Genomic DNA, 72,089 nt, shown 5'->3' on the forward strand with positions numbered 1-72,089 from the left:
CTGCAGGGCGCACAACAAAGAATAGAATGACTTCCTGTCACATGAAATCTGATCACCTAGGATGAGGGAACACTGGGAAAGGAAGCATAGAGGTGACAAAAAAGGAGGGGAGCAGATAGGTGTGAGTATGACAGAGACCTGGGGTGCAGGCAAAGAAGCAGACACAGCATTAACATGTGGCTGGAGCAAGGCTTTACGTGTCTTACACCCAGCAATTAATTAGAACAGAGATTGAAACGGGCCCCATATCTTTTCCTATATTCATGTACTAACTTGACCTGCAAAAAAACTGGTTTAGTGTCTGCACAATGAGGTATGACACGTTTACAGGGTCGGACTGACCTATAGGGCAATCAAATCAGGCTGTGCCCAACGGTCTAATGTGTCAGGTCAGTATATAGGCTGTTTTTTTATGTTTACAGGCCTGCTTTATGGTCATATGAGACTTTTATTAATGTTGATTTTCATGATATTTTAAAACAAACTTTGCTTCCAGCAAACTCAAATATATGCAGTCTTCCATACCTTACACAATCGTATACAGCATGTCTTTACAAATTAAAAACTGATAATTTGCAAATACAGACATTTTTTTAGCTGTCTAATTCATTAATGGGGGCCACTTTTATTTCGGTGCTGGGGCCTATTTCCTGTCTCAGTCTGACAATGTATGTTAGGGTAATACATGGCAACAAATTAGTTCCTGTTTGTGGTTCACGTGCTGCACTTAATTTTGCATTCCTTAAAAATCTTAGGTATTTCCAAGATGTGTGTTTCTGTAATTCGTTTCACAACATATTACTCTTGTATGGTGCACACTTTGTATTGAGTTGCATCCAGGTCTTTATAACTGGCTACAATTGAGAGCTTTGTATTTGAGGCCGAAGGCAGTATAACTTTCTCACTGTGCCTACCTGGGGATCAAAAAGGTGTTCAGAATGCATGATCATTCAATACATGGTCTCTCTGCAGAGAACACAGAGCAACAGTACAGTATTCAAATTGCAGGTGTGATTCTGTACAAACATTGTGTGAAGGAGGCACTCATTGGTCAAAACAGTGACAAGGTTAACGTAAAATAATGTGTTGTTACTCATTTATCCGAAACAGCTAACAACCATTGACAAAATCAATACTCCTGGTTGTTTTTAGGTGTATGTCAGTTGTGTTATACTTCTGTTTTCAATCACGGAAAGCCCAGAGAGAAAACAAAGTACTGGTCAGATTGTACTCTTTGTGGAATCACAGAAATTTAGATTACCCTGTTTAGGCTACACCCTTAATTATGTAGACCACACCCCTTTTAGAGACCCACTCATTTGTTTTTCAGCCAGCCTAAAGGCGTGGGCTGGCAGAAAGGGAGACAGGGAAGAGGAGAGATGGATGTAATGGGCAGAATCCATGCAGACAGGCTGGTAGAGAGATTAAGAGCTGAGGTGAAGAGCATTACATTCAAGGATGTAAGAGGAGAAGAATCCATGCAAAGTGGTAGGAGGCCGGGAAACTTGGGATCTTTGAAATGCAGAGGTTCCCAACGTAACATTTAATAATTTGTTGTGGGCAAGGCATGCCTCACACTTCCTAGTGGTTTGGAGGTTTCACCCTCATCAAGAATACTTTTAAAAATGGCAGAAGATTGTATTATTGGACCATTTTCTATAAATTCATAATCCCATTCAATAGAACAATAACAATTTTAAAATCATTTAATGTATTTCTATTTAATACAGATGTAAAATATAGGTACGCATTTTTTAAGTATTAATTTTTAACCATTATACTCACATCCAAACTCAGTAAGTAGCTTCTTGCAAAAAGGCTTCAACAATGCCATATAATCTGTGATCTCTGAATAAACTGCACCTTTTATAAAATACAGCAGCTCATCTCTTAATGAGAATTTCTACGTTCAAATATTTCTCTCATGTATTGTTGGAGCTACACTAGTTTCCCATTAGAAAGGAAGTAGCCTTCAAGGCACTGTATACTGCTCACAACATAGGTCCCGAGTACCTTGGAGAAATGCATATGGTACACACCTAGGGGAGCTCTTCGATAAACCTCCTCGGGAAAAGTGGAAGCACCTCAAATAAACAAAGAGACATGGAGTGGCAGAAGCTTTATTTCATTCCTTGCAAACTCTGAAACAATTTAGAAAAAAATTAAACCCTGGCTTTTTTCAACTATGTTGCCAATTAGCTTACAGGTGCAGATGGCAGTGCTACACTGGCATGCGCTATAAACAATATCAATATAATTAATGGCCAATTGAAAGGAGTTCCTATGATGTCACTTCCTGTTAAGTTAACTCGTATGTAAATTACAGGGGCCTCGCATTTTCCGATTCTGCCCAGGGCCCCATGAACCCAAGGACCGGCCCTGCTCAGGACTACAGGGGCCAGAAAGCATCAGGCTGGACACTCCAGCGCCCAGAGGCGCTGCATCTGGCCAGGAGGCGCTTTGCTTGGAAAAGGCTCGGAGCCAGGTCTGACGCTCTGTGACGTCACAGCGAGCCATTAGGGGCCAACCTCACGTCGTCGCGCATGCGCAGAACGAGCGCAGAGGCACAAGATGGCGACGGTGGCTGCAGAAGGCAGTGCGGTCTGCGCGCGCGCAACCTAGGCCCCTCCCCTCCGATGCGCGCGCAGTCTAGGCCCCGCCCCTTCAATGGCGGCCGCCGTGGCGCGCATCGTCTTCTACCCCTCGCTGCTCTATAACGTGCTGCTGGAGAAGGCGTCGCTGCGGAGGTGGTTCGACCGCATCGACGAGACCGTGGTGCTGGGGGCGCTGCCCTTCCGGGGCGTGAGCCGGCGGGTGAGCAAACGGGCAGGGGCTGACGACACCGGAAGTGGAGTGTAAGGGGCGGGGCTAAGGTGTGGAGACCCGGAAGGGGTCCGCGCCTGGGCCTGAGCACGTGCAGGTGTAGAAGTAAACACGGCTGCGCTTGTTTGAGACCGAGGCTCTGGGCGGGCCCTACCGCGTCATGCGTGACACTGATGGGCCAGATACAGGCTGGCATGTGTGCCGCGTCATGCGTGACACCGATGGGCCAGACACAGGCTGGCATGTGTGCCGCGTCATGCGTGACACTGATGGGCCGACGTAGACTGGCCTGTGCTGAGTCATGCGTGACACTGATGGGACAAACAGACTGGCAGGTGCCGCATCATGCGTGACACTGATGGGCCAGATGCAGGCTAGCATGTGTGCCGTGCCATGCGTGACACTGATGGGACAGACACAGGCAGGCATGTGTGCAGCGCCATGCGTGACACTGATGGGACAGACACAGGCTGGCATGTGTGCTCTGGCATGTGTGCTGCGCCATGCGTGACACTGATGGGACAGACACAAGCTGGCATGTGCCGCGTCATGCGTGACACTGATGGGACAGACACAAGCTGGCATGTGTGCCGCACCATGCGTAACACTGATGGGACAGACACAGGCTGGCATGTGTGCCGCGTCCTGCGTGACACTGATGGGACAGACACAGGCTGGCATGTGTGCAGCGCCCTGCGTGACACTGATGGGACAGACACAGGCTGGCATGTGTGCCGCGTCATGCGTGACACTGATGGGCCGACGTAGACTGGCCTGTGCTGAGTCATGCGTGACACTGATGGGACAAACAGACTGGCAGGTGCCGCATCATGCGTGACACTGATGGGCCAGATGCAGGCTAGCATGTGTGCCGCGCCATGCGTGACACTGATGGGACAGACACAGGCAGGCATGTGTGCAGCGCCATGCGTGACACTGATGGGACAGACACAGGCTGGCATGTGTGCTCTGGCATGTGTGCTGCGCCATGCGTGACACTGATGGGACAGACACAAGCTGGCATATGCCGCGTCATGCGTGACACTGATGGGACAGACACAAGCTGGCATGTGTGCCGCACCATGCGTAACACTGATGGGACAGACACAGGCTGGCATGTGTGCCACGTCCTGCGTGACACTGATGGGACAGACACAGGCTGGCATGTGTGCAGCGCCCTGCGTGACACTGATGGGGCAGACACAGGCTGGCATGTGTTCCACGCCCTGCGTGACACTGATGGGACAGACACAGGCTGCCATGTGTGCCGCGCCATGCGTTACACTGATGAGACAGACACAGGCTGGCATGTGTGCTGCGCCATGCATGACACTGATGAGACAGACACAGGCTTGCATGTGTGCCGCGTCATGCGTGACACTGATGGGACAGACACAGGCTGGCATGTGTGCCGCGTCATGCGTGACACTGATGGGACAAACACAGGCTGGTGACACTGATAAGACAGACAGGCTGGCATGTGTGCCGCGTCATGCGAGACACTGATGAGACAGAAACAGGCTGGCATGTATGCCGCGCCATGCCTGACACTGATGAGACAGACACAGGCTGGCATGTGTGCCGCGCCATGCATGACACTGATGAGACAGACACAGGCTGGCATGTGTGCCGCGTCATGCGTGACACTGATGGGACAGACACAGGCTGGTGACACTGAGACAGACACAGGCTGGCATGTGTGACGCGTCATGCGTGACACTGATGGGCCAGACACAGGCTGTCATGTGTGCCGCGCCATGCATGACACTGATGAGACAGACACAGGCTGGCATGTGCCGCGCCATGCATGACACTGATGAGACAGACCCAGGCTGGCATGTATGCCGCGTCATGCGTGACACTGATGGGACAGACACATGCTGGCATGTGTGCCGCGCCATGCGTGACACTGATGGGACATACACAGGCTGGTGACACTGATAAAGACACATACACAGGCTGGTGACACTGATAAAGACACAGGCTGGCATGTGTGCTGCGTCATGCGTGACACTGATGGGACAGACACAGGCTGGTGACACTGATAAGACAGACACAGGCTGGCATGTGTGCCGCGTCATGCGAGACACTGGTGAGACAGACACAGGCTGGCATGTTTGCCGCGCCATGCCTGACACTGGTGAGACACACACAGGCTGGCATGTGTGCCGCGTCATGAGTGACACTGATGGGACAGACACAGGCTGGTGACACTGAGACAGACACAGGCTGGCATGTGTGCCGCGTCATGCGTGACACTGATGGGCCAGACACAGGCTGTCATGTGTGCCGCGCCATGCATGACACTGATGAGACAGACACAGGCTGGCATGTATGCCGCGTCATGCGTGACACTGATGGGACAGACACATGCTGGCATGTGTGCCACGCCATGCGTGACACTGATGGGACATACACAGGCTCCTATGTCTTTAACTGTAAAGCGCTCTGATACCCTCGTTAGTCACGTTCGAGCTATATAAAACTTTATAAATGAATACTTATACATTTAGCATATTGCAAAAAAAATTACTTTTGAGAGCACATTAAACATATAATCAATATATATTATGACTGTGTTAGACTTTATACTGTGTAATACATTTTTAAACTAATGACTTCCAAGTTTACAGTGCTTTCTGGCACAGGCGTGGACCTCTTGGCACTATAAATAAGGGCCTGAAAATCATAAAAGTTTTACTAGACATGCAGGTCTAGTAACTTTAATAATCTACTCGACCTAACTGTAATGCTCTTGACCCGTGAACTGGTCTCAAATTGTGTGATTCTAAGCAAAAGCGACCTTTTTTATTATTATCACATAAGAGAGTACCTTCAAATATGCAAGTTCACTATTTCTGCTGTACAAAAAGCGTTTTATTTACTAGACTAAATGTTTGCTCCATATATAACAGGAATCGAGTCCATATATAGGGTACACATAATTCCTGGTTAGCCTCTTAGTTCACCAATAGCATTGTCATCTGGGCAGGAGTAGTAATAATTCCCAGTTCATGTTTAAAAACTCACTTTTCATAAATATATTACCAAAGCATGAAGTGGTAGTGCATTGACATTTACAGATAGCATATTTTCCATTGAAATGGCCACCCAACTTTCCCACTAACATGTAGATAATAGTGCATAAACATTTTTTGGAAATTGGGTTTCAGCAAAAATATTTAAAATTTGCACATCGCCAACTAAAGGATTCTAATTTGTTTTGAATCTATAAAAATATTTTTTTCACCACAGAATTACAAAAATGGATCTTCATAACTAGTGAAATATCTTTGAAATGTTTCAACAGTTCACTTAGCTTTTTCAGTGTTGTGTTAGAAAAACAGCCTGACATCTTACATCCTTTCATTTAACATGCATTGCACAGTTCATTTGTCACACAGTTCACTTTACAAAATCAAATCCTCCAACTTAAGTCACAGAAAGAAAAATAAATGTAATAAGATAAGCTGACTTTTGACCTCTGCCTCTGAAAGCCATAACATGTGATAAGATAACAAGATTTAATGGCATTTGTGTTGCTTTTTCACTTTGTGAGCAATAAAGATGTCTTTAAATCTTGTAACATTTGCGCTGCTTTCAGAGACAGAGGTCAAAAGTCAGTTTGTCTTCTCTAAAGTTAGATGTTTTTCAAATCGCCAGAAAGGGAAAGAAATCAGTGACCGCCTGGAACACCCACAGACATCTGAGTTGATTACATTAACCAACCGAGCTTACTTACCAGAAAAATACATTTCCTATAGATACATTTAAGTTGCATTTATTTTTCAGTTAAGGTGTTTATTATTATTATTATTATTATTATTATTTTTTTATTTATCATTAATCATAGATGAAATGAAAAATAGTTGCAGAATATATGGTGTTTCTACCGACATCTCTGATCCCTTGTACCTCTATTGAATGGTCCGATTCTTGTGATGGTACGTGAGGGATTCCATTGAGTGGTACGATTCTCTTGATGGTGTGTGGATGGAACTCTACTGAATGGTACGATTTTAGTGATGGTGCGTGGAGGGACTCCATTGAAAGGTACAATTGTCATGATGTTGCGTTGTTGGGGGACTCCATTGACTGGTACGATTCTTGTGATGGTGCGTGGGGGACTCCATTGAAAGGTACGATTCTTGTGATGGTGCGTGGGGGACTCCATTGAAAGGTACGATTCTTGTGATGGTGCGTGGGGAACTCCATTGAAAGGTACGATTCTTGTGATGGTGCGTGGGGGACTCCATTGAAAGGTACGATTCTTGTGATGGTGCGTGGGGGGACACCATTGAAAGGTACGATTCTTGTGATGTTGTGTGTTTGGAGACTCCATTGAAAGGTATGATTCTTGTGATGGTGCGTGGGGGGACTCCATTGAAAGGTACGATTCTTGTGATGGTGCGTGGGGGGACTCCATTGAAAGGTATGATTCTTGTGATGGTGCGTGGGGGGACTCCATTGAAAGGTACGATTCTTGTGATGGTGCGTGGTGGGACTCCATTGAAAATGTTTGATTCTAGTGATGGTGCATTGGGGGACTATTTTGACTGGTATGATTCTCGTGATGATTCATGGGGGACACCATTGAATGGTACTATTCTCTTGATAGTGGGTGGGGAGACTCCATTGAAAGGTAGGATTCTTGTGATGGTTCGTGGGGGACTGGATTGAAAGGTATGATTCTAGTGATGGTGCATGGGGGGGTTTCTTTGAAAGGTATGATTCGCGTGATGGTGGGTTGGGGACTCCAATGAAAGGTACGATTCTCGTGATGGTGTGTTGGGAGACTCCATTGAAAGGTACGATTCTTGTGATGGTGCGTGGGGGACACCATTGAAAGGTAGGATTCTTGTGATGGTGCGTGGGGAGACTCCATTGAAAGGTAGGATTCTTGTGATGGTGCGTGGGGGGACTCCATTGAAAGGTATGATCCTAGTGATAGTGCATGGGGGACTCAATTGACAGGTACGATTCTTGTGATGTTACGTGGGGGGACTCCATTTAAAGGTACACTACTTGTGATTGTAGCCGGGGGGGGGAACTCCATTGGAAGGTAGGATTCTTGTGATGGTGCGTGGGGGACTCCATTGAAATGTACGAGTCTCTTGATAGTGTGTGGGGAGACTCCATTGAAAGGTATGATTCGCGTGATGGTGCATGGGGGGACTCCATTGAAAGGTACGATTCTTTTGATGGTTCGTGGGGGACTGGATTGAAAGGTATGATTCTAGTGATGGTGCATGGGGGGGTTTCTCTGAAAGGCATGATTCGTGTGATGGTGGGTTGGGGACTCCATTGAAAGGTACGATTCTTGTGATGGTGCGTGGGGGGGGGCTTCATTGAAAGGTATGATTCGCGTGATGGTGTGTGGGGGACTTCATTGAAAGGTACGATTTTTCTGATGGTGCTTTGGGGGGACTGCTTTGAAAGGTATGATTCTAGTGATGGTGCATGGATGGGACTTCTTTGAAAGGTACAATTGTTGCGATGGTGGGTGGGGGAACTCCATTGAAAGGTACGATTCTTGTGATGGTGTGTGGGGGAGCTCCATTAAAAGGTACGATTCTTGTGATGGTGTGTGGGGATACTTCAGTGAATGGTACTGTTCTCGTGATGGTGCGTGGGGAGAATCCATTGATTGGTACTGTGCTTGTGATGGTGCATGAGGGGACTTCATTGAAAGGTACGATTCTTGTGATGGTGCGTGGGGGACTCCATTGAAAGGTGCCATTATTATGATGGTGTGTGGGGAGACTATTGAAATGTACGAGTTTCTTGATGGTGTGTGGGGAGACTCCATTGAAAGGTACGATTCTTGTGAAGTGTTTGTGTTCTACTCAAGTGTTTGTGGTCCATTCAGTGTGCGACTCGGTCTCCATTGGAAAATTGTTGTCTATTCGTGCAGCTTGATAAAGCTCTATTGGAGTTTTGGAAGCTTTTCCTGGTGCACGAGTGAGACTGTATTGGAAGGTATGGTAGGACCGGGAAACAAGATATATTTAATGCAAAGGGCTCTAGTCTAGAGTGGGAAGTCCTTGAGAAAAACACGTGGTATTCCATTGGAGGGTATGAAGCCAATTGAAGCGCGGAAGGGCAGTACCAAGGAACAAATGATATTCCCATAGAAGTGAAATGAAACAGAAACGGATCCGAGTTGGAGTCCTTCAAGCATTTGTTGGTAGTGGTGGAGAAATAAGTGGGCTGCAATGAACTGTATGACAACTTTGATGAAAAACATGCTGTTTTCCATGGCCTTGTCCAATTAGGATATACATCTATGCTCTAGACCAAGCTCAGCATGCTGCATGTGTCGGGCACAGTGAGGATGTCATATATATTTTTTTTAAAGAGTTTTATATAGCGCGAACTTGACCCAAATCGGGTATCAGAGCACTTTACATAGCACCAGTTACGTTACATGAGGACACACATTCATTTTTGTTAGGAATGGGAAGATTAAGAGATTTGCCCAGAATCACAGGATATTTTTTTGGGCGTCATTGCCAAGACTCAAACCCTGTTCCCCCAGGTCCGAGGTCGAGCGCCCTAGCTGTTAGGCCAACTCCTCTCCCCAGAGAGCGTTGTTTAGATTGGATGGGGGGCTGGACTGGGCTTCCCCTCACTCTGTATCGGGACGATGATGGCCCATGATAGCTATCTTCTGCTTTCTGTCAAGACAAGAGTGGTTGCCACGCTCCTTGTCATGACGGAGCACATCTGATAAATTATCGTAAAGGAGCTGGATACTATTTGTGTTTTTTTTTCATTTTCTTTCCTGCTACAGCTGGTGGAAAAGGAGAATGTCCGAGGCGTTATCACCATGAATGAAGAATATGAGACTCGCCTGTTCTGCTACACAGCTGAGGTGAGTGGCGCCCATTCAAGTACCAGCACCTCCAATCAGCATTAACTTGTGCATCTCGCACACAGCCCTACTTTGCGAACATGGGCTCTTGTTTCTGTGACATGCCCTCCCTCTCTCTCTCTCTCTGGCCTGCCCACCTGTGTTGAATTGAGTGTTGATCTTGAAAGTACATTGTTGTGCATCCACCACGTTCCCACTCCTCTATGCATTGCATGCTTTTGTGGTCATGCAAGCATCCTTCTTTACCATCACATGCTTTTTCTTATTATTTTAGTAATGCAGGCATCTCTCCATGCCATCACATGTATCTCTTAGCAAACTGTACTTAGTGAATCGTTGCAAATGAGGGGGTTTCGATTTGACCATTGTGGCTGCAGAGTGCCTGAATTCTCTCCCAGGCAAATGTGAGTTTGGGAATGTTTGGATTGGAATGTCCTGACTTTAGTCCCCGACTGCATGCAAAACCGTTGTTCAGACTCTTTGTTTGGCCCTGGCAACATGCCGTGGCCTAAACCTCGCTGTGGTACTGCACTGTGTATGTATGTGCGATTTGTATAGTATGTGTCTAGCCTAACAGCAGTGAAGTGCCGACTACACCCTGCTGGGAGACCTCAACTTCCACCTCAACAACCTCCAAGACCAGAACTTCGCCTCCTTCCTCGACAACCTTCACAACATCGGACTCAATCAGATTGTACCAGAATCAACACACTGAGCAGGTCATACCGTCAACCCCATCTTCACAGCAGGAAACTCCACCGCCTTCAGCCACACCTCCTAACTTCCATGGATGGACCATCGTTGCGTCCACTTCACCTTCAAAACTAACATCATCCGCTCCAGCGCAGAAATTGGAACAAGATCCCCGACGACCAGCTCACCGCCTCCCTCAGCAGCTCTGCACCCACCGCTACAGACGACTCAACCACTGCCGTCTGTACCCTACACAAATGGATCACTGACTGTGCCAACACCATCACCCTTATCAAGAAAACCTCCAACTCCCACGCCAAGAAAGCCTGCTGCTTCTCCACAGAACTCCGAGAATCTAGGCGAACCTGCAGACGCCTCTCAAAGCTATGGAGGTACTGTAAGAAAGTGGCTCTGTATATACTGGACCAAAGTAAGGTACAGTGTGTACAGAGTCCACTGTCCCTAGAGGTATGGCAGAGGCTAAAGTTAGATATAACCTTACTCTCTAAAGTGGTAGCTTGGTCGAGCAGTAAGACCGTACCAGAGGATAGTGTAAAGCATTTGTTGTACACTGTCTGTCAAATAACTTTATTCGATTCAAAGAGAATCATAAAAGTATACTATTAAAAATATCAAATATTATACATACAGATCACAAATAGTATTTCAATTTCCAAAATTCACGGACGATAAACAATATGCAAAAAATCATATCACTAGGAATTGTTGGGCTAAATTATTGGATAAGCCAGGGTTTAGCCTCTCACACCAACCCCCATGCCCCCATGAGAAAAACTACAAAGTGCAGTGCATTGAGGTAAATTTCACATATACAAATCACTAATATTATTTCATATTCACAAGAAGAAATCGTGGACAAATACACAATACACAATATATCATATCAAAAACGTACATAAAATCAATAAATTTATAACGATTCCTAATTAAAAGAGCAGATCTAATAAAACTAAGCATAGAGCTACATATAGCAGCAGTTGATAATGATCTCAAGTACTCAAAACTTTCCATGTTTGTGCAAGGTCTAATATCCCTCAAGAGAGGTCTAATCAAGCGATCTCTTAGGGCTTTATAAAGCGAACAGAAGAGTACAAAGTGCACTGTGCATTGTTGGGCTACATTATTAAATGGGCAGAGGGGGCAGCCTCTTGCACCAACCCCCTTGCTTAGGGAAAGCAGCCAAAAAGTGCAGTGCTTTTAACCGGAATCTGGTCAAATAAAAACGCCATTGTATATGTGTGGAGAAAGACAAGTAAAACTGCCGCTGTAATGTAACCACTTGGTCAGATGTATGTTTATTTTGTCTAAACAATCCTAAAGCAGTATGATAGGCATTCTTAATGACCATCTTCATGTCCGGATTAATAGTCAGGATTTTCATAAACATTTTCTAGGCCTATTTTATAAAAGGTTTCCTTCACATAACGTAACCAAGGTATCATCATGGCCTTATCAAGATTCATACAATCCTTTAAATTTCTATTGAGAACAACAAATCCTCGGAGATCCATATTTTTCCCCAGAGGAGCAAAGGGGACACATGAATTCTGTCATTCTCGAAATATAGACCCACCTCCGAATGACAGAAAATGTTTGGAGAACTATTAGGAATAGATAAAAGTCGTTTTAAAAATGTGTTCTCCATAATTTGTATTTGTTCACTTTTGTGGTATCCCCATACCCCTGCCCAGTAAGTCGCCATTGGCAAACATTTAGATTTATACAAGGTCAATGTTTTATTAAAAAGATTTTCTAGATAGTTAAATTTTTTAACTTTCTCAATAACCATATTGTCCACAATATATTTACAAGTTTTAGTTCTACTTGAACCACAGACCATTGCAAATGATTTAGTGAAGTTCACCCTAAGATCTAGTCCCAACATAAATTCATTAAAAGCATTCAGACATTTTTGCGTACTATTTGCTGTTAATGTCATCAGCACGGAATCGTCCCTATATGACAATAGAGGTATGTAATTGCCATTTATTTTAGGAAAATCTAAACCTTTTTGCAATAAAAACTGTCCTAACCATTTGTGTATACTAAAAACAAAAAGGGTGCCAAGATACAGCCCTGGCGGAGACCTTCAGATGAGGCAATTTTCCCGGTTTTTTCACCACCTGGGCCATATCGTACAGCTACGGAAGTCGCAGCATGCAGTTTACACAGCAGGGTGACAAGTGGCTCCTCGAATCCCATAGACTCCATTAACCACCAGAGCTTTCCCCTGCATACAGTGTCAAATGCACTGGATAAGTCCATAAAGGCCAGGTGTATTGAAACACCCTTGGCCTTTATGTACTTACCCATAATCATGACCAAATTAAGACACTGTTCCGCAGTCCCCTGCCTCTCCTAAACCCATATTGAGAGTCCAGGATAATGCCAGAGGCATTCGCCCATGTCTCCAAGCGTGCTAATATTACTCTCCCCAATAGTTTGCAAGAGGCATCTATTAGGGAGATTGGTCTGTAACAACAGGGATCGCTTTTATTTCCCTTTTTGAAAATGGACACGATTACCGCCTCTTTCCAAGATGATGGAATACGTCCCACGATAGTCGCTTTGGAAACATTTAATGGGAGGGGTGCCCAAACTTGGGGGTTATTTTTAAACAAATCCAAGGGTACCGCATCGGAGCCTTTTCTCAAAGCCTCTTCCACTTCCTCCAAAGAAAGCGATAAACTAAACTGATGTGCAGTCTTGATAATAAAAGGGACATTATCTTCACATTCATTTGATAATAGGATGCCCTTTGGGTTAAATATCTTTGAATAATGGTCCTCCCAAACCTCCCCGGTTATATGCGAGACCATAGGCCTATCCTCATTAATAAAAAGTGGACGATTTATGACCTCCCAAAATAACCTGCTATCTCTCAAATCGCTGGCTTTCACACTCAGTCAGCAAATGGTCTCACACACTCAAGAACTGAACTCTAGGCCAATTGTTTGTATCAAAATATATAGTTGTTTTATTTTAAAACCAACAAGGTATCCAAATATACTTTCTCAGAATGAGTTACTTTAGTTAAATACTTTTCAAATAGGCAATAGACTTTTTGATTACAGTAGGTACAGTTGTTGGAATAGGCAACACAATTTCAAACACAATGCAACATTGAGCTTAATGGGAATTTCTAGTTAAATGTAATTAGTTACTTTGAAGATGACTTTTCTAACCACAGGACTGGATCCTAGATTCAGTCCTGGGACATTTCCTGTAAACAGTCGAGTAAAAGCGTTTTGGTTACAGGAGTGGTTTTTAAAGAGTATTTTTGTATTTTCAAAGTTGACACGTAGAAACTTTTTCACATGGAATCACCAATGTTATCCTATGGGAGGAAATTCGCTTAGCAGGTAAAAGTAGTGTTATCGTTACTTTTTCTTACTAAGTGTTGGATCCTGGATCCAGCACTGGTGCATCTCCTGTGTAAACAGTTGAAATAATGCGTTTTAGTCATACAGGCGATTTTTAAGAAATATTTGTAGTTTGTGAAAATCGACACTCGGAAACTTTTCTGATGAAAAGCAGACAATGGATTTCTATGGAAGGAAATTCAAGTTTCAAAACTCCACACTTAAAAGAATTTTCAAGCGAAACCAGTCAATATTACTCTATGGAAGAAAAGTGAGTTATCGACTTTCGGGTAAGTACTCAACTGGCAGAGTCAAGGTTCTGGGCATAGACTCAGTGGTCTCCCAGGGTCAGGTTGGTACAGTTGGTCCACCATCAGTGGCACAGGGGCAGCCGGGTGCAGAGGTAGTTAGACCCAATGTTATCCAATGAGAGGCAGGGGGCCGTCGGTTGGTGGCTGCTGGCAAGCAGACCATGTGGCTGTGGGAGCTGGGCTCCTGGTCACTTGCTCAGGGCAAATGGAGAAGTAGGTTAGGACCAAGGTTTCACAGCCAGGGGCACTCGGGCGGCTGGGTGCAGGGTGCTTTTGAGCCGTCTGTTGAGGGGTGAATTAGATCCTCCTGTGGTGGTCACAGGCCCCCGAAACACTGTCTGTCTAAAAGTAATGAACACAGATGTGAAACAAAGGTCTTACGTTGAAGTAGCACTTTTATTCATCAAATCATTAACACAGCAGAGAATATATTCATCAATTCATTGGTTTAGAAGGACTATTTAAAAGTACAGTAGCAAGAATTCGGAAATAGCAACACAAAAATACATATTTGTAACACTCTCGTGCGTAGAAGGTAAAACCTTAAATGAGAAAATTAGCCATCCAAGAGTTACAATTCTTACGGTGCATTTAAATGCAATGAAAGGGTGAAACGTCATTGCCCTGAGGCACTGCACCAAGGCAGCTTAATTTTAGGGGGTGCTTCTGCAAAACCATGTCAAAATAGATGTGTAAAAGCTGGAAAAAATAACTTTCTGATTTATATGAAGGAAGAACCCTTTTTAAGATTCAATAATGAGCCTGGGAAAAGTCTTAGCAAAGTCTTGGCATTTAAAGACACATTCCTGGAGTAAAGGACAAACTCATGCAATGCAAAAATATTTTAAATCAATGGAAATACTTTTAAAATGCAAACTACACTTAACTGCAATGCTAGGAATGCACATGTTAAGTTAGGAGGAACAAACATTATTGCTTTGCAATTGAAATAATGTTTTAGAATAAGTGCAATGCAGAGGGGAGAGAGACAATTTTAAAGTACCAGAAGCAATTAGAGCTTCAGCCAAAGATGCTTAGACAGAGGGCTGAAGGAGACCACACAGGCGTTAGTGACCCAAGGGGTCACTGCAGCGGGGTAGTCCGTCGAATGGACTGAGGAGCAGATCTTTATACTGTTTCAATGATGAACCATTGACCACAAAATGACGCCATTATCAGGTGTCTTCGACCTATAGGACATGACGCATTTTGGTCAACTCTTGAAAATATTTAAGAAAACAGAAGTGCCACCCACGCTACAAAAAGTTTCTCAAAAGGTCACAGGATGTTTGACCATGAATCATAATGAAATTGAACATCTATTGACCAGGATTTGCGTCACCTAAGGGAAACTTTTATAAGACAGAGGAACATTTAGGAAGATATTGGTTGCACGTTAAAGCTAGCAACAGATACAATAATTTGAAAGATGAAAGATGGCAAGTGACCCAACCACCAGGTATTGCGTGATGTCTCTTTAAGCTCGGAAAGTTCCCTATTCTTGAGGTATTGCTATTCTTGCGGTATCTACGTGGGTGTAAGAGAAGAAGTGCAGATCGAGGGAGTGGGGGCCCCCCGGGGGAGCTGAGCCTCGCTGAGAAGATTGTATGAGAGAGACACTCTTTGGGGCCTATTCATAGAAAAAGAACAGCTGGGACAGTTTGGTCAATTTAAAAGATTCCTTTTATGCTAGCTGGTGGAAGCTTATCAGGGTCTCATGCCTCAGGTGTGGGCAGAATTGGCTAGGGGTAAAAAATAGACCCAGCTACACGTCGGGCGCTCCATGTTAGTCAATGGAGAACTTGGAAGGTGAACAAAGGCTGCAGGCTCTGGGACAGAGATCCTTCAGGAGTGACTAACACTTCAAGGGGTAAGGGGGATCCTGGAGGATAGGTAGACACCCAGGAGTAGGGCTCAGGGGGCCATGGGGCGCCGGGTTGTCTTATGACGTCGGGAATCTTACCATCTGCTGGTCGCGGTTGGAGGGGTCCCTTGCTGTGAGTCTGCAGGCATTGTCTGGGTCCTTGGGCACCGGTTTCCAGGGCACAATTGCCGGGGGGGACGTCCTCTGGGTCTATGTCCACTCAAGCCAGGCTCGGCGGGTGCAGTGTGTGCTGGATTCGCGGTTCTTGGCTGGCACCAGTGGTATTGCTGTTTGAGCAGAACCACTGCTCGTGGGAGTGCCAGTCTTTAAGAGGTTCAAGGCAGGCAGGTCCTCCGGGGTTTTCAAGGTTGCTGTCCGCAGGTGACGCCAGGATTTAGCAGGAGCAGGTTCAAGGATCAACAGGCCTGTAGGGCTGGGGCCAAGTCAGTTGGTGCCGTCCTCTTGTTAGTAGCTGCACGGCAGGTCTTCTTCTTGATCTTCTCGATCTGAAGAAGGAAGGTTCAGGGTGCCCCTAAATACTAAGTTTAGGGGCGTTACAGGTAGGGGAAGGGCAGGGACCAATAGGTCCCTGTTGTGGGGTGAGTACACCCCCTATCCTGCTCCTCTCCTGGGGGAGGGGGCAGGAGACTAGCTCTGATTGGGCAGGGCTCCCCATCCTCAAGATGGCCGGAGCCCGGAGTTGTGCTTCACCTCTCCTCTCCCACCTGAGGGGTAGAGTTGGCACAGGCTGGCACACCCCCTTTCCTCACATTGGGTTTCCCGCCAGTCTTCCCGCCAGAGTGGGGGTCAGAACTGGTGGGGGCCAGTTGCTGAGTACAGCAAGTGGCCTGGAGAAGCTCACAAAGGCGGCATGCCTCTGAAGCTTCCCCCTGCCCAGCCTGAGGGAGGAGACCTAGCACCTCACCCAGGACGTGCATTGTTGCAGGCTTAGGAGAGCGGATTGTAGTGTAGTTCCTATATTCCCAATATGCTCTGCGCATTGGAATAGTATATCCTATAGTTATGACTTAGGACTGAGGTCAACTAGGTCTCTATCGAATATACTAAACTTAATTGTGAGTGCCAGCTAGCTCAGGTCACTAGAAACTTTCTCGACTAAACAAGAAGGGATTAGTTTCTGACAACCGCATGAACATTACAACTTTGTTTCCCAAGAATAAGAATATCTCAGTCGCGGAAACAATAGATAAGTATTTCACTCAGTCAATCGTGCATGCTTTGTTTCTACAGAGCTGCAGAGAAATAGAGAGACGGGCGTTTTCAATAAAAAGGTCTATTGAACAGTCTTCTTTTTCATGCAAGAGAAGGGAACTGCTGCAATCGTTAGGCAGACTGCAAAGTATAATGCGTACAGCGTAAACACTAATATGAAATAATACTGTAAGAGCATTGTATGGTTTCTAAGCCATATAAAAATATATACATAAATAACATAGACTAAAATACTCAACTGGTGCTTCTATAATACGCCTACCCCAATGTACCTAACCTAAGTCTAGTACGTGGGAAGAAGTAAGTATTGTGTAGCATAGGCTGTAGTTTTCTTTGCCAAGAATCTACCCAGGCTTTCTCTAGGTGCTAATCGGCTCCATACCTTGGTTTAGAATGAAGGAGGTCTGGTAGCTCAGTCTCAGGACTCGATTTCCCAACACCCTGCAAGGGGAGCCGGAAACACTGGAGCTGCATTCTCGGCAGGAGAAGAGCAGCTTCTTGATCCGTGCGTCGGCTGGAGAGTCAGCTTCCTTCGGCACTTGCTGCAGCGAGCTGCGTCGGGCAAGTAGATAGTCGAACTGCTCCGAACCACCGTAGTTTGCTATAGAAAGTGAAGGTATATTTATACCTTGAAGGTGTTTATGAATGCCATAGTTTGACGTCAAGTCGGGCATATGAACGTCATGATGAACCCCTTGGGAATAGTTGTTCATTGTAAAACGAACTGAGTTCTTGGAGAAATCAATATTCAAGCAAGGGTAAGTCCCTGACTGCTTAAGCTGGTTTTCCAAGAAATCGTTGTGACGTTTGGTACGGGTGGAAGTAGGCATGCCTGTATTTGGGTACCATGGGCGATGCCTAAATAAGGGTTTCATTTATATACCTATATTAGGGCAATGTGAATTGTACCTATATAAGGGCATGAATCGGGAAAATTCACTCTGAGCCTAAAATGCCACACAACAGGATAGTTCTCTCCCTAGGGGTCCAGTAACATGTCTGCTGTGTGGCAGCCTAGGCAGCCTCTCAGACAAGACGAGGATTGAAATTAGGTTCAGGGGGCAACTCTAAGATGCCCTCTGTCGTGCATTTGACATTAAATATCCCACTGGCATCAGTGTGGGTTTAATGTGCTGAGAAGTTTTGATACCAAACTTCTCAGTCTTCAGTGAAGCCGTGCTGTGGAGTTCGTAATGACAACCTCCCAGCACCATATACTCTTAATGGAAGCACTGTACTTGCAGTGCTCAGGAATGGCCCTGGGTTCTGTACCTGTGCCCACGCCACTGGCATTGTGCACCCAGCTAGAGGGGTGACTGATGGGTGCCAGGGCAGTGTGGTTGTGGGCATGGCACACAGGGACGTGTGCCATGTCGACTCTTTGTTTAGTTCTGCACCAAGACACTCTGCCTGCAAGGGCAGTGTGTGTGTGTCAGGGTACAGGCTCCCTAATGTTGACACAATAAGTGCTGCAGCCCTTACGGGTCTTCTCTGGACACAATGCCCTGGGTACCTAGGGTACCATTTACCAGGGGCTGACATGTGGCCAGAGATGCCAATTTAGTTTTAGTCTTAACACAGTTTTAGGGAAGGAACACAGGCCCTGGGTACCTGGTTGGCAGGAGCCCAGAGCACACTCAGTCAAAGCACATCAGCAATTCAGCAAAAAGTGGGGGCATACCATGCAAGAAAGATGGCACTTTCTCATAGGCACTCCAAAACCGAAGCAGACTTCGACAGATTCAAACCAGCCACCACAGCCCACCACAAACTCATTAGATACTCGAGGAAGAAAACACTCCTGGACAGCAAGACTACCGACAACCCACCCTCCCAGGATCTCTGCGACAGACTCGGCGCCTTTTCCTATCTCAAAATAAAGACCATCTATGAAATGAAAGAATTGCCTGGGTAGGGTGAGGGTGGATAATGTGTTACACTGTATAAGGGTTCTTGGGGAGGGGGGGTAAAGGTGGGGAAGATGTAGACTAGGGTCTAGGCCAAGTGTGCATATTTCTGATGTAATCGTAGCCCTGTTGGGCCTAGTTCTGCTAGTAATAATTTCAAGTGGGATTACATATATCCTGTGTGAAGTCTCTTTTGTGACGCTCAGTTTATTTATCCTGAGTGAGTGCTGTGCTAATGCTTTTTACATTACCTCCGTAAAAGCCTGACTGCTCGGTTCCAAGTTACCGAAGGGTGAGTGCAGATTATACAGTGCGTGTAATCACCCACCCCAATGGGAGTGGTAGGTTCTGCCTGGCTAGGGCATTGCCTCTGTCAACCAGAAAGTGCGTAACCAGTTCCGACAGTGGGTGTCTGCATGACAGACAGTCTTTCAACAGTGTGGAGACATCACCTGAAGATGGAAGCTTACTGGAAAAACCTGGGGCCTGTTTAGAGCACAGACGCCTGTCTGTCTGCTCAGATGGGGAAGGAGAGCACCTCACCCGCAGCGGGAGAGCCTTTAAAAGGTGAATCCAAGCTTATTCCAGGACTGGGGAGCACCCCGAAACAACTGACTGCCATCGGGGACCCGAATTGTGAGGAATGCCCAGACGACTCCTGGTGCAATTTGAGTCATGAGCAGTGTGAAGAAGTTAGTCACTAGAATGCCCTTCTGCTGTCTGGTAATTACGCTGTAAGCAACTGAACTACTGAAGACTAGCAGCCAGCTGCATTGACTTGGTGGTCGCCACTGCTGAAGGCAAGTGCCTGTCTGCACGGACTCGGAGGCTGCAACTGGGGAAGCTGAGTGCTTGATGAGAAAGCTCGACACATTATGTAGCTAAAGAAATGGCAGTAAACCTGGAAAGGGGTGCCAGCCAGCTTGTTTGGAGTGCTCCTTCATGTATGCCTATGTTGCTTGAACATGAAATACCTTAAAAATAACGAGACTAGAGGCTTTTGGAAAAACAGGAACAGTTTGTTTAATTAAACATTGCAGCTGGGAGACCAGTTACAGGCACAGTCTAAGGACTGACTCAATTTACAATTGATCTGGGGCTCTCTTAAATATAGTTTATAATTGGCCATAAGATGTTGCAGGCGATCCTTGTATGGTGTTGAATCTAAGTTGCTGCCTTTGCAGTCCTAAATAATTGGCTAATGGATAACACAGGTGGGCCTCGACCTTGCGTGGACACAATGCAGCCAGTGGGTAATGTGTCCAGATGTCTGACATGGGGAGTACATGATAACTGCGTGTGCTGTGTTCTGGATGGCTATATGTTCCTAACTTATGTGGCATCTGACTTTACGATGTTTGAGGAGTGTGCGTACCATGTGTGCTTTATTTGGGCCAATCTCCCTTGACCATTGTAGTGTCGCTGCTCTTATCTCTGGGAATGATCTAAGTTTCTTGTCCGTATGTTTGTCCGCTGGCTACGTGCCATCCAATTTGTGACTGTCAATCAATAACCTTGGGTCTAGGTCTCTGTGCTGGCTTGACTACGTATTTGCGAATCGGGTTTGGTGTGGAGTTCACAACGGGCGAATTAGTTCATAAATATGTGATTTCGTTTTCATAAATGATTGTATTGTTTTTCATAGTAGTACCAACTTTTTCCATATTAACACACACTGCCTCTCTGTCTCTCTCCAACTCTCACTCAGTTTCTCCCCTGTGTCCTCCTTATGCGTCTCTGTTCATCTCTCTTTTTCTCGCGCTCTCTTTATTCTACTTTCTTACTATTTCTCTTTCCCCCTCCCTCCTACCATAACCTCACAGCCTGTATTGCTTTCCCGCCTCCCTCCTCTTTCCTTTTCTCTGACCCTCATCCCTTCTTTCTTTCTGTTTTTCTTCCTCCTGTTCCTTCATCTCCCTCTTCCCCTCGGTTGTTCATCCTTCACCCTTATGCTCCCTTAATAAAGACGCAAGCTTGTTCACATAAATGGATGTATTGTTTTTCATATTAGCATTGACTATTTCCATATTAACACATTTGCACGTCTTGGAGTCCACTTAAAATCTTTATCCTCAGTGTGTGTACTGAAAAAATAAAGCACAGTTTTATATAATGACATAAGCGAGAAAGTGGAAAAAGGACATTGAAGGGAAATAACCTGTAGGATAAAAGTATTTTAACACCATACAGCCAGCCCTAAACAAGTTATTTCACAAACATGAGCCTTTCTGTCCGTATTTTTATTAGGTCTCGTAGCGAAAACACAGCGCGTCAGCGCTGTGTCTCGCTAGAGATCTTTTGTTAGCGACTGTGCTTCCCAGGAGACAGTCCCGGCCGCGCGCATCCTTGGAGCCGATTTGAAACGGGAACGCGCGCTGTGGCCAGGCGCTGTCTCCTGGGAAGCTCAAGCACCACACACGCATGCGCATACATACACACAAGCGCCCATGCACGCACGCACATACATACATACATACAGAGACACCCCCCCGACACATACACACACGCGCGCACACACACAAGTGCACCGAGGCCCCCCCTCCCTCCCCCGCCGTCACCGTCGCACACATACATACACACACGAGCATACACGCACACACACACAGGTGCACCAAGCCCCCCCAGCCTTTGGAACTTACCTGGCCAATGTCGGGGACTCTTCTCTCAGCACGCGGCGCCCAACCTCCTGCTAGCGCGGCCCCGGGGCTCCACACCGCTCACTGGAGCCCCGGGCCGCGAGACGCATTGACTTCGCCTGCCTCCGCCTGCCTCCTTTTCCGGTCTGGACGTGGCCCCGCCCCACAATTAAGTTTAGTATATTCGATAGAGACCTAGTTGACCTCAGTCCTAAGTCATAACTATAAGATATACTATTCCAATAGGACCTACACTACAATCGGCTCTCCTAAGCCTGCAACAATGCACGTCCTGGGTGAGGTGCTAGGTCTCCTCCCTCAGGCTGGGCAGGGCGTCACAATTAAGTTTAGTATATTCGATAGAGACCTAGTTGACCTCAGTCCTAAGACGCGAAATGAAAGATAATGTATTGCAATTCAAGTTATTAATAGCAATTATATGCAGGCAGCCCGTCACTGAGATAATAATTTAAGCAGAGATTGGAAAATAGTCAGACGCCTCTATCCGAGTCTCTGGAGACTTCTCTCAGTAATTTTTATCCGGCGCAGTCAGGCACCTTCTATTTATTGCTAATTATTTACCTTCCCTTCAAACGCCGCGTGATGTCTGCCACTTTACAATGCGCGATGGTCGCCCCGCTATCGCGCGCCGGAAGATGCGGCGATGAATCTTAATTACTGTTTTCCACCAGTGACAGCTCTCGGATGCCACGGGCTCCGCTGCCCGGCCACGGTTGCAAACAGAAGGTTAGTAAGGAAAACAGAATCCCCCTTTGCTGATCGCTATCAGATCCACAGCGCTCAAAGAAATCTATGCATGTATGGAGTGCAAGTTTTTTTTTTTAATCCCCGTAACTTGCTTATGCTAACGCACACAATTTCCCTCAAAGTATTTTTCATAAATAAAGTGGATCAGATCATGGCATGACTGATCCTTTGTGATAATTTTGTGAGTGATGAAAAGTGCTTTCAGTGAACCAAAGTGAGCCGATCACAGATATGGGAGCCAGGTTCACAAAATCAGCAGTGGGCCTGAGTAACACACATCACTTCTGAGCAACATTTTTTGAGAATAGCCAATCGTCAATCCCTGCTCCCGTCCCCTCTTCTCATCCACTCCACACTTCGCTCCCTGCCCCTTCTCCTCGTCTGTGATGGCTTCTGATTTTGGGGAGTCGTCGGGAGTAACACTTGCCCATGGGAAAATTAGGAAACAAATTGATAGAATAGCTCATTTTGAAGCACAGTTTTCACACACATTTCTTCAAACACTTCAGTTCTGAAAGGGCTCTCAGAAAACATCCCAGTACCTTCATGGTGACAAGGAAAACTTATGACCCCCCCTGGAGCTGGCCTCATTTTTTTTTTTCAAAATCTGATATATGTTAGAAATTACCAGCACTATGTCAGGGCCAGAATTTTGTCATAGGCTTCCCCATATGCCAAAAATGAACTGCAGTAGGCCAAAGCCATCATTGTGCCATAGGTGCTTCCCTTATGCCAGGAAATACATACATGCCAGTGCCAGAATGTTGCCATTGATGCTTCCCGATATGCTGTTGGTTACCCCGTATGTCAAAAATGCCCTCTCCTAGGCAACACATGCTTTTTTCTAACTCTTGAGGGAGAAATTCAGCTGGGGTGGGGAGGGGGGTCGGTCGAAAATCTAGGCCATTTAGCAGGCCACTCATAATGAGAGCTTAAGATATGAGGAATTCCCACAGGAATCAGTGAATCTGGGTGTCTTTTCCATGGTAAATTCTCATTTTGGTTGGACTTTCACCAGGCTTGTTGGCTCCTTTTAGCAACTCAAAACTCTGGGTGACATAAAAACGTGATTCAAATGAAGCCGGTACCGGCCCCATAGGAATTAAGAGGCCTCTTATACAGAGGACCTTTGTTTGGAGTCTGCCACCCTTGAATGTAGCAGTCATAGCAGACAATAAAAACCACAACTGAGGTTTTCAGTATTTATAGGGTGTGGTAATTACTCGGGGACATCACCACTTCACTCGGGGACACCACCACACCACTCTGGGTCACCACCACATCACTCAGGGGCACCACTCGTCACTCGGGGACACCACCACATCACTCGGGGGCATCACTCAGGGACACCACCACATCACTCGGGGACACGACCCACTTCACCCTTCCACCAACTCAATTACAATAACTTTTATTTAAGTATTAAAAAAATGAAAAACCATTGTTATTTGTAATATCAATACATCTAAGTCATGTAAATAAAACTCATATTGCATTACAAATGCTATAGGTGTCACATTTGCAAATGTTATAGCTATTGGCATTGTCATACACAATGCCAATAACTCAAACTTTAATGCTGCGAGATCTATTGCGTTGCAAATGCTTGTTGTTACTACTATTGAACCAGGTAGACAAACAGCTTTTTGTCGGAGGACAATTGAGCACTAAAGCATATACTCTGTGTAGCACCTACCTTTTCATCTTCTTGCTATCCTGAATAAACTTTTTGTCCCTGTTCCCCATCCTGTTCTTGTACTTGTGCTTGCGTGCTACAGGAGTGGCAGGCTTTAGGTGTGGAACAGCTGCGTCTAAGCACTGTGGATCTGACTGGAGTCCCCACTCAGGAACATCTGCAGAAGGGAGTGAAGTTTGCATTGAAACACCAGAAGCTGGGCAACAGCGTTTACATTCATTGCAAGGCTGGGCGCTCGCGCAGCGCCACCATGGTAGCAGCATATTTAATACAGGTAAGAAGACATTGTGCACTCAACTGGTCAGCACATGGCATATCTGTTCATGCAAATATGTCCTCTCTATATAAGGTACCCAACCATAGGGCTGTAAGGCCTGCAGTAGGGGTGACCTAAATATTATGTGAAGTGTTAGGGGGCAAGGCACACAGCGTGTCATGTTTTTACTTTTGAGTCTGCACCAAAACACAGAGCCTGCAATGGCAGTCTTGCACACGTTTGGTGAGGCGTCCCTTAGGGTGGCACTATTCGTGCTGCAGCCCTAAGACCCTAGGTACTAGGAGTGGCATTCACTAGGGACTTGCAGAGGGTACTAAGTGGGGTACAATTGCACAGTTTTGGGCAAAGAACACTGGCTCTGCGGACCTGGTTAGCAGGAACCCAGTGCATTTTAGTCAAAGTTGCATCAAATACCAGGCAAAAAGTGATGGGACTATCGCAACAAAACCCCAGTTTCCTATAGGAACAAAGTTCCCAAGCTGTATTAAATTGATCAAAGCAATTCCCATACTTTTTATTTGAAAATCAACCACTCTGAACGGTTGCGCTCCAACAGGTTGAAGTGTAGAGTAAGAGACTCTACATTGAAGTGAGAGATGGAAGAAGCAGTTAGAGAAAAAGTAAGCTCCCTCTCCAGGGTCCTTGCTCCCGAAGCAAATGCAACTATGTGCACTTGGTTAATCAGCACATATAATGGCTTCTTGTGAGCCAGTACATGATTTAATTGGTAGAATCTGGGATTTGTTTTCTTCATGGAAACCAATAAAAACAGATTTGAACTAGTAAGGTTTACAAATGTAATGTGGAACTCCTTACCTCCAGTGGTTCGCTTTAACAAGATACTGTAAAGCGCTCTGATACCCTTGTGGGTCACGTTCACGCTATATAAGACTTTATAAATAAAATAAATGTAACTGCTTATATTTGGGTCTTGTTTTCAGAATACTGTAGCATTTCTATATGTGTAATACTGTGAGGACCAACTAGATTAGCTTAGACCCTCTGCACACTGAGGCGTGTCCCATGGTTCAGTTGCCGGATCATTCTTGGTTTTCGGGGTTGAGTTCGATTTAGGAGAAAGGATCGGAGAGAAGGAGCTATTGTAGGAAGTTGGCTCTGTATATACCATACCAAAGCGAGGTATATAATGTGCACAGAGTCCAGTGGGTACTCAGAGGTAGGCAGAGGTAAAGTAGATAGCACCTTACTCTCTATTTGTGGTAGTGTGGACGAGCAGTAAGGCAGTATCAGAGGACAGTGTTAAGCATTCGTTGTACACACTCCGTCAGCAAATGCATAAAATATTCTTTTAGTTATTATATTTCCTAGAACCAAGCAAGCCTGGCACAGGTAAGTGATAAGTACTATAATTATACAGTTTGGATATGCCGTTATAAATGTGTTTTGGAATTGTTACACTTTGAATTACTGATAATGCAATACTGTGGAATACTGTACATATACTTTGTATACGCTTTTAAAGAAAATTACAGGTAAGTTACTTTTGAGATTACTTTTTTTACACAGTGCAGTATGGGACATTTCCTGTAAACAGGTAAGTAAATAAGTTTTGGTTAGTACGTACAATTTTAAAGAATTTCTTTAGGTTTTCAAACTCCTCACTTCAGTTAATGTTATCCTACGGAGGACAATATTGTTATCGGTTTTAAGGTAAGTATTTGGCAGTGGGAGTTGATTTTCTGGGGTTAGACTCAGGGGTCCCCCAGGGTCAGTGATGCACTCTTGTTGTACCCTCAGAGGTACTAAGGCAGCCGGGTGCAGAGTGCTGAGGCTCAATGTTATCCAATGGGGGATAGGGGGTCTCCGGTTGGTGGCTGCTAACGAGCAGGCCACTTGTTTGTGGGAGCAAAGCTCCTGGTGTTAAGCTCAGGGCAAAGGGGGATCCGGTTTAGCACACAAAGTGCACCCGCAGGGGCGGCTGGGTCCAATGTGCTCCTTTGACTTCAGGTGCCCTGTTGTTTTCAAAGGGGATCTTCGGTTGTGGTTTTTAGCTGCAGGCTCTGACCAGGAGGACTTCCGGGGGGAACCAACAGCTGGGCAGGTAAGTTGGAGGGCTCGGGACGTAGTTGCCCCCGAGATTCTTTTCTCCAGGGCGGCTGGATGCAGAGGTGTTTTTTAGGTCAGACTTAACCTTACCTGGCCAGTCGCGGTTGGGGGTGGTCTCCGTGCTGAGGCTGCAGGCAACATTGGGGAGACTTGGAGGTGTCAACCCATGGTGGACTCGGACTTTGGAGCACTGGGGGACCTCGCTGGTACCGGTGGGCCACTCGAAGTCAGGCCGTAAGCAACAGGTGTAGTTGTAGTTCCAGGCTTTGGGTTTCTTTGTCCTCAGCAAGCTCACAGTCTGTTTTTCGGAGTTTCTTTTGAACAGTACTGCAGTTCACAAGAGATCCGGTCTTTGTTGAAGGCAGTCAGTCCTCCCAGGGGTTCTGGAAGTCGCTGGCTGCAGGACATGCCGATTTTTGGCGCAGGATCTCCTGAAACTGCAGACGGGCCGGTAGGCCTGGGGCCAAGTCTGTTGTTCTCTGCAGTCTCCTCTTCTGGGCGTCTTCTTTCATCCTTTTTCTTCTTAAGTTGCGGGAATCTGCTTTCTTAGTTCAGGGCTGCCCCCTAAATACTGTATTTAGGGGCATTTAGGAGTCTCTGGGTCAGTACCAATGGGCTACTAACCTTAGGGTGACTACACCCTTAGTGTCCTCACCCCATGTGGGGGAGTGAGCACAATGCCTAATCCAGATTGGGGTGTGCCTGCCATCCCCAAGATGGCAGGCACTGAAGAGTGGGCTTCACCTCGCCTCCCTATCTGAGGGATGGAGTTGGCAGAGGGGGGCACACCTTCTGGCCTGGCTAATTTTTCCCACCTGTCTTCCCGCCGCAAAGGAGGGGAGATAGGAAGGGGGCCTGCTCCTGTTCGAAGGAGATGCTGGGGGTCGCATTAAAAAGTCTGCCAGGCCTTTGAGGCTCCTCTGCCACAGATGGCTCTTCATGGCCTGAGGAGGTGTGAAGACCTCCGCCTAGGAAAGGCTGTGTTTCTGGGCTCAGGGAGCGAAGGCTCCCACCCCAGGGGTCCAGAAACATGTCTTGTGGTGGCAGGCTAGTGTGTTCCAGTCGGGGAACCCACCAGAGGCTGGTCGTTTTTACAGGGGGCATCTCTAAGATGCCCTCTGTATATTTTTTTACATTTTATTTATTTTTTATTTAAAAAAAGAAAGGCACACACAATCATTATTCCTTATTATATGTTACAAACGGGTGATATAGTCCAATTATGTTTTATACAATGTTGGCAATTCTATATGTACAATACTCAAGCTTTGACTTGCACAGCATTACCACCATCAATACTGGTCAAATCCAATGATTCAATTTCTGGAGGCATGGAGGGCAGTTTGCAGGTATCTCCTCCATAAGTATTCTATCCCACCCATTTTTTTATCCTTTATCTGGGACACCCCCTATGCACATTCACCGTCCTCTCCGCAACCAGGACAGTGTCCATGCCTCTACACCACTCCGCTAATGCAGGGGTGGTTGCCCCACCCCAATGGCTGGCAATATTCATCTTGGCTATCATAATACCCAGAGTAGCACAGGTCTGTAGCATTACATTTAAATCTGTTGCATCCCGAATATTAAGTAAACCGCATTTGGGCTCAGTGGGGACTAGGTTTCCACTTACCCTCGTGATGAGGGACATAACTGACTCCCAGTACGATACCACAGCAGGGCATGTCCAATAAGTGTGGAAAAACATGCGAACCTCCCCTCATTGTCGTAAACAGAGCGAGTTGTCAAAGTTACCAATCTTACAGAGGGTGGTCCTAGTGTAATACATTCTATCAAGAATTTAGAGTTGTACTAGATGTAGTTTGGATGTGATCGCTACCTCTCTGGGGGACGCCAGCGCTTCTTGCCAATCTGTGTCGTCCAAATCCCCAGGTCTGACTGCCATTTATCTTCAAGCTTCTCCACCGGGCCGGACATGTTATTGACAATTTTTCTGTGTCAGGGAGATTGCTTTTTTGTCCATGTAGTCCGTCAGTAGACTGTCCTCTAGCAGGGATGCCTCAGGCAGGGTGTTATCAAAGGTAAGTGCTGCTTCAAGAGCGTGTTTAAACTTAAAAATACTCCTCTTTCCCTGAACCCTGAGGTCACCCACCTTTGATATTCCAATAAGGTCCCAGTTGTGAAAACATTCACTTTTTTCCAGCCTTCCCGACCTGTCTGTAACCCATAGGGGTGTTACTCGTGTGAATGTGTTGAGACTGACTGACAGAGGGTATTTATAGAGCGCGATTATGCCGAGGCGTCTCGGAGCTGGGTAAAATGAACTGAGCGCTGAACAAAAGGTTAGCGTTGTGTAAAGAGCCTGTTTTTTTTTTTGGGGGGGGGGGGTAATATTGTTATTGAAAACATTAGCAGGGCATATTAGAATTAAAAGGCACACACATTGGGCATTGCAGGTTATAGCAGACATTAGCAACATTCTGCACACCAATAAAGCCTGACGTAACAAATTTACCATTGTTGGCACTGCTCTGTAGCCCTTCCCTCTCCCCCTCCCTTCAGTCAGATTCACTCTCTCCATAGAGCCTGGTTTTAATGGCTTTCCTAAAGATAGTGTGAGAAGACTGAAGACAGAGTGAAACGGGAAGGGAGTTCCATAGTTTGGGCGCCAGAAATGAGAAACGTTTACCTCCCCAACTAACTCTGTTCATCTTGGGAGGGAGAACCAGCCCAGTGTCCATGGAACTTAAGCAGCGCAAAGGGATGTATCGGGGCAATAGTGATTGTACGTCTTCCACCCCTCCTCCATAGTGGGCTTTATACACTAAACATAGGGCTTTAAACTCCACTTGTCGTCTCACCGGAAGCCAGTGTAGTTATTTAATGCTAGCCGAGGTAGAGTGGTACTTAGACCATACAACATTCGAGCTGCAGCTTTTTTAAGTGACTGAAGCTTTTTAAGCGGTTTCACTCCAGCGCCCAAATACAGCGCATTGCAATAATCAATCCTCAATAGGATAAGCGCGCCCACCACCGTTTTCCTGAGGGAAAACGGGATAAATGAAAGAATTTTACGCAATATCTTTAGTGTGAAAAAGCAGACAGAGACTACTTGGTTTATTTGAGGGGTGCAGTTAAGATCTTTGTCAATGAAAAAAAAACAAGATTTCTGGCCTTAGACACCGGCGAAGGACAAGTGCCGGCTTCAGGGGGCCACCAACACTTGTTCCAGATTGACGGTTTATTGCCGAATTCCAGAATCTCGGTCTTTCAGTGTTAAGTTTTAAAAAATTGACGTTCATCCATGACATCACAGAGGAGAGGCAATCACGGAACCGTTCTGCTGACATCCTATCATTTTGAGTGACTGACACCACCAATTGCGTGTCGTCAGCATAAGATACGAGCGCAAGACCATAACTTTTAATTAGTCTTGCCAATGGGGTTACGTAGATATTAAACCAGGTGGGCGAAAGTGCCGAACCTTGGGGGACTCCACCCGGAAGGGTGAACCGTTCCGATCTAAGACCTTGCCAAAATATTATTTGTTCCCTGGAGTCAATAAAAGAGGCGAGAAGGGTCAGGGCCTTACCACTGACTCCCGCGGACTGCAGCCTATTTATTAACACTGTATGGTTTACAGTGTCAGAAGCTGCCGTGAGGTCTAGCAGTATTATGGCCGTCCTACCACCCTCATCAGGCACCCTTCGAATCTCTTCTGTAGCCATGATCAGAGCTGACTCGGTAGAGGGCCGAGCTCTAAAACCATGCTGGATGGAATCAAGGATGTTATTATCCTCAAGATAAGCCGTCCGTTCCAAGTCGATAGCTTTCTCCAGGACCTTAGAGGGCAGAGGTAAACAAGAGATGGGGCGGTAGTTTTTGGCCTCCGACTGTTTCAAGTGAAGTTATTTTTTTTAAATAGGCTTAATACAGGCCATTTTCCATCCTGCAGGAAAACACCCCGTACCAATGACTAGATTTAGTAATGGGGTCAGTGAGGTGCCTCTCTGGTCCCTAGCTAGATGTAGGATGTATGGGGGCAGGGATCAAGTGGAGACCCTGACTTAGTTTGTGAAAGTATGTCTACCACTTGCTTTCCATTCAGACTAGTGAATTGTGTTAGACTACCTTGGTGAGAGTGTTTTTCCCATGTCTCAGTAGAGTTCGTACTGTTCACCTCCGCTGAAATTAAAAGTTCTGCATAGACCATTTTGACCTTTCAAGTTCAAGTTGAAAATTTATATAGGGCACTACTCACCCAGAGGGTCTCAAGGCGCTTGAGGGAGGGGGGGTACTTTACTTATCGAATAGCCAAGTTTTTAGTTGTTTTCTGAAGGAGAGGTGGTTCTGTGTAAGGCGGAGGTAGGTGGGGAGAGAATTCCAGGTTTTGGCCGCTAAGGAGGAGAAGGATCTTCCCCCCCCATGGTGGATCTTAGGATGCGTGGAATTGCGGCGAGGGCTTGATTGGACAATCGTAGTTGGCGGGTGGGGGTGTAAAAGGACAGGCGCGTGTTGAGGTATTCGGGTCCTAGTTCGTAGAGGGCTTTGAGTGCGAGGGTGAGGAGACGGAACGTTATTCTCTTGTTGACGGGGAGCCAGTGGAGGTCTTTCAGGTGACCGGAAATGTGAGCTTGGCGGGGGATGTCTAGGATGAGTCTGGCTGAGGCGTTTTGGATGCGTTGGAATTTTTTCTGTAGTTTGGCTGTGGTTCCGGCGTAAAGGGTGTTTCCGTAGTCCAGTCGGCTTGTGACCAGTGCATGGGTGACCGTCTTTCTTGTTTCGGTGGGGATCCAACTGAAGATTTTTTTGAGCATACGTAGGATGTTGAAGCATGATGATGAGACGGCGTTGATTTGTCTGGTCATCGAGAGGGAGGAGTCGGGATGAAGCCCAGTTTGCGTGCGTGGTCCGTTGGTATGGGTGCGTTTCCCAGGGCCGGTGGCCACCATGAGTCGTCCCAGGCGGAGGGGGATGATCCTAAGATGAGGACTTCCGTTTTGTCCGAGTTCAGTTTTAAACGGCTGTTCTTCATCCACTCGACTACTTCTTTCATCCCTTCGTGTAGGTTGGTTTTGGCGGTGTTTGGGTCTTTGGTGAGGGAAAGTATTAGCTGGGTGTCGTCTGCGTAGGAGATGATGTTGAGGTTGTGTTGGCGTGCGATGGATGCGAGGGGACTCATGTATACGTTGAAGAGGGTGGGACTGAGTGACGATCCTTGTGGTACGCCGCAGATGACTTCGGTGGCCTCTGATCTAAAAGGGGGAGGCGGACTCTCTGGGTTCTTCCGGCGAGGAACAAGATGATTCAGTCCAATGCTTTTCCTTGTATTCCGACGTTGCTGAGGCGTTGTATAAGGGTGCTATGACAGACTGTGTCGAAGGCTGCGGAGAGGTCAAGTAGGATGAGGGCAGCTGTTTCTCCGTTGTCCAGTAGAGTTCGAATGTCGTCTGTTGCTGCGATGAGGGCGGTCTCGGTGCTGTGTTTGGCTTGGAAGCCGGACTGTGAAGGGTCGAGGGATGTGTTGGATTCTAGGAAGGCGGCGAGCTGACTGATGGCTTTCTCAATGACTTTGGCAGGGAATGGGAGGAGCAAAATGGGGTGGTAGTTTTTAAGTTCAGTGGGGTCTGCTGTGGGTTTCTTCAGAAGGGCGCCGAGTTCGGCATGTTTCCAGCTTTCCGGGAAGGTAGCGGAGTTGAGGGAGCAGTTGATGACGTCTCGGAGATGGGGTGCGATAATGGAGTCTGCTTTGTTGAAAATGTGGTGGGGACATGGGTCGGTTGGCGATCCTGAGTGGATGGAGTTCATCAGGCGGATGGTGTCTTCAGTGGTGATTGGGTTCCAGGCGCAAAGGTTGTTGGAGGGGGGTTTTAGTTCGGAGTTGGGTGGGGTGGACTGGTCTCCGGACTGGTTATCAAAGCTGCTGTTATGTATGTCAGCGATTTTGTTGTGGAAGTTCCAAGCACGCGTCTTGCTCAAAGGAGGTCGATTTCTGCGGAACAAGTTATTATTAAGGGTGTTAATAGTAAAATTAACAGCATAATGATCTGAGCACGGTAAGGGCAACACATTGGTCACTTCAGTGTGGGCTCTGTTTGTGAAGATGCCATCCAAGATATGTCCTGCCTGATGTGTGGGTTTCAGTACACTTTGCGTCATTCCAAAGCTGGATAGGGTTTCTATTAGACTTGAGGTATCCGAGTTATTCGTCGCCTCTAGATGAAAATTAAAATCCCCTAGTAACGTGAAGGAGTCCACGTTAAAGCAGGACTCCATGCGGGTTTGCAAAGAAGTAATGAAGGGTAGCCTAGGACCTGGGGGTCTGTATAATAGGACTCCTTGGAAACATTCCATATTATTTAGTTTTATACTCAAAAACATAGCCTTTGCATCCAGCAGTGGCTCTGGTGTCATTCTCACCTTAAAACAGGTGCGATATATTAAGGCAATCCCTCCCCCCTTTTCCCCTATCCTGTCCATATTGGTGACAAAATAATCAGAAGAAACTATAAAATTCCCGTCAGGATTACTGGTGTCAGTTGCCCATGTTTCAGTTAAAAAAGATCAGGTCTGTTTTTTTTTAGTTGTATAAGGCACTCCAGGTCATTTTTATATTTCATTACTGACCTGGCGATACTCGGAACACAACTGATGGACTTAAGGCTGTTAGTGGACACCTTTCTATTTTGAATAAAGGGGTACAAAGCCGACCCGTTCTGCATAATATTGGATGATCTGGCATTATTAGGCTGTAGGACTATGCTAGAAAAGTCGTATTAAAAGAGCTTAGCTGTGCTCCGCATCGAGTACAGCACACCTGTAGACTGTTTTTAGAATCTATCTTTATTCTCTGTGCAGGGCACTCACCGAGATTAAAGCTCAGAAGCTCCTCACGAGTATAGGTAATCCTGGAGTTTTGAGCAGGGGTCCTGGCGCTGGTCACGCTCCGGGCGCAGACGGGCTTGCCTTTGGTGCGCCTTCGGTGCGCGGTCGCAACATCTGGCAATTTGTAGCCAGAAGGGGAGTGAAGCAGAAGGAAGACTAGTGCGTAAACCGCTACATGGGTTCGCTTTTACAGACTGGCACCGTGATCAGCGAAAAGCAACAGCAGCAGGTAGGTGCTAAATACACTTGAATTCTATTTTAGCAACAAGACGTGAAATTATTTTAAAACAGTTAAAATCAATATAAAAACAACAGCAGGCAACAGCGCTAGTCATCAGCGCTACGCGCTGTGTCATGCCATCCTAACCTTTTTGCACTGTTTTCCAAATCTGAAGAGTATGGTTCGTCGGGCCCATCATGGAACGGGTCTTGTCCTAGAGTGCGCGGTGCAGCCCTGTCATACTAAGCTGTAACCTATTGAGGGCATAGGCTGGGTCTGTGTGGGGGGGCGTGAATCCATTGATTCACCACTATTAGCTGAGCGGCCCAATACCAATATTGTATGTTAGGGAGTGTGATGCCCCCATCATACTGGGAGCAATATAATTTCACCTGGTTTATTGTCCCATAGGAGTTTAGTGACTTCTGCCTCGATGGCCCGGAGGTAGGTCTGGGGGACTGGAAAAGGTGTGTTTTGGAGGGCATAGAGAAATCGAGGGAGTGCCATCATTTTGAAGATTGCCGCTTTCCCCAGGAGCAACAAAGGCAGTGTTTGCCAGCGCTTAGTATCTTTTTGCAGTTGTTTCCAAGGGGCTTGGAGATTTAGGGTCATAAACACTTCTGGGTCTTGCGTAATGTGAATCCCCAAGTACTAAAAGTTGTCTTGCACTATCGTTACTTCACAGCCGGCCGGGAGAAGTGCAGAGGGACCCCTCAGGACGTAGAGCACTGATTTTTGTCCAATTAATTGTATATCTTGAATGTCAGCCATAGGAGCTACAGATATGTAACAGACAGGACAGTGAGCGTCTAGGAGAGGCCATGTATAAAAGGATAACGTCCACAAATAAGGAAATGCGGCCCTCATAACCCTCTGTCCATTTAAGTCCTCCTATGACCGGGTCCTGTCGCAACCAGGCCGCCAGAGGCTCCAGCACTAAGGCAAAAAGAAGGGGCGACAACAGGCAGCCCTGTCTTTTGCCACCATGTAGTGAAACATCCCTCGATCTATGCCCAATGGCCACTACATGGGCTACGGGAGCAGTGTAAATGTAAATTGATACTTGTATAGCGCACTACTCACCCGCAAGGGTCTCAAGGCGCTTGTACGAATACCGCTGTGGAAGCCATCCTGGCTTTCCCTGTGAGGCTTCCACTCCTGGGCACCTCCAAGGTGGAGGCCAGGCATCCTTAGCGTTGTGGGGTCCGTTGTGGAGATTAAGCAAGCTATTGCCCAGAATTGCAGAGTGGGACTCCATGATTGGAATAGGCACCGAGGCGAGAATTATCAGGTCCGTGGAATTTTGAGCCCAAGACCCGCCGAGGCGGGGAATTGAACCCTGGTCCCGGGCTAGACCTCTGCATCAGGGTCTGCCGCTCTAACCATTGAGCCACACTTCTCCACAGTGTAGAGTAATCAGACCCAGGAGCAACATTTTGGTCAGAATCCTAGTTTTTGGAGAACAGCAAAGAGGAAGGGCCACTCGACTGTGTCGAAGGACATGCGTGCATCTAGGGACAGCACAATAGCCTCTTCTTGAATAGTATGTCTACGACCCAGCACATTGTGGAGGGGCTGGAGATTTAGGGCCAGATGTAGGTAAGTGTATTTTACCGATTCATAAATACCGAATTTTACCAATTCGGTATTTATGAATCGGTAAAATAGAAGGGGGGAGATGTAGAAAGAATCGGTAACTGAATTACCGATTCTGTAAGAATTGGTATTTACCGAATCGGTAAATACCGATTCGGTAACGCCCATTGATTCCTATGGGCATTGAAGCCCATAGGAATCAATGGGCATTACCGAATCGTAAATACCGAATTTTGCAAGGGTGCAGGGGGTGTCACTTTGACACCCTCTAGCACCCCGATTTAAGGCATGTGTGACCTGTGGCACACAGGGCATGTCCGTCTGTCACATGCCATGGGTGTGCATGCACACATGTGCATGCACTCCTGGAATCGGTATTTTACCACCCAATTGGATTGGGTGGTAAAATACCGATTCGGTAAGGCCTGTGGGACTCAGAAGAGTCCCACCTACATTTCAAAATTACCGAATCAGTATTTTACCGATTCGGTATTTTACCGATTCGGTAAATTTACAGAATCGGTAAAATAGCCCACATACATCTAGAATAGCCATTTACCGGTCCATAACGGCTGATTCGGCCGTTACCGGTCGGTAAATGTCTACCTACATCTGGCCCTTAGAGCCGTATTTCTCCAGGGCATAAACCCGGATTGGTCCGGGTGTATCAATTTTGCTAAGTGCAGCATAAGTCTGTTGGCCAGGGCCTTTGCCAATATCTTAGCCTCAGCGCTAATCAGTGATGTTGGTCTGAGGAGGAACATTCCTGCGCTGGTTTACCGGGTTTGTGGATGGCCACAATTGTCGGCGTCCTCTGGTCACGTGGCAGTACCCTCTCCCCCCCCTTTTTAAGCTGGCTTCATACATCGCTGCCATATATGGTGTAATTGTTGTCACGTTACTCTTGTACCACTCAGTGGGATCACCGTTTGGTCCCAACGCTTTACCGACTGCAATTTGCCGATTGCCAGCGCGCTTTCTTCCGCTGAGAGCTCTACCTCTTAGGATTGGGATTCTATTTCCTCCAGTTTGGGGAGCTTTATTTCTCGGAGGAACTCCTCCGCATCTGCTTCCGTATGACCGTGATTGTGGAGGTATAGATCTGTTCAAAGTGCTTTTCCAATGAGTCTACTATGCGTTGAGGATCCCGAGTGGCGTCGCCCGTGGGGAGTTGAAGTTCTGTGACCCACCAATCCACCTTTTCTCTTTTGTCAAGCCATGCCAGAAGCTTGCTGGCTTTGTCTCCACTTTCGTAGATGGTATGTTGGGTGTTGGAGAGTCATGTTTTCGCTACCTCCCAAAGGAATTCTCTTCTTAAGCTGCAATAGGTGAGCGTTTGCGCCAGAGCGGTCCTGACTGTGCGTTCTTTCCAGGTCCTCCACCTCATGTTCTAGTGTCTCTACAGTTCTGACTTTCTCCCTTTTATGTTGGGTGATTAGTGAAATTGCCTGTCCCCGAAGCACTGTTTTGTATGCCTCCCAGAGGACAATTGGGGGAAAGGACGGAGGGTGCATTTTCAGTGAAGTAATATTTGGTAGCGTCAGTCAGTCCCTTCCCTATCTCAGGTGCCTTCAAATATCCGGGCTATATGGGGAATATGCGGTTCTGTGCTGTGGAGTGCCAGGTGTAGAGAGTGCTAAGCGGGGAATGGTCAGAAATGCCTCTTGGCAAATGTGTTACTGTTAGGAAATTTCCCAGTTCAGCTGCAGTATGTAAGGCTATTGTGTGCCCAGGAGAAGTAAGTGTATTGCTGTTTCTGGGGGAAATGGAAGCGCCAAATGTCCACCATACCTATTGCGTCCAGGAAGTCAGTTAGGGCAGAGTGTGATCGGTGTTGTCGTCGAGGGGGTGTGCGATGTAAAGTGTCATTCATAGTGGCATTGAAATCGCCTCCTATTATTAAATAGCCCTGTGGGAGGCGGAGAAGGAATTTACTAAGTGCCGGATAAGCTGAGGAGTGAAGCGCAGGTGGGATGTAGACAGGTACTACGTTAACTATACGCCCTTCCCACTGGCACGAGAGTGCCGCAAAGCGGCCTTGATCGTCAGTATACATGTGCTTAACGATAATCGGGTATTGTTTCTTCCGGAGGATTCCCAGCCCCCTCGAACCAGATGTAAATTCCAAGTGGACCGCCAACCTAAAACCTCATCTATCTAGGGCTTTACAGACTGTCCCCGCTAAGTGGGTCTCTTGCAATAGGGTAATTTCTGGTGCCTTATGTTTCAAATACTGTGGAACTAGCCCCCTCTTTAGCTTATCTTGAGGACCATTAACATTACAGGAGATGATTGGTAGGTGCTGTCTGGAGGGTGTCAGAGGTATTATGGGCTCATATGACCGCGGCATGGGGCCAGTGTGTCCCTCGCGCAGTGCTAATCAGATTGCTATAGGAGGGGGGGGTGGGCGCACACTGCCTCACACTCCCGCTCTCAGTTTGCCCCAATGCATCATAATAAATGCAGTGCATGATGACACTTTTGTCCAATGTCAGGCTACAGTTTTTTACCTTTGTTGGTGCAGCCGGTGCTGTGTATCTCTAGACACGTGTTTCAGGATAATTGTCCTTCAGTAGAGAGCAACACTTTTTTTGGGGGTGCTGGAGATGCTGCCCAAAGTCTTCTCAGGTCTCAATACCACTCAAATTGCTGTGAGGCATCACAGGAATGATACGAGTGGACAGATTGCGTGCCAAATAACAAATAGAAACAAATACAATAAAAAAAATATAAACTTGCCCAGAGAATCCCAAATCCCTCCCCGCCTCCCTGCAAGACGCTTGTTGAACTTCCCACCTCCCCAACTTGGCAGAGTGCCTGATACCAATTACCCGGTACCTGTGTGTGGGGGGGATTGAGCTCTCACTGTGCCCCTCTGGGGCCCAAACAGGGAAATAATTACCCTTCCAGCTATTATGAAAATAAATTTGGTGAGATGCCATGGACCTCTTGCTCACACAAAGTCTTACAAAGTATCAACAGTCAATTGCTCATCTATAGTTTCCTGTTTCTTCGGGCCGTTGAAGGGGCTAATAGTTCCTTTCCCAATGTATCTGTGCACTGGCATCATGCATCTTTGTTTGCTGTCACTAATCCGGTTTTGCAGAGTAGTCTGTCGCATAAAGCGTTTCACATAGGCAGTATCCCGCATGTCTGGTTCAGTCCTCATCAGGTCGAGTCTCTACTTCAGACGAGTCCGCCGTCTGATTCAGGGATCGCTGTTTTAATGTATCTCGCGCAGTGTTACGACCAGGTTTTCCCTGATGTTGAACCCTATGCCACCCCTCCAGCAAGTCCTGTGCGTCCCTCTGGATTGGTGAAGAACCAGGCTTTTCCATCTGTCTCTACCCTTAACTTTGCTGGAAATAGCATAGAATATTTGGGATCACGTTTTCTAAGTTCTTGCTTCACCGCTAGGAAGTTCCGCCGCTGCTTGACGGTCACGAAAATAAAAAATGTGTGCCAATATAGGCTGCGGGGGCGCCCCAGGCCGGGGTCTGCCCCCGGGTACCCCATGAGCCTGTTCGACCGGAAAGTTATTAGAGAGACCCCTGGGCTGCAGGTGAGTCTTGATCAGATCCTCTACAAAGAGGTCCAGGGCAGGGCCTCCTGTGTCCTCTGACACTCCCACTATGCGGACATTATTGTGACGGGAGCGGCCTTCGTGATCGTCCAGCTTCGCTGCCATGGTCTTTTTGTCTAGTTCCAGGCGTTGCACTTGCTTCTTCAAATAAGCTATGTCCGCATTCACGCGCCCAGGTCTGATCGTGCCAGTTATATTAAGTATTGCCGCGGTTATAAGATGTCGCCCAATCACCGGATATCACATCAATATGGGCATGGAGGATATCTACTCCTTTTTGCTTCGGGACGCAGTAGGCCAGCGGGACCCCTCCGCTCGCAGCTCTGCGAGGGTCCGGTCGCACGGCCGAAGCTGTAGTCCCAGGTCGGAAGGTCCCGGGAGGTGATTTACGTGCTCGCGCAGGAACCCAGCGCGCACTTCGTTGCTTAGTGCCGCCGGGCCCACGCCTGCACACGTCGGCGCCGGACGTTGCCCCTGGCCAGTCCCCGGTTGCGGCTTGTCATAGGCCGCAGACGGGAGGTCGCCTTCACAAGTACTGGAGAGGGCGCCACAGGCGGGGCAAGTGCTCATCGAGTGCGGGCAGAGTTCCGGCATTCCTGCAGGTTAGTTTCAGTGGGCAGGTCACGGATAAATGCACCAGATGTTAGTTTTCAGCCCGGAGGTCCGGAGCTCTATAAGGCGGCCGCCATTTCCTTCGGCTGCCGACCACGCCCCCTCTGTCTACATTTTTCATTACATCTCACTCTGGCATCAGTGTGTGTTAAATGTGCTGAGCAGTTGATACCAAACTTCTCAGTCTTCAGTGCAGCCATTATGGTGTTGTGGAGTTCGTGTAACAAACTCCCAGCACCATATACTCTTAATGGCAGCACTGCACTTACAGTGCCCAGGAATGGACCTGGGTACTGTAGGGGCACAGGTCTCATGCACCTGTACCCTCACCTCTGGCATAGAGCACCAAGCTAGAGGGATGACTGATCTATGCCAGGGCAGTGGTGTGTGGGCATGGCACACAGGGATGTGTGCCATGTAGAGACTTCACCTTGTTCTGCACCAAAACACGCTGCCTGCAATGGCAGTGTGGGAGTGTCTGGGTACAGGGCGGCTAAGGGCACAATAAGTGCTGCAGCCCTTAGTGCCCTTCTCTGGTCACTGTGCCCATTTACCAGGGGCTAACATGTGGCCAGAGATGCCAATTGGGTTAGTTTTGGGGAAAGAACACAGGCCCTGGGAACCTGATTGGCAGGGACCCAGGGGCACATCAAGTCAAAATGCATCAGTAGTCTGGCAAAAAATGGGGGGGGGGGTTACTGCAAAAGAAAACCAGCTTCTCACAGATATACCATGAGAAAGCAAAATATTGTTGCCACTGTGGTCACCCATCTGCCTTGATCCTTGTGCTCATAAACATTTGCTTAATCTTCTGGAATGCTTGTCTGGCTTGAAGTATCGTGCGATATGGAAGTCAGACTCTTCAGTTGTGGCGGTTTCTCCTATGCACCCCCTACAGACCTGGTGTAAACATGATAAAAACATATAGGAACGCTTAAAAAAGTTGAAATAGAGATGAAATAGATGTGCACGCCTCGCCTCGAGAGCAATGTAGAACGAATGTGAAAAGTTGTCACTGTATTGACTTCTCTAATTTCGGTCGGTGGAAACAGTGCCCAGACTTTGGTCTGCCTTTAGCTGCCTGAATGGTAGAAAGCCACAAAACGTGCTGGTTGTAGAAACCCACAGCTACCGATGCTTTGGTGCTCATCAGATCCAGTAGTTGATCAGTGACGGCGAGGAATGGGACACCAGTGGAATCGGGACTGTATGACAGAAGTGACTGATGATACAGCCCTGATAAAACGTCATTCACTCAATAGGACCCAGAGCTCTGCGCTATTATCGGTGTAGCGAAATAGCACAAGATTTATAAGCACAGAACTACCGCATCACGTGCAGCTCACATCTAACCGAAAGAATTATCACTTTAGTACAGAGACACAGAATTAAAACCGTCATAGGTATCGTACACCCAAGATGCAGAAATATTGCAGAAGTAACCGTCTTCATACCTCCTGTTGCACAGACTTTCATCCACTGACAAGAAAATACCAGAGAGATGAGCGCACGTACAGTAGCATTGGGAATAACAGAGAGGTAAATATACCAGCAATAATTTTGGTACACAAGAGACTCCTTCTAGGAAACTGGCTCTATATATACTACACCAAAGTGAGGTACAGTGTGTATAGGATCCAAGGGTCTCCAGAGGTTTGGCAGTTAGATATAACCTTACTCTCTAAAGTGGTAGCTTGACCGAGCAGTAAGGCAGTATCAAAGGACAGTTAAAGCATTTGTTGTACACACTCAATCAGTAAATAGTCTCACACACTCAAGAACTGAACTCTAGGCCTCTTGTTTTTGTATAAAAAAATACTGTTTTATTTCTAGAACCAAGCAAGCCTGGCACAGGTAAGCATTACATATTTTACTGTAATAAGTTACTGAATATAGAACAGTTTGAAAATGCAATTGGAATTGTACTTTGATTTACAGGGGATGCAGTAGGTCATCAAATACAGTACATTGGAATGAATACGCTTTTTCAGTAAATTGCAGGTGTTACTTTTCTCGTTACTTTTCTAACTCCGTGCCGGATACCTAGATTCAGCACTGGGACATTTCCTGCAAACAGGTAAGTAAATACGTTTTGGTTATTTGTGCGATTTTTAAAGAATATTTTTAGATTTCAAAACTCCACACTTCGAAACTTTTTGGAAGAAAATTGTCAGTGTTATCCTATGGAGAAAAAACAGGTTATCGTTTCACAGGAAAGAATAGTCTGTGGGAGTGAAGGTTCTGGGGTTAGACTCAGGGGTTTTCCAGGGTCAGTGATGCACTCTCGTTACACGCTCAGCGGCATATGGCAGCCGGGTGCAGAGTGTTGAGGCTCAATGGGGGATAAGGGGCCTCCGTTTGGTGGCTGCTGACTAGCACTACACTTGGCTGTGGGAGCAGCTCCTGGATTTTAGCTCAGGGCGAATGAGGAAACAAAGTTGCATAAAAGGTGCACCCTCCGCGGCACTGGGGCCGCCGGGTGCAGAGTGCTGTTTTGACTTCGGGCGCCCTGTGGTTTCCAAAGGAGACCCTCCGGTTTGCAAAAGCACTGCAGGCAGGGAGACAAAGGAGCTGGGTGCGACTACCACTTTGAGAGGTAAGTTGGGAAGTTAAGGGTTGGTAAGGCTCAATCGATGGGTACACCCCCTATCATGCCACCCTCCAGTGGGAGGGGGGCATGTGCCTCTCCCTGGTTGGCAGAGTCCCCCCATCCTCAAGATGGCGTGGACTGAGAGTTGTGCTTCACCTCGCCTCCCCCACCTGAGGGGTGGAGTTGGCAGAGGTGGGCACACCTCTTTTCCTTACTTGTCTTTCCCGCCTATTCTCCCGCTCAAAGGAGGGTCAGAACCAGTGCGGACCAGTTGCTGAAAGTAGCGAATGGTCTGGAGAGGCTCACAAAGGCTGTAAGCCTTTGATGCTTGCTCTTCATGAATCCTGCCTATCCTGGGGGAGGAAGCTTGGCACCTGGTTCCAGGATGTGCATTTTTTCAGACCCCAGAGAGCAACGTGTCTGGTGGTGGCAGCTGAAAGCAGCCACTCAGCCTGGACACTAGTGGTTTGTAAGTTTTCAGGGGGCATCTCTAAGATGCCCTCTATGTGCATTTTTCATTAAATCCCACACTGGCATCAGTGCGGGTTTAATGTGCTGAGATACCAAACTTCTCAGTTTTCAGTGTAGCCACTATGGTGCTGTGGAGTTCGTAATGACAATAGGGGTACAGGGCTCATGCACCTGTACCCTCACCACTGGTATAGTGCACCCAGCTAGAGTGTTGACTGACCCATGCCAGGGCAGGGGGTTATAGGCTTGGCACACAGGGATGTGTGCCATGTCGACTCTTCACTTTGGTCTGCACCAAAACACTCAGCCTGCAAAGGCAGAGTGTGTGTGTCCGGGCACAGGGCGCCTAAGGGTGGCACAATAAATGCTGCAGCCCTTAGGGGCCGTCTCTGGTCACAGTGCCCTGAGTACCTGTGGTACTGTTTACCAGGAGCTTACCTGTGCCCAGAGATGCCAGTTGGGTTTAGGCTTCAATGCAGTTTTAGGGAAGGAACACAGGCCCTGGGTACTGGATTAGCAGGAGCCCAGGGCACACTCAATCAAAGAACATCAGCAATTCAGCACAAAGTGGGGGCAACCATGCAGAAGAGGGCACTTTCTCACACGCGTCCACAGCAGTCCTGCTCAGCAGTATATGCACAGCATTCAATCTAAGCAGTGGTACCACATACATCCCTGAAAGTAAACCTCCAGTGCAGTCCCTCTCCGCAGCACCTCCAAGGCAGCGTGTATGCACTGTACCTCCAATGCTTTGTTTCTCTGCCTGTAGATGGTATCACCACTGTGTAGAGCGTGTTAGTATCACTGCTGCAATCCCTTCCAACTGTATCTGCACCGCGGTCCGTTTGTGCAGCGCATCCATTTTAGTCGCTATAATTGAAGCCTCCATCAAAGGCCCTCTCCACCTTCAATGCCCCCTTCTCATCTGTACCACCACTGAAGGTTTTTCCCTGCTGAACAATCCATCTTTGTTGCACCCCGCTGTAGTCCATCTCGCCAGTGCATCAGTGATGTCCCAGCAGGAGATGCATCCAGCACAGCCTCTCCCCACAGTAACGTCCATGCAGCTTTCTCAACAGTACGTCCATGGCAGTCTGTATCAGCAGTAATCCACTCTATTCTCTACAAGTGGCATTTTCAACAGATTGCTTTTCTGCCCCACCTCCTCCGCAGTCTTTCCTTGCAGTGCCCACACTGTGGTCCATCTCAGCCGTACCTCCATTCGCACTCCCTTAGACACCCACCAACATTGTGTCATTCATTTTATCCAACAGTTCACATTAGTCCCTTACTCTACTCATGTTTTTCATCTCTCATCTGTTGTGCTGATGTATGTGTTTTTTGGCTGTTTGCCTCTTAGAATTGTACGTTTCTCTGTTTCAGGTCCACAACTGGAGCCCACAGGAGGCGAAAGAATACATCAAAAAGATCCGGCCTCAGACTTTTATCCGCAGAGGCCAGTTTGAGGCACTCGTGCAGTTTCATGCCTGGGTGTGCAATCGGAGTCCTGTGGAGGGTGGAGGCTGAGCAGACGTTGGTGGGAGAGCATTCGTTGAAGAAACAACATCCAGCACAAAGACACCGTCCGGCAGCGTGCTCTCCCACAGAAAGACACCGTCCGGCAGCGTGTTCTCCCCCAGAAAGACACTGTCCGGCAGCGTGTTCTCCCCCAGAAAGACACCGTCCGGCAGCGTGTTCTCCCCCAGAAAGTCACCGTCCGGCAGCGTGTTCTCCCCCAGAAAGACACCTCCAGCAGCGTGTTCTCCACCAGAAAGACACAACCAGCAGCGTGTTCTCCACCAGAAAGACACCGTCCAGCAGCGTGTTTTCCACCAGAAAGACACCACCCAGTAGTGTGTTTTTTACCACCAAGATACCATCCAGCAGCGTTTTCTCCCCCACAAGGACACCCTTTCTGATAGCACTTAGTAGCATTTATAATGATAAACTTCTTTGATTGACCCAGCATAAGGCTGGTGCATTTGGGGCACGGAGACCTCTGCAACATTTGTGCCATTGCATATAAAGACTGGTTCAATCTGTCTATGCAAGTCTTGTTTGTTGAGACAAATTCATTTATAGAGACCCTAAAGATGCCTCAAGGCGGTCTCATGCTGCAGACCAGAGCAAACTACACAGCGAGACAGTTACTGGCAGGTTGCTGAGGTGGGATTGGGGTCTACAAATCCTGCTTGACATCATGCTGCCTTCAGTACAAGACTGCTACCGTTCTGAGTTTGCATAGGGGTTGGGGCGCACAGTGGACAGGAAGGGCTAGCTGGCTGCTATGAAGCGACTCTGGGGGCTGTGTGCTTGCTACCCCTCAATCAGGAGCTAGAGGGACCCATAAGGTTCCGGTAGGTAAAGTTGCTGAGATAGGTTGCTGAAATACAACATTTGAGGTCTGTTGGTGTACAAAAATGCCTTGGAGAGCAGAGGCAAATAGGCACAATAAGGCACTGGACAGCATGTTTCAGCAGAATGAGTAGGCACTGGACAGTAGAGCACCTTTCCATGACCTCTAGTTCCTGTGAGACCGTTAAGAGAAGGCAGTGCCTCTTGGTGGCCACTCATCTCCCCGAGGCAGGCGAACTACTGTTTTGGGCGCAGTGAACCCTGGAGACTGAGCTCCCCTGGGTTGAAAGGCTTGGATCTCCGCCTTCAGCCCTTGGCTCAGTTTGACCTACAAAGGTAATGGTTAGCTGCATAGGGTTATAGTTGACTTAGTCTTTGTGATGCTAGGTTCATTCAGAAAATGGTGGGGGGAGGGAGTTTATTGTGGGAGAGGGACGGAAGCTAAGAATTGCTCTGTAGATTTCGAAGTCTTTATTTTTTTTTTTTAAAGCATTTTAATTTTAATTGAGGATATTTCTGGAGTGCCCAAAATAAGATCATGCCTGTGAGTAACTTTCTAAATCTGGGCATTAGGGATTTACTGTTGCGTGGAAACCATAAGCAAACCATAGGTATGAGAAGGTGCAGGTCATATTATTTAGTATCATTAGATTACAAGCCCAAGGTCACTCCAAGGGTCCTCAGACTGCCTGAAATGATCAGCGGTGGTCCAAGTTCTAGAGGCTTCAGAAACTAGGAGGAAAGGTAGATATTTTCCACACGTAACAAATTCTGTCTTCCATTTATTTCAATGGAGCATTCATTGACCTACAGTGAGTACACAAGGGTTTAGGACTCATTTGTCTGTAGGTTTTAGCATAGTTGCAGCAAGACTGGGGAGTATTGTTACGATAGACGACTCAAGGCATGCTTGCTGTGATACGATAGACGACTCAAGGCATGCTTGCTGTGATACGATAGACGACTCAAGGCATGCTTGCTGTGATACCATAGACGACTCAAGGCATGCTTGTTGTGATACGATAGGCGACTCAAGGCATGCCTTCTGTGATGCGGAGGGGTGAAGAATGGAAGGTAGTTGATTGATTTTTGTTTTTTTAAAATCTTTTTATTACCAGTCCATAAAAAGGGAAATCAACAAAACAAAAGCATCAGGTGAAATACAATATCAGCAGCAGACAAAGACACAGTCCCGTTTTATACTGAATAATAAAAACAGTATATAAGTATCAGGTCACGGGGATTCAAGTGCATCCACTACTATCTGTCGCACAGGGGGCGCACATATCTCTCCACGGTGACTATTCCATGTCCCCACACTTTCCCCCATTTCTCTGGACACCCCCTGGCCACATACACCGACTTCTCCCGAAACATACACCAATCCAGGTCCTCCGCCCCACAACTGAGCGATGTTTCGTTTCGCGACCATACACGCCAGTGTTACACATTGCTTCCCATATGCATTCAGGTCCGTAGGTTCCCACACATTCAGCAGACATCCCCGGGCCTCTGGCCTTAACTCCACCTAAAGAGCACCTCTCATCTCGTCCTGTATCTTTGTCTAGTACTCCTGTATTTCGGCGCAATGCCAAAGAATATGCATAAAGGGGCTGAGCTCTCCACACCCCCTTTTGCACACACCGCTTTCTATTAGGCCCATTCGCACCAGGCGAGGTCCTGTGACATATGACCTATGCAATATCTTTAATTGTACCAGACTAAGTCGCATCTGGATCGCAACCACTCTCGGCGAGGAGATCACCTCCGTCCAATCTTCATCATCTAACTCCACATCATCAGCACTCCACTGTGCTCTAATATGTCCCAGTGGGTCCTCCGTACGATTAATGAGCTTTTTATATATTAAAGAAATTGTCTTCTCGGGGAGGTACCCATCTAGCACACGATCTTCCAGAGGAGAGGCCTCAGGAAGTGTGTCGTCTCTAGGTATGTGTGTGAGGAGTGCGTGTCTAACCTGGAGGTACCGGAAGAACTCGCTATCATCTAGGCCGTATTGCTGCTTGAGAGAGGCAAAGGTATGTACTGCACCCCCTCCCCACATATCTTTAATCTGTGTAATCCCGATAAGATTCCATTTGTCAAATCCCTTGGTCTTCCATAAACTCCTTAGTCTCTCTGAATTCCATAGGGGTGTGGCCAAAGTGAGTTTCCCTTCCCAGGCAAGATATCTATTCGCCGCGTGCCACACATGGACAGCATGCGCCGTTGGACCCACTAGGGAAAACCGCTTCGGTCTGGCATACAGCGCTCTGGTGAAGTCACCTCCTGGCGCCTGCCCACGATCCATGGCATATCCTGGATCCCCTGGAGGTCCGTAAATAACATGATTCACCGCAGCGAGCTGGGAAGCCCAATAGTATTTCCGCAGGTCTGGCAGCCCAATCCCACCGCTGTACCACTGGAGAGTGAGCTTAGTAAATGCTATGCGGGATCTTCGATCCCAGAGAAGCTGCCTCTGGAGAGCCTCAATCTCTTTGAAATAGGATGCTGGTACCGGGTCCATTGTATTCTGTAATACATACAGAAATCGGGGAAGGGCCATCATCTTAAACAGAACTGCTCTACCCAACAGGGAAAGTGGAAGAGCCTTCCAGCGTTCCACGTCCCTCTTGAGCCTATCCAGGGGGGGGTCCCAGATTATTGAGATATCTTCTCTTCGGGTTCAGTGTAACGTATATTCCAAGATACTTAAATCCTACCGGCTCAATCTGTATAGGGCACGACTGCGGGAGCACCGGTGGCTCGCCTCTGAGGACAAAGAGCACCAACTTCGACCAATTAATTGCAAATCCGGAATATCTTCCGAATATGGCAAGTATATCTAGAAAATTGATCAAAGAGTCCCTGGGGTTAGTGAGATAAAGGAGGATATCATCCGCATACAACAAGATTTTATCTTCCCAATCCAGTGTCCACTGCAGTCCTCGTATTGATCAGTCCCATCTAACCCACGCCACCAGAGGCTCCAAGGCTAGAGCGAAGAGGAGCGGGGACAGGGGGCATCCCTGTCTTGTGCCCCTACCAAGGGGAAAGTCGGCCGACTTATAGTTATTGACGATTACCCTGGCCAAGGGATTAGCGTACAACAAGCGTACCCAGCTTACAAATTCCGGTCCAAAGCCCATCTTCGCCAAAACTGCGAACAGGTAGGACCACTCGACCCTATCGAACGCCATGGTGGCGTCTAGTGACACTAGTACGGCTGGTTCATGGATCGATGGGGTACCACCCAGTATCCCATGCCACCGACGCAGATTGAGAGCTGTGTTACGGCACGGCATAAAGCCCGACTGGTCTGTGTGTATCAAGTTGAAGATTACTTTAACCAATCTGGTAGCTAGTAGCTTCGCCAGGATTTTAGGCTCAGCATTGAGCAGCGATATTGGGCTGTATGTGGAGCAGAGAGTTTTAGGTTTACCTGCTTTGTGTATAACTACTTTGTTCACCACGCGCTGATCATATGGGAGTCGACCTCTCCTTACTTTCCGTGGACATAGATCGGACATATAGGGCAAGTTTATGGGCATTTAATTTATACAGTTCTATTGGGATGCCGTTTGGGCCAGTTGCCTTCCATGATCTTACCTCTCTAATCGCCTGTGCCACTTCATCATCTGTGAAAGGGGAATCCAAATACCCCTTATCGTTCTCTGACAGTATAGACATGCAGATGTCCTTTATCATATCACTGTTTGCAGCCTCCGTATATCCACCGACCGAAGTGTATATACCTCTGTAATAGTTGCAAAAACTCATCTGCCACTGTCTGGGGATCTGTGACCGTGGTGGAATCCGCTCCCTGTAACTCCGGCACGAGCCGCGACGCCCACTCCCTGCGTTCGAGCCAAGCAATCAGTTTACCAGCCTTGTCGCCATGTTCATGTATTCGGCTTTGGGTGGCCTTATTCTGAGCTACCGCCCTATCCCTGGCAAGGCTTCTGTACTCTTCCTGTCTTAGTTTTAAAAGATGCACATCCGCCGGAGTGGCCGTCCTGCATACGGCAAAAGCCCATCCCCAACTAGCAGAGTGCCTGTCGCCCTAAACAAACAAGGTAGTTGATTGTTATGTCTCAGTGTGTGTTATAATGGGATCCGATCTTGCGTAGTTGCTTGTTTTCACATTTCTAGCTGCTTGTATAGTACCATTGAGTCGTCAGTTGTCAGAAGCAGCAGAGAGGTCAGCTGAAGGAGTACAAGCACCCCATTCTTCTTCGATGATTTAGGGTCATCCCAGATGGAGATCGTTAAAGATTCAGCGCTGCCCGCAGAAAGCAATCCCGTTTGGTAATCAAATAAGATGTTGTCTGAGGAAGGCATATCGATGCATAAAGGTGTGTTTGTCCATCAGCTTGCCCAAAAAACATCCATTGGCAGTTTGTGAGGCCTGAAGGCAGTAGTTTAATTTAGGACGTCTTGTAGTCGTAATAACTGTATAGAAGAGAAATAGGATGGTCCTATCGGAAGAAACTGCATTTACGGAGAGCAGAGTGCTCTTGAAGATGAATGCATGATTGTAAGGGTCACTGGGGAGAACCAGAGCTCTGCAAATTTGACTTGTCAGAGGACTGAAAGAAAAAAATATGGAACAGCTGGTTCAAAGGACTTGTAATGTAATGTATGTATACTTGTAAAGCGCACTATCACCTGACAGGCATCCTGGCGCTGTATATCCCGTCCTGGCTTTCCCTGTGAGATGCTCCCTACTGGGCACCCCCAAGGTGAAACCAGGCATCCCAGCGCTTAAGGGCCATTGTGGAGATTAAGCAAGCTATTGCCCAGAGTTGCAGAGTGGGGACCCGTGATTAGAGTAGGCACCGGAGCGAGAATTATCGAGTCCGTGGACATTGAGCCCAAGACCCTGCCGCGTCGGGAATTGAACCCTGGTCCCGCCAGACCTCTGCATCAGGGTCTACCGCTCTAACCATTGAGCCACACTTCTCCACACTTAAGAGACATTAGAGGTCGGGTGGAGCAGGGGCTTGTGGAGGGGTAAAAGACCAGGATTGAAGCTTTGGAGGCAGTGAGTGTGTGACCTCATCTGAGGTATATTGCAACTTCTGGAATTTGGTGACTCGTTTGTAGAGCTTTCTAGCGGTGCAGGACAGGATAAAAGGTTTGTATTTTCTGCAGTGGTACTGGATTCACCAAGGGTTTCTGAGCTCCAGTTGCATCAATTGGAGCTCTCTTCAATGCTGTGTTTGCACCACAGTAAAATAGGACTATAAACTGGATCCTGTCAGGGAAGCAAGACAGAGCAGTCCAAGGCTTACTCAAGAGGATGAGGCAGGTTAGATATCAGAATACACTTTATATCATAATAACCAGCTAGTAAGTATGAAAGAAAAATACTTCAGTACACAGAAGAAACATTCTACACATAAAGAGACCGAGTGAAAAACATACGTTTCCAGGCCAGAGTTCTGACCACAAATAGTATTCCAGCACCAAGATGCTGAGCACTATAAAAACTGTTAATGTTGCATGATACTATGTTGCACAGTGTTACTCTTCAAAGCTTAAGCAACGGCACCAATGCTTGTACTACATATAATGTCGTAGTTTTACAGAGCGCGACAGCTGCTCCAGCAGGAGCGTCCCGACGCTATTTGCAGGTGTAAGCAAGCAGGAAGACTAGTTATACTGTCTAAGAGAGAGACCGGGAGAGCATTCACAGCTCTTTGAAGAGTTTTTAGCTGGGCTTTAAACATGAGACGGAGTATCCATTGCAATGGCTGTTTCGAGGTCCGCACCGGAGCTTTTATTCCGCCATGTTTCAGTTAGAAAAGTAAGGTCCCAGATGTTATTGCGTAAAATATTCCAAAGCTCAAATTTCTGCTTAGGGAACGATCAAACGTTAATTAGACATGCTTTTGTAACCCGATCAGGGTGTGAGATTAGTTTTTAATTTGGGTGATTGTCTGGGGTTGAACTATAATTGACAGATTAGTGTGGCCTTGTATTGGCTGTATGTGTAGGTCTTTTGTGATTCTCAGAGGTACAATTCAAATGTTTTCTGCCAGAGAATTTTGTGTGTAGATGAAAATCACAGTTCAGGCATAGAAATAGGCTTTTGCTTTCATTATTGCAAGTCAGCTGATTATGACCTCAGTTGTGAACAAAAGTGCAAGTGCCAAATATTAGATCCATCCCCCAAAGCATAACTATAAGCTTTTCAGAGTTTAAACATTACAATTAAAATGTTTTAAAAAATGTTGTTGTGCTTCCACTCCTCGATCCCTGTGACCTCAGCAATGCTGGTGCGCGTGGTCTTCTCCGAAAATGAGGGAAGCATAGAACAAACCCCTGGCGGATGAGGCTAGTTTTTAGGACTCGCCTGACAGCACACAAATGACTATTGCTGAAAGGGGTATTGTCTACAGTAAAAAACTTAGAGACCGCCCATTGCTTACCATTCGTTGGCGGCATTGTCTAAATTTGCTCCTACCTAATAGGCCAGCACGGGCCAGGCACTATGTGGTGGCTGAACGAGCAGAGATGTGCCATCTACCAAGGGAGGTATTTGTGGCAACTCTTTAAGAGATATGATGATGGGCAGGCCACAGAGCAACCAGAGTCCCTTGGGAAACGATGTCTTATTTCAGTCTTCTGTATCTATAACCTGCTTTTGAAGTAAACTGCGTACATCTAATGTGCCGTCAAATCCACTGTCTACTCCAAGACCACGATTTCTGTTTTTAACTTCTCTTTGCGGTTAAAAATTCACGTAGACATTACACCCCTGGTCGTTAAACCTGACTTCTGTCAAATATCAGGAAATGTCCCTTGAAATCTCTGATTCTTCCGAGGCTAGGCTCTGGAAGTCTCCAGCTTGACATCTGTGTATGGCATACTTGCAATTCACAAGACCAATTAAGCCGTTCATCCTTCAATCAATTCAGATTTGTAGAGTGCAGATAATCACCCATGAGAGTATTCAGCCGCTAAGTTCTTAGTGGGATCAGTCGAAGAGCCAGGTCTGGAGTCCCTTTCTGAGTTACGGGAGCAAGGAAGATGTTCGCAGGTGAAGGGGGAGGTTTTTCCAAGATCTGGTGGCGAGGTAGGAGAATACACGTCCTCCACTGTAGCTTCGGCGGATGCGGGACGAGTGCATGAGGGAGGCGGAGCACAGGTGTCTGGAGGGTTGGTGGAAGTTCAGGCGATGGCTGGTGTATGCTGGTCCTTGGTCGTGCAGGGCTTTGTAGGTGAGTCAGGATCTTGAATTTGTATCTTTACTCAATGGGGAGACAGTGGAGATTCCTGAGGTGGGGGGTTGATGTGGTTCTGTTTGGGGAGGTCGAGAATGAGTCTGGCGGCTGAGTTCTGTATCACCTGGAGTCGCTGCAGGAGTTGGGTGGTGATTCCTGCATAGGGTGCATTGTTGTAGTCCAGCTGGCTGGTGACAAGGGCTTGGGTGACAGTTTCCCTGACTGGGAACCATCTGAAGATGTTTCGGCGCATGCAGAGGGTGTAGAAGCAGGCGGAGGAGACTGCGTTGATCTGGCGTTGCATGTTTGCTGTCCAGGATGATGCCACCGTTGTGGGCATGGTTTGTCGGTATACGCGGTCGATACTCCACACTGTTAAATTGAGTAGTAGTAACAAGCAATGTTTGTATTATAATGTGTGTGTAGGAAGCAGGCTCGATAGATACTATACCAAAGTAAGGTCTAGTGTGCACAGAGTCCAGTGGATTCTCGGAGGTATAGCAGGGGCTATAGTAGATAATACCTTACTCTCATTCGTGGTAGTGTGGTTGAGCAGTCAGCTTATCAGAGGGTAGTTTTAAGCATTTGTTGTACACACGCTGGTAAGAAATGATATCACACACTCAATGACTGATCAGACTAATTGTTTAAAAAGTTGCTTTGTTAGTTTGATTACAAGAACCAAGATTTACTCTGTAGCAGGTAAGTGATACTTTCAATACAATGATACTTTTCAAGATACAGTGTGCGCTTGTTTTGTAGGACCGTACAAATTACTTTGCAGTCATGAAAATGGGTTGTGAGCTCTTCAGAATACTGATAATTACTGAAGATTACTATTTAGTTACTTTTATACTTTTGCACAAAACAAACTCGTCACTAATTTTAGGCATTGTAGTACATTAGCAAGCAGGTTATCTCACTTGATAACTCTGTTACTTTTGTTGCATTACAAGACAGGATCAACAAAAAACTATTTTCTGAGAAAAACCCATTACGCAAACCTATGGTAGATAAAGCAGTGTTAAGTTTACAGGTAAGTAAACGGTTTTGGTAACTGAGTTTTGGAGGTTAGAACCAAGGTTTCCACAAGGTTCAGTTCAGCACTCGAGGTGTACCACTAGAGCGGCTGGGTTTAGAGTGCAGGAATGCCATTGTGGCTAAGGGGCACCTCGGTTGGTGGCTGCTCACAGGCAGGCCACGTGGTTTTGGGAGGCAAACTCCTGAACTTAAGGTAAGAGCAAAGCGGGTCAGCTTCAAGGCCGCACCAACAGTGGGGCGGGTGAAGCCTGGTGCAGGGTGCTTAGGAGGTGTCAGGAGCCCAATGCTTTCCTATGGAGGTTGCTGGGCGAATAAAAAGACTGCAGGCTGTAGCCAGAAGATTCAAAGAAGGGAACCAACGACTGGAGGATGAAGTTGAAGAGTTGCTGGATACCAGGACACCATCGGACCGGCAGTCCACGCTCAGGGGCTGCGGCTGCAGGGGTGTCCTTTTGTGTTGGGTTCTTCTCACCAGTTCCGTTCGCAGTCAGGGGGACCCTTCGGGAGGAGGCTGAAGGCATCGAAGAGACAGTCGGAGTAGATCGTCCAATGCTACAGGTAAGGGAAAGAACACAGGCCCTGGTAGCCTGATTGGTTGGGACCCAGGGCACACTCAATAAAAGTGCATCAGAAATCTGACAAAAGTGGGGGGTTTCTGTAGCAGAAACCTACTTTCCTACAGTGCATTTGTTTTGAAATTCTAGTTTGCAGCACCTTCAATAAATCTAACTGCTTTTTTAAAGTGCAGCAATGTTAGCCCTGTGGTATCTGGGTGCGGTGCCTCAAGCCGGGCCTTGATTCTCATTCTGAAGTCTTACTGCAAGGAGACTGTACTGAGCTGGAGGGGGAGGTCCTTTAAGTTCGAGGAGGGTGTTAGGGGTCAGTTTCGGAAGGTCCAGGGTGAGCCTGGCTGCAGGGTTCTGTATGGTCTGGAGTCTTCTGAGGAGCTGGATGGAGATGCCGACGTAGAGAGCGTTGGCATAGTTGAGGTGGCTAGTGATGGGGATTGCGTGATGGTCTTTCTGGTGTTGGTTGGGATCCATCTGAAGATTCTGCCGAGCAGGCAAAGGGTGCTTGCGTCCTTTCTCCACGTTCGAGTAACCGTCATGCAGTTTTGAAGTGCTTTAGGTGCTTCTGATACTAGTATCATGTCTAGATATGTTTATGGCTGTGTCACTTGATCTGATAACTCGATCGGGTCAAGAGAGCTGGAGCGTGCGGAAGCGAGTCAATGCGGAAAAAACGAAGAAAAGGTACACTTTTGGCTAATTCCATCTATTCCCTTCCCCCAAACCAACACTGGCCTTCTGACACTCCCACCACCCGTTTCTCACTTCTCCTCCACTCCAAATCAATATGTTCTGTGTTATGTGGAGAAGTGTGGCTCAGGGGTTAGAGGCGGCAGACCCGGAAGCTGAGATCGGCCCTGGACCAGGGTTCAATTCCCCGCCTCAACGGGGCTTGGGCTCAATAATTCCACGGACTCGATAATTCTCGCTCCGGTGCCTACTCGACTCACGGGTTCACACTCTGCGACTCTGGGCAATAGCTTGCTTAATCTCCACAACGGCCCCTCGCGGCGGGATGCCTGGCTTTCACCTTGTGGATACCCTGCTGGGGTTATCTCACAGGGGAATACCAGGACGGGTTCCCTAAGCAAGCGCTTAGATGCCTGCGATGTGGGTGATTTGCGCTATATAAATACATGTACATTTACATTTATTTTTAAGGCTAGAGAGAGGACTGCACACAAGGAATTCTATAGACCCTGGACAGTGAGAAATGAACGCTGCATAGCTAAGGCAAAATGCAGAAACGCTTGAAGGGTGACACCCTGCAATGTTTCACAAGGGTCAACGGTGCATTGCACTCTCTTGTGGCAGAAGCAGAAACTGGACCGGGTTTAAGTTTTCCAGAGGTGCAGAACATGCCCCAGTCCGAGACCCAGTTTGCATTTCTGCTCTTCCTTTCCCCGGATGCCCTCTTGCGCACTGATTGGGAAGGAAGTGCCCCTTAGTGGTCACACCTGCCCCACTTGGAAACCTTTTGCTCCTCTTGGGTGTCTATCTGGCTTCTTGGAGCACTCCCTATATGGACTTGGACACTTGGTCTCCTTCTGTCCCACATCCTCAGACGTGTGATCTTGGATGTGCTCGGATGTTGGGTCTCCCTTCTTTTAATGCAAGGGGTTGTGAGACACAGCTACCTCCTATCACTCTTAAACATGCAATGTACTCCTTTTCACCTTTGTTGTTCTCTTGGATCTATTCCTCTCTCTTGTTTCATCTTGTAACCATGTCCTATTCATTTTGTATAGCGCCACTAAAGAAAAGCGCTTGAAGAAATGCTGTGCCTTTTAGCAGTACTGACTCTTTCCATTTAGGATCCCTAGAGGCAGCAGGGAATGGTGCCAGTGTTATGTTGTGATGAGTGCACACCTCGCCCAGGGCTGAACACAAACATCCTGATGTGAGAAATACAAACACATCTCGCTGAGTCGCCTAAGCAAGGCTGGGCCCACATCAGCCTCATTCATAAGTCTCGCCTACATGAGACCTATCCCAGACCCAGCTCTCATGTGATGCTGCACCGCTCTGCTTACTCCCTGCAGGAAAGCAGGATCTGCTTTCATGGTTACCCCACTTTTTTCTGGGGTCATTCTGTTTTCTGACTAGTCTGACTGGGATCCTGCTACTCCGGACCCCCAATCACTGTGCTCTCTGCCTAAATCGGACCGTGGTAAGTACTTTGATACCTTCCTATTGGCTACTGGTGAACCCTTCTAAGTCTCTAGTATATGGTACTAAGGTACCGAGGACATAGGAACACCATGGGTTCCCATGTGCTGCAGCATATATTATGCCACCCCTGAGAGATCACTCAAACTGTGACTACGGGCCTGCCATTGCAGCCTGTGTGAGCTGATGCTAGCACCCCTCACACTTAAAACCTATTAGTCAGCAGGCCTTTCAATCCTGAAGGTCGGCTGCTAGGTTGTAAGTGAGGATGCCCTGCATGAGCAGGACACCCCCTAGTAATCCAGGATCTGATTCTCCAGGCTTTGTAAGTGCGGTCAGCCATTTTATTCATATAGTGGACATCAAGTCAATTACGAGATTCCTTACTACATATTGGCTGCACCGAAACCGGTCATGTTTTGTATCAAACCTGTTGGAATCCTACCCCAACACTGATTCCAGCATTGGATGTAGGAGCACCCTGTATTCCCAGTACCTTCCTTTCAAGGTCTAACAGCAAGCTAGTGCTGCTGACGACCACAAACACAATTCTACTGTCCTCCTGCTGAGCCAGGCTCGAGCAGGGGAACGTAGAGCAATAGGAACCCTGTTGTTACAACGTGTGTTGGTGGAGCGCACAGCGTTTTTTGATGGAACTTATCATGGCTCCTGAGTGACTATTTATGAAGGACTACTACTACTACTATTGGTTTTTGGAAAATCGGAATTTACGACTAAGTGAAGCTCATAAAAGTGATTTAGTGTGACAAGCGTTGAGAATTATACAGTGCTAAGCTTATTGGAAATCTGCCTTGAGGAAGCCCGCAAAGGGCGAAACGCGCGTCGGCTGGGAAGCACTTGGTTTTAAAGGAAATAAAATACCAATTTTGTCTACACTACGTGACTTCCTTAGATTGAGAAGGAGTGTTTGGGCAAGAATTCGCATTGAAGATTGGTGCACAAGGCACTGGGATAATAGTGACTTGATACCATGTGCGCTGGTGTTTTTGTTCTCTGTGAAGGTAGAGCAATAGGTTTCCGGTCACAGGGAGGTGTGACCACTTCCCAGCCAGGACTTATATATTAGGCTGGGGTGCAGGCGCTGGCCAGTGCCACCAGACTGTTTTGAAGGGCACTTTTGGTGCCCTCCCTGCGTACTCCAGTTGGAACCAGTTCAGGGAGCCATTTGCTCCCACTCTGGTGTGAAACTGGACATTGGACATGGGAGTATCCTCCCCACTGTCCAATCCTCCTCTGTCCAGCCCCTCTCCTGAATCGTCCCATCCCTTTCCTTTGGGTACTTAAGGGCTTACCTGTAGGTGACTCTTCAGATTTGTTGTGGAACAAGATTCAGATCCGAAACCACTTCCACAATCTGGGCACTTTGGACTTCGCTTTGGGAACCGGGACTGCATCTGGAAGACTCCTGCTGCTCCTGGTCTTATCGTCTTGCCAGTCTTCTGCATCGCCTGTGCTCCATCCGGGTTCTTCTCCAGGACTGTGGGCATCAAAGACACCCTAAGGAATCCCCCTTGGAGTGAAGAAGTCACTCCCTTGCATCTGCAGGCACCGCAACTAAGCTGACCGGTCAGCTGCTCCTGACTCCTCTGGACTTCTCACAGCCCAGCAACACAGGTGGTGGTTCTGCAACTCCCTCGAGGCCTGCAGTGTCACCGAGTGTGAGGCCAGTATCCCTCATCGGAACTACTGGAACAACTTCTCTGTGCACCATGTTGACTTGCCGTAGCCAAGGCTTGTTGACTTTTTTCTCCAGAGATCTTCGGACTCCAAGAAGCTCCAGCATCTCTTGTTAGCAAGATCTTTGAACTCACCGCATCCCTGCACCGTGGGCCTGCATCATTGGTGAGCTGCTTGAGGTCTTCTTGCAACTCCTGTGCTTTTGGTCTGTGGGTCCACTTGAGGGCCTTCTTTGGCTTCAGTGGGCCCCCCTACTTGCACGGGGCCAGCTCTGACTCTTGCGCTTGATGAGTCCCTTGTACCTTGCTGGTCCCGACACTTCACCTTCTTCGCTTGTGGATGGCTCCTAGTCTTCCACAGCATCGTCTGCTCCTCACAGCTGCAGCAACAACGTCACCCATCAACTCCTTCATCTTCCATCATCAGTGGTCATTGGTCTTTGTGCCTCCTGTTCACTCCCAACTGTCAAAATGTGCCCCCTCTGCTTTCAGGTACTTCTCTTCAAGAACCCATCCTTGGATTCCACCGGACTCCACTCAGACACACGGCCTCCGTGGATTTCCTGGGTACTTAACTTGGGTAGTTCCTTGGCTCTTCTAAGTCTTCTGGGTCCAGTCTCGACTTCAGTCGCAGTTTGCATTCCACTTTATTAGTACATGGTTTGGTCTCCCCCTGGAGACCCCTGTGTATTTGTGATACTTACCTGTTCTACTTTTCAAATATTGTGTTATATCTCTGTATAGGGGATCAATCAATCAATCAATCAATCAATCATAACACTTGTATAGCGCACTACTCACCCGGAAGGGTCTCAAGGCGCTTGGGGGAAGGAGTCCGCTACTGCTCGAACAGCCAGGTCTTGAGTTGTCTCCTGAAGGCGAGGTGGTCCTGGGTCAGCCGAAGGTGGATGGGCAGGGAGTTCCATGTCTTGGCGGCCAGGTAGGAGAGGGATCTGCCTCCGGCGGTGGCTCTTCGAATGCGTGGTACGGCGGCGAGGGCGAGGCTAGTAGACCGTAGCTGGCGGGTGGGCGTGTAGAAGGTCAGGCGGTCTTTGAGGTACTTGGGGCCCAGGTCGTGGAGAGACTTGTGTGCGTGGGTGAGGAGCCTGAACGTGATCCTCTTGTTGACGGGGAGCCAGTGCAGGTCCCTCAGGTGGCCGGAGATGTGGCTACGTCGGGGGATGTCCAGGATGAGTCGGGCGGAGTCGTTCTGGATGCGTTGGAGTATTTTCTGTAGCTTGGCTGTGGTTCCGGCGTAGAGGGTGTGTCCGTAGTCTAGTCGGCTGGTGACGAGGGCCTGGGTGACCGCCTTCCTGGTTTCGGTCGAGATCCATCGGAAGATCTTGCGAAGCATGCGAAGGGTGTGAAAGCATGATGAGGAGACGGTGTTGACTTGTCTGGTCATCGAGAGGGAGGAGTCCAGGATGAAGCCCAGGTTGCGTGCGTGGTCTGTTGGCTTGGGAGCGGTGCCCAGGGCTGGGGGCCACCAGGAGTCGTCCCAGGCGGAGGGCGATGGTCCCAGGATGAGGACTTCCGTCTTGTCTGAGTTCAGTTTCAGGCGGCTGTTCTTCATCCACTCGGCGACGTCTTTCTTCCCTTCGTGTAGGCTGGTTCTGGCGGTGTCGGGGTCTCTGGTGAGGGAGAGGATCAGCTGGGTGTCGTCGGCGTAGGAGATGATGTGGAGGTTGTGTTGGCGTGCGATGGCAGCAAGAGGTCTCATGTAGACGTTGAAGAGGGTGGGGATGAGTGATGATCCTTGCGGGACGCCGATGACTTTGGTGGCCTCGGAACGAAACGGGGGGAGGCGGACTCTCTGTGTTCTTCCGGCGAGGAACGAGATGATCCACTCCAGTGCCTTCTCTTGGATGCCGATGTTGCTGAGCTGTTGGACTAGGGTGCGGTGGCAGACAGTGTCGAACGCTGCAGAGAGGTCCAGGAGGATGAGTGCCGCTGTTTCCCCGTTGTCGAGCAGGGCTCGGATATCGTCGGTGGCTGCGATGAGGGCGGTCTCGGTGCTGTGGTTGGCTCTGAAACTGGACTGTGAGGGGTCGAGGGATCCGTTCGTCTCGAGGAAGGCGGCAAGCTGTCTGTTGACGATCTTCTCAATGACTTTGGCAGGAAAAGGAAGGAGCGAGATGGGGCGAAAGTTTTTGAGGTCGGTGGGGTCCGCTGTTGGTTTCTTCAGTAGGGCGCTGAGCTCGGCATGCTTCCAGCTCTCCGGGAAGGTGGCGGTGTTGAAGGAGGTGTTGATGACGTCCCGGAATTGGGGTGTGATGGTGGAGTCGGCCTTGTTGTAGACGTGTTGGGGGCAGGGGTCGGTTGGAGATCCGGAGTGGATGGTGTTCATCGTGCGGGCTGTGTCTTCCGTGGTCCAGGTGCGGAGGGTGGCGGTGGGGTGCGTTGGTTCGACGGTTGGGTGCGTGGATGGTGCGCCGAAACTGTTGTGGATGTCGGCAATCTTGCGGTGGAAGAACGAGGCGAGAGAGTCGCAGAGATCTTGTGAAGGAGTGATGTCGTTGTTGCCGGTGCTGGGGTTGGAGAAATCCTTGACGATGCTGAAGAGTTCCTTGCTGTCGTGGGCGTTGTTGTCCAGTCGTTCCTTCAGTGATTTCTTCTTGGTGGTGCGGATGAGCTGGTGGTGCTTGCGGGTGGCGTGTTTGAGGGCGGTCATGTTGTCAGTGGTCTGGTCAAGGAGCCAGGCTTTCTCGAGGGTGCGGCAGGTCTTCTTGGAGTCCTTGAGTTCGTCGGTGAACCAGGGGGCCTTCTTGCTTCTGGGTCTGCTGGGAGGGTTCTTCAGTGGTGCGAGGTCGTCGGCGCAGGCGGTCAGCCACTGCGTGAAGTTGCGGGCTTCTTCGTTGGGGTTCGTTGTGCTGGCAGGTGGGTTCTGGCTGAGGGAGGTGGTGAGCTGGTCGGCGGTGATCTTGCTCGAGCTTCTGTGAGGAACCTGTTGCGGGTGGTGGTGGGTTGTGGTTTTTCTGAAGCTGAAGTGGACGCAGCTGTGGTCGGTCCAGTGGAGTCCGGTGGAGTGGCTGAAGGTGATGTGCTTGCTGGATGAGAAGACTGGATCAAGCGTGTGGGCGGTGTAGTGGGTGGGGGTGTTGACCAGTTGCTTGAGTCCGAGGTTGTCCAGCAGGGTGGCGGTTTTGCGGTCCTTGTTTTTCTCCAGGTGGAAGTTGAGGTCCCCTAGGAGGATGTAGTCGGCGGAGGGGAGGGCGTGTGGGCTGATGAAGTCTGTCATGTCTTCGCTGAATTGTGTGCGTGGTCCCGGGGGTCTGTAGATGAGGGTGCCTGGGGATATACCAATGTGTTAGTAAGTGCTTTTAGTAAATATTACTATTTTCTATTACTACACTGTGTAGTTCTTTATCGTTTAACCTACACTATATGATTAGTTCTGGTAAAACAAGCGGTTTAAAACTCCTTCTAGACCAAGCCTGAAAGCTGCTCTCCACAGCTACCAGTTAGAAAGCTTTCTAAGTTTGTCTAAGACCACTAAAATCACCATTAGGGTTGTCTGGATTAATGCAGCATGCTTTACCTAGATAAGTGTGCACCATATACTAAGCCAGCCTCCCACACTCCCCGTTTGTCTGAGTGCTTTCTCCTGCTTTTACCTCGTTTTATACTGCTATTTCCTTCCTCTACCTTGTTTTTCTAAGGGCCGAAGGCGCACCTAAGGCAACCCATCTGCGCTCGTCCGTGACCCGACCGCCACCTGCGCCAGGAAGCCTGGACCACCGAGACCCCTCCGATACAGCTCCGCCGCCCTCCACGCACTCAACCCCGGAAGACACAACAACTGCCAAAGATCCACACTGAACACCACCCATGGACATTTCTCCTGCAGACACTGCCAACGAGCCTTCACCATCAACAGCGCCCCCATGACTGCTGTAGACTCACCGGATGCCCTCACCACCGAAGCCCTGACATGCATCCTCCTCAACGTACGCTCCCTACACAGACACGCAGTAGAGATCTGGGACCTGCTCGACACCCTCTCAGCCTACACAGCCTTCTTCATGGAAACCTGGACCAATGCCACCTCGGGCCCCGACATCACCACTGCCATCCCAGACGGATACAAAACCCAGAGAAAGGACCTCCCCCACTGCCCTGGAGGAGGGGTCGCCATAGCACACAAGACCTCCCTCCAACTCTCCACCTCCAGCACATACTATGCTGCGCGGCTCCCTTGCCTACAGACCCCCGGACCTCGCACCCAGTCTGCAACCACCATTTCTGACCTCGTCGCACCCCCACGCCATCACCTCTACTGACTACATCCTACTCGGAGACCTGAATTTCCACCTCGACAACCGCAGTGACCCCGACTCCACCCCCCTCCTTGACAACCTCGCCAACCTCAAACTGAGCAGCTCGTCACCACCCCCACATACAGAGCAGAACAGACCCTTGTCATATGGATACTTCATTACATATATTGCGTTAAGTTAGCATGAGTGTATTACATGTTTAAACAGCCGTTTTGCCTTCGGCTTCAGTTTTGCACACGACACGTACTTGTTGTTGTAGCTTTCACCCTAGAAGCGGCGAGTTGCTTTATTTGAGAATAATATGTTATTCCTATGCTATCAGCTTTGCCTGGTACACTTGGTACAACTGTCTGCACACTGAGAGCTGCACACTCTAAGATTAACCTAACACAAGGTTGCTAGGAGGTCTGATCCTCGCACCACATTAGACATTAGACATAACACAAATAATGTTGATGCCAACATTTTGGGCTCTACGCGGGTTTAAGATAGAGTTACACGGAATGAACGCAGACACTTGGTGCTGCGCATGAAGAGAGCTGGTAGCGGTTGATGTGAACTGCTCCTACTGACATTGAGAGGTATGGGGCCGCCCTGCTAAAACCCGAATGAGACCTTCTTAGATATAATATAATATGCTAGATAGGGTGCGCGAAATATAGGTGATATAGATTTCTATAGAAATTGCATTATAACATGCTAGCACCTTTTGCTTACTATGGATTAGTGACTATGCTGCTGACTCAGATTTTTATAATCTGCATTTTGGTATTATACAAGATACTGCGTTTGAGAACTTTGCATTGAATAATAAATATTTCAAACTTGCACTTGTGTTCTTTGACTCTCAGTTTTGGTTTGAAATGATTATATAACGAAAGAGTGTTCATGTGTTCCACGACTCCTGAGGTATTCTAAAGATCATGTTCTGGTTTGTCTAATACATGGATCATTCCATAATGATCCACGAGACACTGTAGCTAGCTAGGTAACGAGATTTCTGACACTGAGATGAGTTTTTGGATCATCCTAACTCACTGAGGTTCTAGATCTCTATGCACAGTTCTGTGGGAGAACGGAAACCCTGCTACATGGCGCCCAACGGATTGGTTGGCCGTATTTCATGACACTCGAGTAGTATATCATTCAGTCCTTAACACCTTCATTCCCGTTTCCGGTAAACGGTGGTGTCGGAAAAACCTACCTATTTTTGAAATAGGTCTTTTCAAGCTTGAATTTTTCTATAAACGGTTTCTTTGACTTACTACCCAGTTGTGCTACATACTGTTCTTTGTCTCTTTACACTTCCTGTGCTAACATGGCCGTGGAAATTGCGCAGCATAGCCGAGTCGCGGTTCGCGACCACTTGCGGGCATATAATGTACCTGCGGAAGGCTTGGCTGTGGTTCTAGTGGTGAGTGCGGAACATGCGTACCCGTACGAATTGTTTTATTCATGGGTGACATTTCCGGAAATGGACGCTAATTCGGGTGTCTATCATTCATACACTGCCTCGGCTGTACCGGAGGCTTATGCTCCGTACAGGGCACTGGAAGTACCTATTGACGCTTGGCAGCACGGAGTTTGGTTTGGTGGCGCCCTACCCCATTCTTTAACGGCTCCGAGGTTAGGTCCCTTGTCCATTCCGGGCACAAATTGGCCCGCTTTGGGTGGATTTACTCCTCATCCTAATCGCACCACTTGTAATGTAGCTGACCTGCGGCGTCTTCATGAGGTCGCGGTTGGAGTGATTAGAGCGCTTGTTCATTACATTGGTCGTAATATTCATGGCGCAGCCCCCGCAGGTGCACAGCTTCGAGCAGACCAGGCTGGCTTGAAAATCAGTCCTGTCGAATTCCGTTATGGGCAGAAAGCCAGACAATAAGGATGATTTTCCTTACTGGCTTGCCGAGAAATTCGACCAGCTGGAGGCTGTGTTTCCTAATACGACTCCGGGTGAAAAACACCGGATTCTTACGCTTAGTTTACCGAAGGATTTAGCCCCGGAACTTGTTGACTGTGAGACATGGGGTAAGACTTTTGCAGCGGTTTACTCGAGGTGCTTTGGCACACCGTCAGTGTCGAACCTGTCTGCGATCCACAAACGTGTTCAGGATGATCACGGACCTGAGTCGGCGGTTGAGTTGGGTATGCGCCTGAACGGTTCATTTGAGACAGTTTGCGGTATTATCCTTGCCAATGTAAAAGGGGATGCAGTGAACTTTCAAGTGGCCAATGGTCTGGCGTTAATTCCCGATGCCGAGAAACCCCGTCAGCTGGCAAGAATAATTGTGGCGGCTTATAAAATGGTTGGCCGCAATTCTAAGGGTGCGAAGGTTTTTCTTGAAAAAGAAAAGAAGCAGCCCCAGGGGCAGTCTTCGGAAACAGGTGGACAGCCCAGGTCCAAAAAACAAAATTGGCCTAAAAAGCAGAATCAGGGTAAGCAACAACAACAACAGACACAGGTCTCGAGTCCGGCGCCTTCACAACCTGCGCAGTCAGAGCGTGTTTATGAATTGCGCGACCGCGCTACGATTAAATCGCCTGACAGATATCAGGCATCTGACCAACGCTCTCCTCGTTCCTTTCAGGACTCATCGGCTCCGTCAACCGGTGGTGGAGGGGGCGGCAGGGGCAGGGGTGGTCAGCAAGGACGTGGCCAGCCCCGCACGCGAAGTGAAGGGGACCAGCGGGACGACTCTACGCCAAAGAGACCGCAGTTTGCCAAGAAGAAAGTCGCTGCCTTAACGGCGCATCGATATGCCCCAGATAGTGAGAACGCGGCTTCGGAATCTGACGTGGGCTCTGACCTTGCTGGACAGCGCGGCGGAGATTACCATAGTGAGAGTGGATGACGACCAGCCGCCTGAAACTGAACTCGGACAAGACGGAGGTCCTCATCCTGGGCCCCTCTCCCTCCGCCTGGGACGACTCCTGGTGGCCTCCCGCCCTGGGCACCGCACCCAAACCGACAGACCATGCACGCAACCTGGGCTTCATCCTGGACTCCTCCCTCTCCATGACCAGGCAAGTCAACAACGTCTCCTCGGCATGCTTCAACATCCTACGCATGCTACGGAAGATCTTCTGGTGGATCCCCACCGAGACCAGGAAGACCGTCACCCAGGCCCTCGTCACCAGCCGACTGGACTACGGCAACGCCCTCTACGCCGGGACCACCGCCAAGCTCCAGAAGAGACTCCAGCGGATCCAGAACGCCTCAGCCAGACTCATCCTCGACATCCCACGAACCAGCCACATCTCCGGACATCTGCGAGACCTTCACTGGCTCCCCGTCAACAAAAGAATCACCTTCCGCCTCCTCACCCACGCACACAAAGCCCTACACGACCAAGGCCCGAGCTACCTCAACAGCCGAGTCAACTTCTACGCTCCCAAACGCCACCTCCGATCAGCCAACCACGCCCTCGCCGCCGTCCCCCGCATCCGAAGAGCGACTACAGGAGGAAGGTCCTTCTCCCACCTGGCCGCCAAGACCTGGAACTCCCTCCCGACCGACCTGCGCCTGACCCAAGACCACCTCTCCTTCAGGAAGAAGCTGAAGACCTGGCTGTTCGAGCAGTAGCGGCTCCCCCCCCCCCAGCGCCTTGAGACCCCACGGGTATGTAGCGCGCTTTATAAGTGTCACTGATTGATTGATTGATTGAGAGAGGCCCTCCGTCCACTGTTGAAGGTGACAGCGACTGACACTTATGTTGTAATCGAAACAGCTGATACACATGTTGCTCCCCCTGAAAGACTTTTTGAAATTGTCCTGTTAATTGAAGGTGACATGCAGCGAACTGTAAAAGGGGTATTTTGGGAGAATCTTTCGGATACGTATGACATTTTGCTTTCGGAGGCTGACTGGCCCCCACCTTTTGTTCTCGCAGCTCCGCGAGGGGAGGAGGTAATCCTCCCCAGTTTCGCGCACACTGTACCGAGAGTGGAAGCGCTGCATTTTGCAGAAGAGTGGGCTCTGGCGCTTGCGCCGGCTGTGTACCGAAATCAGTGTGGCTGGGATAAATTGTCCCCTAGCCATGAGATTCCTTTACGGTCACAGCCTCAGCCACAACCCCAGTATCCCATACGGCGTGAAGCTAAAGCTTCGGTCGCGGCTATCCTTGAACAATTGGAATATCAAGGTGTAATTGAAACATGTGTGTCACCAATGAATAATCCCCTTTTTACTGTTAACAAGCCAGACGGCTCGTATCGTCTTGTTTTGGATTACCGGCATTTGAACTCGCATTGCCGTAACTGTGCAGTACAGAATACTCACGGCTCTGCCCTAGTGAATAGTCTTGAGCGTAAACGGTTCAAAACCACGCTTGACATTTCCAATGGTTTTTATGCACATAGATTAGATGGTCTAAGTTCCCAATGGACCAGTTTTACGTGCGGCGGCGTACAAAAAATGTTTAAACGACTCCCAATGGGATATAAAAATAGTCCTGGAGTGTTTTCCGCCCGCATAGTCTCTCTTTTGGAGAGTTTCGATCCAGTTGCATGTTCGTATGTGGATGACATTTATCTCACAGACGACGAGCTTTGGGTGCATCTGTGTCGAGTAAACAGCATAATTTGTAACTTTGCAGATATGGGTTACAAGTTTAACTTTGCAAAATCACACATTGCGGAGTACACAGTGTTGTTTCTAGGTTATGAACTTAACCATGAAGGAAAGGGATTGGCTCCTCACTTCCTGGAGAAGTGCGCGCAGTTGCGCTCTCCGACAACGCTGAAAAAATTACAGTCTTTACTGGGTTTTTTAAATTTCGGGAGGACATACATTCCGGAATATGCCCAGCGTATCAAGCCTTTATATGCCTTGGTACAACCATCTTTTTCCAAATCATGCTGGCTGCCTGAGCATTCAGCCATTCTGCAGTCTTTGCAGGCTGATTTGCTCACTTCTGACTACTTACAGACCCGTGATAACCAGACCAACCTGGTGATAAGAATTATCCCTGGGACGGTGGGTTTCACGTACCTGACTTTTAATGAGGGGGATACTGTACCTATTGCTTACAAGTCACACTTGTACACTTCGGCTGAACTGCGTTTTTCAACTGTGGAGAAAGTGTTAACGGCTGTGCAGATGGCAATTCTTAAAGAACGTGCCCTGTCGCAGGGAAAGCGCATGTTGGTTGTTACCCCGTGTCCTGCATTGGAGGCGGTCACGAAAGCCAGTGTACCGAATTCTAAAGCTTTGCACCCTCGGTGGATTCAGTGGGCTACATCCTTGACATCTCAGGATGTCACGTTTATTTTTGACGCCGCTTTACGGTCGCAGGAGTATTTACAGTATGAATTTGTTCATCCTGCTCCTTTAGCAATGCGGCCGTTGGAGGATTTCCACTGTATCATTTACACGGATGGTTCGGCGCAGGTTGCGCATGGCTCTAAACATGCCTACGTTTCCGCTTGCGCCATTGTGGTCGGTGCCATGGTGAACGATGAGTTCAAGTCCAGTGTCGTGCACACGCAGACGCTTGGAGACTGCACCGCACAATTAGCAGAGCTCCGTGCTCTTATGCTCGCATTGGAGTACGCAGATCCTAGTGTGACAACTTTAATCGTAAGTGATTCTTACTACTGTGTCCAGTCTTACAATGAGAACTTGTTCTTTTGGATTCAGAATGATTTTCGTGATTCCAAAGGTAGCACAATAAAACATAAAATGATCTGGGTCCGAGTGGCGGAACTTAAAGAAAAGCTGCCGCTCGTGTTTGTGATTCATACTCTCGGCCACCAGCGCGTGGGAGTCCACGCTGTTGGCAACTCGCTTGCTGATGAAGCAGCGAAGTCAGCGGTATCTAAATACTTAGTTGCAGCAGTCACGAGGTCCAAGAGCAAAATAGATGATGACATCTTGGCGGCTGTTGCTGCCACGGCGAAGGGAGGTAAATATCCTGCGGGGTTCCCTTCGAAGTACACATACCACTTAAGTCCCGATAAGGTTCCTTATGTGAAAATTCCTGAAGTTGGAGAGCGTCTAGTTCCCAACTCGGATCGCAGAGCTTCTCTGATTACAGCGGCTCATGAAGGTGTGGCGTCTGCGCATGCGGGCGTCTCAGCCACTGTGTCTCAGCTACAACAGAGGTTCTGGTGGCGGGGACTGTACAAACAGACGCGCGATTATGTCCTTATGTGTGACATTTGTCAGCAGATTAAGCCTTCTACTGCTGCGCGTCCGCCTCAGACACAGTTGTACATCTCTAATAAACCACTTGGATGTGTTTATTTGGATCACTGCGGTCCTTTTTCTTCTGATACTGCGTATAAATACATCTTAGTAGCAGTTGACTCATGCCCACGCTTTGTATGGGTATGGCCGCATCGAAGCGCTGATTCGCGAACTGTCATTAAGGATTTGCGTGTCTTTGTGGGAATCTTTGCTTGTAGTACTTTCCATTCGGACCAGGGTCCGGCTTTCGCCTCTAAGGCGTATAAGGATGCAATGGTTGCGTTGGGAGTACAGGTGAAGTTTTCAAGTCCCTACAGGCCTGAGGGCAATTCTGTAGTAGAGAGAATGAACCGCGACTTAAAGCAATCTTTGACAGCACGTGTTATAGGCACTGGTAGAAACTGGCTGACCCACCTCTATGGCGTGCAGCGTGCGCTTAATAATCTCCCTAGAAGGTCTCTGGGTGGGCGGACCCCATACGAAATTCTCTTTGGTATCAAGATGTACGTCCCTGACCTTGATGGTGCAGACTGCCAGGCCCAGGCCGCGGCCTTTGACGTAGATGAACATTGCAATGTTTTACAGGATCTACAAAAGACCAGAGACAGTCTTGCAAAGGAACACTTGCCCTCCACGTCGGATGATGCGTTGCAGATCCCGGTAGTTGGCTGGCTACCCCAAGTTGGAGAACTGGTTCGAGAGAAGATCGAAAACAAAAAGGAGTTTGGTCCCTCATATCGAGCGCCAGTTCGGGTCCTTGGAGTGAAGGGCACAAGAACAGTCATTTTACCACCACTTCCAGGTCGTAAAGAAAACAGATTTATTTCTATTGACAATGTCAAGACACACAGGGTGGCCGATTCTTCATAGCATGACTCCGGCTGTATCCTGTCCTTCCATGGTGAGGCACTCTGTGCTGGCTATTACATCTGGTGCAGATCAGGAGGTGTCCCTCGAGATGCCTGCCATATCAAGTCCTTTATTAAATACTATTCCTGTTACTAACATTGATGAGGTGACCTATGCAGATCCTGCTGATTTATCTATGTCCGATTTACATGCTCGTTTGGCTAACCAGTCCAGATTCTCTTTTGACTCTGATTCGGAACTTTCAAAGAAACCATCGACTATTGCAAAATATGCCACATTGTTTAAAAAACATTTTTTAGTTCCACCTTGGACATACATTTGGCTGATACTATTTACATTTTATCTTTTTATGTCAATTGGTTTTGTGTTTTATTTTTTCCGCCTGATTGATGGCCATTATGTGAAAGAAAGAACAGGAATTCGGTACCTTAATGGAACATTGGCCCCTCACTCCTCCTCACATTCAGCACACAGACTAAAGAGAGACTTACATTCAGTACAAATTACTGCTTGGCCTGTCCTTGATGGGATTGTGTGGGATGCGGTTAGGTTTCAGATACATGGCCCCACAGAAGTTATTAATGTTCCTAATGTGCTTAGAGTAAACATGGGAGATGTGATTAAGCAAAATATTCGTTCTGATGATTGGGATCTTCAGGCCGTAGAAGCATTGTTCTCTGATTTGAAATATTATGCGGCCTTTGATGATGAGGATTTGTATTTAGATTCTGTCAATTATGGTGATTTGTTTTGTTACCAACATTATGGAAATCATTTCTTGCACAAGACAAGTTCCAGGCGGGTTCCTGTGAATTACACTCAGTGGGAACATTGCCCTGCTCCTTTACAGGGGAGCTCAAGTACTTTTCTGGGAAAATACTCTTACTTTACAGATTTTAATCAATCAAATCCTGAGTCTTTTTACTTCAAGGTGAAACAGAAATCCATGCCAAAAGTTAGACTGACTGACACGAAATTGTTGTATTCAAAGTCCTTTCTAGAAAGGTTATCTGTGGATGGCTATGAGTTATGGAAGGATGCTATTGACCTTAAATCGGTTTGGGGTACCAAAGATTGGCAGGTACAAGGCACTGAGGCTTTGCATCGTGCATGTCTCATCCCGAATCACATGTTGTTTTTAAATTCGACTATTTCCCAAACAACATGTTTTGGATTGGCTACATCTAAAAAATTAAATACCCCTACTATCCCTGATTTGGAAGAATATTCAGGTTGGAGTAATTTCACTACATTGTCGATAAGTGAGATACAAGCACTTTTGCAGAATTCCTCCTTTAATATTTCCAGTTTTGATCCGGATGGGTGGCTTTTATGGCAAAGAAGCTCTGATTCTTGCCAAAGTCGTTTTTTGGGTTTGTCTGAGGGTTTTACACGCATCAGGCCAGATCCCAGGTTTGACTCAGATCACACTGTTACAACTTATTCAGTAGGCAAATTGTGTCAGAACTGGTTACAACATTCCACTTTAGCTGCAGTTAAACTGCATCTGTCCCAGTTGAATGAGAACATAGAGTTAAATGATTTTATAAAAGGCCCGACTATGGGTAGGTCTAAACGCTTTATTTATGCTATTTACAATGAAATTTGGAAATTTTCAAAAGTCGAAGCAGCTAAACGCCTGAGGGCTATTGATCAAGCCAATTTGGAAAAAGTGCTTGCAGTGGTCGATAATAGTATTAACACGCTTTCTTCCAGAATTTACACATTGGATAATATTGTTTCTTCTGTTGTTGATATTGTACATGATGAAGTGTCCACGTTATACCATGGTCAAAATCAATTACGTTCTGTAATGCAGTTTGCCTGGACTCTACAGACAATTAAGGCTGGTCGAGTTCCCTGGACCTCATTGAACGTTTCATCACTCTTTGCCCCTTTTAATCTTACTGATAAACAGCGCATGCTTTCAATGCGTGATGCATCGTTTTCTATGTTACATATTGAGAAGCTAGAATCCTTACCTTTCTCTGTTGCTGAAACCACCACTGCCACGTGGCTTATTCATGGTTTAATTACATTACCATTTCCTTTATATAAATTTACTAACTGTATGCGGTATATTGCTATAGGACGATATGAGCCACTAGGCAATGCATTCCTACATGAGGCATGGTCATTACCATACACATACAGATGTCTGAAAGATGGAAAAGAAGTGAATCTTAATGGTGAGGAATGCACACAGTCACCTGACCATTCATTAATATGCAGACACATTCAGTTACACGGTTCTTGTAATCAGGACCGCCCAAATTTAGCATGTGTTTTAAAAGGCACGCCAGTTCCAGCAGTAGTTCCCACATTTACTTTATTAGCTAATGGTAGTTATTTGCTTTTAAACAACGAATTATGTTGTGGTTTATTAATTGGTGTGGCTTATATAGTTACTGTATCAGAGCGTGTAGTGTGCTGCAAGAACGTCCTATACCCACCCACGCATGGCTCTTCAGATGTCTCCATCTGGCCACGGATCCCAACCTTGGAAGCGAAATTCAATGGTTTAAGCAGAATAAGGGCTCTTTTGTCTCAAAAACAAGTGACCCTGAGTTCGGCCCGGGAAACTTATGTCCTTCACATAGCTAACACCCGCACAGAGGTGCAGGCGCTTTTAAACACTGATTTGCCATTTCATTTCTGCGAGCTGGTACACCAGATTTTTAATGCTTCTTCAACGACTGGGCTGGCACATTTTTTTAAATTAGTAAGCAGTGGCCTTGTGACTACGTTTGAAAAAGTTTTTGGTATCATTCCCACGTTTTTTCACACTATTTTTTCGAGTTTGTTTGGTGGACTACCTGTGTTACTGGCTGTAGCCGCAGGCTTTCTGTTGGTATTTTTCTTCATAAAACATGGATGCCCATCCTGCGCAAGACGCCGTTCAACGCCTCCTGACACTGTGCCGTAATCGGATGCTCAATTACTATGGAACATTGCCGCTTGCAGCATTAAGCACGGCCTATAGATTGTCATTTCGGTTCACCGACTTCACGTGTGTCCAACCTGTGTTTCACTGCCTGAACTGCGAGTTCGATTGGGCCATTGATTTGTGCCTATGCTTGAGGACTGCTCCTGACGTCGATTTTGATCAGCTAATGCGTCCCGTTGTGGCTCACGAGCTGATCTGTTCTGGCGAGAGAGTTATGGCCTTGGCAGCAATAAATGGAGTTCTGGGCCAATGGGAGATCTCTGCAGCGGCGAATGCCTTTCTGACACACAGCGAT

At 47.7% G+C, this 72,089-nt stretch overlaps 1 protein-coding gene across 1 annotated transcript; it reads left to right on the plus strand.

Moving 5' to 3' along the window:
• Positions 1–2,563: 2,563 nt before the first annotated feature.
• Positions 2,564–44,494, plus strand: PTPMT1 (protein tyrosine phosphatase mitochondrial 1). The gene is made up of 4 exons (XM_086959731.1): positions 2,564–2,814; positions 9,617–9,697; positions 24,271–24,462; positions 43,834–44,494. Exons 1-4 carry the CDS (start codon positions 2,668–2,670, stop codon positions 43,975–43,977), a joined length of 564 nt encoding a protein of 187 aa, XP_086815857.1. The 5' UTR covers positions 2,564–2,667; the 3' UTR covers positions 43,978–44,494.
• The last annotated feature ends 27,595 nt before the right edge of the window (positions 44,495–72,089 follow it).

The sequence above is a fragment of the Lissotriton vulgaris genome, chromosome 2_2 (genome assembly GCF_964263255.1).
Source record: "Lissotriton vulgaris chromosome 2_2, aLisVul1.2, whole genome shotgun sequence".
NCBI classification, from domain to species: Eukaryota; Metazoa; Chordata; class Amphibia; order Caudata; family Salamandridae; genus Lissotriton; species Lissotriton vulgaris.

What these genes read in the sequence shown, in the direction of transcription:
- PTPMT1 (XM_086959731.1), top strand. Translation starts at nt 2,668, where the DNA reads ATGGCGGCCGCCGTGGCGCGCATCGTCTTCTACCCCTCGCTGCTCTAT. An exon ending in TGTTCTGCTACACAGCTGAG is followed by an intron (nt 9,698 to 24,270) that starts GTGAGTGGCGCC and finishes TGCGTGCTACAG; the next exon opens with GAGTGGCAGGCTTTAGGTGT. An exon ending in TAGCAGCATATTTAATACAG is followed by an intron (nt 24,463 to 43,833) that starts GTAAGAAGACAT and finishes TCTCTGTTTCAG; the next exon opens with GTCCACAACTGGAGCCCACA.